This window comes from Notechis scutatus, chromosome 5 (assembly GCF_049901735.1).
Source record: "Notechis scutatus isolate UNSWTSFEM ecotype Mainland chromosome 5, rNotScu1.2, whole genome shotgun sequence".
Lineage (NCBI taxonomy): Eukaryota > Metazoa > Chordata > Lepidosauria > Squamata > Elapidae > Notechis > Notechis scutatus.
Window position 1 is genome coordinate 57,222,601 of NC_142013.1, and position 72,089 is coordinate 57,294,689.

General features: G+C 39.3%; 1 protein-coding gene across 1 annotated transcript; it reads left to right on the plus strand.

Moving 5' to 3' along the window:
- The first annotated feature begins 30,507 nt into the window (after positions 1-30,507).
- On the plus strand, positions 30,508-60,117 carry DIPK2B (divergent protein kinase domain 2B). The gene is made up of 5 exons (XM_026674038.2): positions 30,508-30,828; positions 38,775-39,039; positions 54,110-54,283; positions 57,209-57,497; positions 58,511-60,117. The coding sequence occupies exons 1-5, from the start codon at positions 30,614-30,616 to the stop codon at positions 58,849-58,851; spliced, it is 1,284 nt and encodes a 427-aa protein (XP_026529823.2). The 5' UTR covers positions 30,508-30,613; the 3' UTR covers positions 58,852-60,117.
- The last annotated feature ends 11,972 nt before the right edge of the window (positions 60,118-72,089 follow it).

The window sequence follows — 72,089 nt, forward strand, 5'->3', positions numbered from 1 at the left end:
CGCGGAGCCGCGCCGGTGGTAGCAACTCCTGACTCAGAGGGCCTCCGAGGGGAGGGGAGCCTCCGAGGGGAGGGGAAGGAGGAGAAGAGGGGGGAAGGGGGAGCGATTCCCAAAAATCTTGTGCTGACCCGGCCCGTCTGTCAAATTTTAAAAGTCAATGCGGCCCCCGAGCCAAAAAGTTTGCCCACCCCTGCTCTAGCCTGCCTTTCTTAATGGACCTCTATTGTTTCCACTTTTCTTAATGAATGGAGTTAAAATCATGTCCTGTCCTTTCTTAATCCCATCTTAATTCCTAAAGGTGTTTCTGAATAGATTGGTCCAGTCTTTCTTAATGGGCCCAAAACAGAGGTGGTATTCAGCAGGTTCTGACCAGTTCTGGAGCACTGGTTGCAGAAATTTTGAGTAGTCCGGAGAACCAACAAATACCACCTCTGACTGGAGATTTTACAATATCCTTCCCCTGCCACACCACCAAGCCAGGCCCACAGAACCAGTCGTAAAAAAATTTGAATCCCACCATTGGCCCAAAATATCTGCTGGGGGCTATTAAAACTGAGTCTGCTTTCTGCCTTTAAGAGCTTGTTTCTCCATTTATCCATTTGGAGAAATATAATATTCTGCTTCTTTTAATATTTCATTCTCCTGCGGGGAGAGGGAGCTTCCCTCACTGCAAAGGAAACAACTACTAAACTCACAATATTTCATATTCCACTGTGAACTTGACTGAAATGACAAAATATTAATTAATTGCAAAATCAAGTTTTAATTCCAATAAATATTCTTACGCAACCCAAAGTACTTGAGCATGTGTACACACACTAACAAAGATAATGAAACACTTCAAGGCAGACTTTGAACCTCTTATCTGCCTGATCCACGTATTCTGTTGCATGAGGCAAAGGAGAAAATGGGCTGCTGGCTTCCATGGTTAATCTTTGAAATAGAAGCTGCACTGAAAACAATATGGGCAACCTCAAGACATCAAGTTTTTTGAGGAAAGGAAAAACATTCCCTTACCACCATTTTCTGTTCACTATCCATTTGTTGACTAATAGAGCATGGCTTTTTCCTACTGCTGAATTAAAATGATATATATATTCCATTTGAATCCCTTTATCAGAAACAATAGTGATGTAAAATGAAGAATTAAAAATATTTAATTGACAAGCAATGATAGTATCCTAATTCTGAATGTGCCATGTTTATTTCCAAAATATACTTTAAGGTTGCCTGTATCCTTCTGCGCTTGCAGTTTTGTAGCTATTGGCTCCCTGTCTCTTGACTATTATAACCTATACAATAGGGTTTTGGGGTTTCGGATTTTAACTCAGACAAGAAAGGCTATGGGTTCTTTATCTTGCTTTAACATTGTCTGGATTAAACGTTGTCCTCCAGATGGTGGGGAGGCAGAAGTAGAGGTAGAGACGCCAGAAGGTATGAGTTTCCTGCTCATTTTAAACGATTCAAGACCTTCAAATTCTTTTTAAACTTTAATCCAGCTGGTAAATTAGCCAATTATAATCCAAAATGGAAAAACTCAATAGTAAAAAGCCCAACAGTAAAAAGGAAAAAGGAAAAAGAGAAAAAGAAAATTCTTCAGGTTCTTCTGGACCCTAATCCAATTATGAAATAATCCACAATAAAAGATGAAAAATAAAAAGAAGGAAAAAGCCCAATGATAATAAAAAAAGAACAAAAGAAAAGAAAAATTTCTTCAGGTTCTTCACACCTTAATCCAGTTAGGAAATCTCAATAGTAATAAAAAAAAAAACAAAATAGTCTAAGAACATGGATGGAAAAAGCAAAGGTCCCAGTGGAAAAAGGAAAAAAAAAAAAAGAAAAGGAGAAAAATTCTGAGGCTTTCCCTTTAAAATGAAAAGCAAAAATAAGAATATTACTAAAATTAAAGTTTAGAGAGAAGCTGGTAAGGAGGGGTAACACAACTGAAAGAAGATAAGAAAACACACTGCACTTTGTTTAGTTGTCCAAGGCTCTTATTATGACTCTCTTCTCCACAAGCTTCCACAGTTTTGTAGCTATTGGCTCCCTGTCTCTTGACTATTATAACCTATACAATAGGGTTTGGGGGTTTCGGATTTTAACTCAAACAAGAAAGGCTATGGGTTTGCATCTGTAAAAAATAAACTTGAAATTGTATTATATGTTAATGGTGATCATGTTATTGCTAAGGTATATAAAATGTTGCTGTGCAATTGTGTGCAGGCCTTGTAACTAGAGCAAGGTACTATACACTGTTTTTCAGGAGGAAAAGGGGGTGTCGGTGGCATCAGGAGAGTTGGGGCCCTCTGAGCTCTCCCTACCCACAACCTGGGACCAGGACCCAAGGGGGCTTCCAGACAGTTATGGTGAGGCTAGTCATGACCATAGAAGCCTGCCACCAAGCCAAGCGCAGTGCTGGGGAAGAAGTGATGCTCCGAACCATTTGCAGCCCTGGTCGTAAGGAGTAGAGCAGCCCGGGTGGAACCACGTCCCCTGGGCCCTAGTGCCCTGCCAACCACAGCAGACTGGGTCAAATTATGCCACATGCTGGCCTGCTGCCCCAGCCTCCTGGGATCAGTTTGGCTGGTGGGCTCTTCCTCAACTGGCAGAAGCTCCAGTCCAGCTGGGGAAAAGTTCCAAAGGCAGCAAGCAAAACCCGGCACAGCAAGCCGAAGCCTAGCCAAGGCTAGCAGAAGGAGAAGCCAATGAGAGAGGAAATTTTTCCCGATCATGATCCCTGAGCTTTCATCAGCTGGCAGGTTCAGTGCAGAGCCAGGGCCAAACCCCTAAGCAACAGCTGGGTAGCTCGGGTTCTAAAGAGGGAAGGACTGACATGACGCCCATGCAGCCAGCACGAGAGCAACTAATGTCCCTACCAAAGAGGTGGCCACTAGGGCAGAAATACTTTATTGCACCTGACATGGGAGCCCTGAGGGAGACTCCTCCTGAATAGTTGAAGGCCCAATGGAGCAATGAGCAGCTTACCCACAGCCAATAGAAGAGGCCAATGAACAGCCAAGATCACCCCCCTCTCCGGCCATTGAAGCTGCAAAAGTGCTGGACCCTAATGCAATTGGCTCCACACCAAAATCAGAAGCTCATGGCCAAATTGGGTGAGGGGGAAACCCCTTTGAAAGGCAAGAAAGGGGGGTTCGCCTGCAGGCTGTAGAAGTCCCTACCTCCTCCCAAACTGAAGCAGAGGAAACCCCACTGACCTACGACAGTGATGATGGAGGTGAAGAAAACCCAATGGTGAGTGAGTCCATTCCTCCTTTTGCTGTGCCAATACAGATCATAGCGCCAAAGACTGGAGGCCCAGGGGAAGTCAAAGCAATTATTGACATGGGTTTTACCCACTGCCTGATCAGCCTGGCCACCATCCTAAAACTGGGCATCTGAACGAAGATGACCCAACCCATATGTTTTGAACAGGTCAATGGGTCACTAATCGGGGGCAGCATCACTTCTTACAGAGGCCATGAAGATGGAGATGGGTCGACATAGAGAAAAGCTCCACTTCATCATGGCATCAAAGATGAAACTGCTGGTCATCCTGGGGCTGGCATGGTTGGACAAATGGACCCTGTCCGTCACATGGCAGGGTGGTTATCGAGTGCTCGAGATCGTGGTGGGGCCTAACCCCCTTCATCCAACTATTGGGGGGGCCCTACCCAAACCCAATCTGATGAAGACCAGAACGAGAGCACCATGATGCCATCGCAACTGGTCCAAGGTGACCCACAGATCCCTAGGGAGTATTGGGACTTAGCAGAGGCATGAGGACAAAGCCAATGTGTTGCCACCCCATCGCCCCACTGACTGCACTATCGAATTTATGCTGGGAGCTAACCTACCCAAACCAAAGATGTACTCCATGACCCCTAAGGAGATGAAGGAGATGAGAAAGTACATTGATGAGAACCTGGCTTGTGGATTCATCCAACCCGCAAAATCCAAAGGAGTAACCCTGGTCCTCTTCAAAGAGAAGTGTGGGTTGATGAGGCTATGTGTGGAGTTTAGGGGGATCAATGCTGTATGTGTGCAGAACACCTGCCCCCTCCCCCTCATGAAAGACACATTGGCCCATCTAGCCAAGGGAAAAGTGTTCACCAAACTGTACTTACGAGAGGCATACTACAGAGTGTGAATTAAAGAAGGCGACGAATGGAAAAAAGCCTTTAACTGCCCCCTCAGTAGCATCCAATAAATACTATTAGTGTTCTGTTAAACAGGAAACCTAGAGGTAATCACATTATAAAAAAGATGTTCAGACTCTAGAAAAAGTACAGAGAAGAGCAACCAGGATGATTAGGGGACTGGAGACTAAAACATATGAAGAACGGTTACAGGAACTGGGCATGGCTAGTCTAGTGAGAAGGACCAGGGTCTTTCAATATTTGAGGGGCTGCCACAGAGAGGAGGGGGTCAAGCTATTTTCTAAAGCACCCAAAGGCCAGACAAGGAATAATGGATGGAAACTGAACAAGGAGAGATTTAACCTGGAAACAAAGAGAAACTTTCTGACAGTGAGAACAATCAACCAGTGGAACAGCTCGGAAGTTGTGGAAGCATAATCACTTGAGACTTTCAAGAAGAGATTGGACTGCCATTTTTCAGAAATAGTGTAGGGTCTCCCGCTTGGGCGGGGGGTTGTTGGACTAGATGACCTATAAGGTCCCTTCCAACTCTAAGTATCTGTTATCTGTTAATCACACAATGGGACATTTTATTTATTCATTTACAGTAGAGAAATGCAACTTTCAGAACATTCAAAGTTTTCACAATTGGGTTCTTCCTTATCTCTGATCTTTTACTCTTCTCAAACTTTTTTTTAATGGTTTGAGCTACTAGAACACTGTGTCTTCCAAATTTGTATATTCCAGTTTTCTCCTGGCTTTCTCTAGATATCCTGGATATTTTCAAAGTGGATTTTCCCCCCAAAAGCTTTCTTTGCTTTTGGAGACACCATGGGATTTTATACAGCTGTTTTTGAACTTCTTTCAGCACAAACATGGCTCTTTTTTCTGCCTTGTCTTCATGATCTACAACCCATGCTTGGGGTAGATCTAAACCAACCTTAATTGTTCTTATGTTAAAATATCCCTTTCCTTTTTATTCCAATCCATTTTTTGTTGTAGATTTTAATCCAATATGCTTTACTGACCAATTCAGTTGATCCCTTTGGTTATCAGTCCCTGGGCAGAGTCCTCCAAATATATGCCACTTTGGCAAGAATAACCATATCTTTCAAACTGGTCTTTGTCTCTTTACTTCCAGGTCATTGAGATCATTCGCAACTTGGAGACTTGACTTTGAAAGTGATATGAGCCAACCAACAGCTGACAGGCATTAAGAGTGCTGCAGGATACAACAGGAAGAATAATTATATTCTCCCATACTCCAAAGCTGAATAGTCCTGGGACCAGCAATGGGGTAATGGTGATGGTGTCTGAATCAACTTAAAATAGTGATTCACTGACTAGCTGATCCCATCACCTAAGATTCACTGACACTATCATTAACAAAATAAAGTGTCCTAGGTTGCAGCCTTGCTAAATATGTTAGCTATTTTCATTCTTGAAGAGCTAAGAATCTCAGAGATCTCACCTCTGATGAATTTGAATTGCCCTCAGAAATGGATTGGGAAGAAGATGGAGGCAACATTATAAAGACACAGAAGTGGGTGTGTGGGGAAAAGATGGTTGGACCAGCAGTGCTGGTAGAAAAAAAATCCCTAGGACATATTTATGAAATGAATTGTTATATTTTCATATTCACATATTGATACTAAAATGAAAACTTTTGAGATTAGAATAGCTGCTGCTATGTTGAGAATAAAAATAGCAATTTAAAATTCCTATATTTTGGCAGATGGATTGCTGGTTAGTAATATGTTAATTATAGTGTGTAGCTAATTGCTATCTAATTTTTTTTTCTTAGCTTCTAATTATCAAACATTTGGGGTGACTGTTATGATTTTGTGCTGCAATGATTGGAAAGAAGAAAGGGGCCATAATTCTGTTTTAAAGGAGAGTGGGGGGAGAGATTCATTTTCCTGTTTAGATAACTAGCCATGAATGCTGACCTAAGATTTAAATGCTGACCTAAGATATTAAACCGTAACTGATTTTCACATGTGAACTTACCCTTGTTATAGCAGCTTTCAGATGAAATTCTTTCAAATACTGTTATCATCAAAGAATTCAAACTGTGTTTAAGAAATAATCATCTCTCTTCCATAATTAAAATAGAAAGCAAGAAAATATATTCTAGCAGGGTGCAGTAGAAACAATCCAAACGAAAAGCAACTTTTCTAAAGCCCTGTGGTTTCTGGATCTCATTTCAAGCACATTCATGGCACTTGGACCAGACTACTCAATATTTATTCTGTCTTTAATGAGAGTGTTGCTAAAGATCGCTGTGATGATTTCATCTGGGCCAAAATGAGAGAGGCACATTTAGCTGAATAAATATATCTCTGATATGTTCTTTTGAGTTTCACTAAAATAAAAATCATCAAGCATATGCTGATTAAGGAAATCAAAACATTTTGTATGTTTTATTACATAACAGACGAGAACGGCAGGCCCTGAATGCTCCCCTCTCTGCAAAACAAGAAACATCAAGGGTTTTCCCTTCACTTTCCTTAAGTTCAGGCTTCCAGTGAGCCAGTCCTTAGTGTGCTTGTTTAGGTCTTAAGGGTCAGCCACACTTCCAATAAAAAGCAGAAAAAAGCAGCTGTTGACAAAATGCTTTAATGGTTGCTACAAGATGTGAAAGGAATCTCCATATTCTAAATCTTCTCTTGACTGGTTCATCGATTAGATAGTTTAAACCAAATTTAAAAAAATATTCCATTTCATTGAAATGGTTGAAGATGAATATGGAGAGACAGAAAATACCAATTCTACCAGCTTAGATTTTGTAGTTTTAGCTTCTCATTCATTCTCATTGAGAATATGAGTTCACTGCTTTCATGTCATTTGTTTTGTTCCTTATTAGATGTCATTGTAACTGATAGGATGGTATGACTTGTTGGCTTACTAAATTATGATGTTGTTATTCTATTATTACCATTTTCCAACTCTCATGACAGACATACAAATGCACACAACATACACATACAACACAGTATCTTAACATTTTGCTATAAAGTAAATTAGGCTCACATATGCTTAAAGTATCCTAATTATCAGGTGAAAATTGTTGCTGATTTGATGAATTAAAATGGATTTCCTTGTCCTCAACAATCACATTAACGACTGTACCATCAAGATGATACCATCAAAAAACAAATAGTTTGTTCATTTGAAAATGTAACAACTTAAAATCCTAACCCAGGAAGAATGCAGCAGGTATTCCCTGCCATCATAATGAAAGTTACTATTATGTAATATATTATATATTATGTAATATAATATATTATAATATAATAATATAATAATAATAATATAATATATTATATATATTATGTAATATAATATATTATGTAATATATATATTATGACTCTGTAGTTTCTTCCCCAAACCCCAAAAACTTTAACCTTAGACTGTCTACTATTGACCTCACCCCTTTCCTAAGAGGTCTGTAGGGGGCGTGCATAAGCGCACCAACGTGCCTACCGTCCCTGTCCTATTGTTTCTCTTATTCTTCTTTTATCTTTCTTATATGTACCCATTTCATGTATTCACAACTATGTATACACTTATACTTATCTTGTAAACAATTGGCAAATCAAATAAATAAATAAATAAAATAAAATATGGTTTATATAAGGATTGGCTTTAGTAAAACATTTTGCTCAGTGGTGGGATTCAATTTTTTTTACTACCGGTTCTATAAGGGTGGCATGGTGGGCATGGCAGGGGAAGGATACTGTAAAATTTCCAGTCAGAGGTGGGATTTGCTGGTTCTCCAAACTACTCAAAATTTTCACTACCGGTTCTCTAGAACCGGTCAGAACCTGCTGAAGACTATAGCTGATTTTGCTCCACCCTAATCAGGCAATTGGTTGCCTCTATGTTGTTCATTTTGTTTATGCCAAATGGTATAGGGATCTCCCTAGCAAACCTTCTGAAAGCCATAAGATAATAATATTTATACTCCAAAGGAAAATTACCAGGTGAGAATATTTTTTCTCCTACAGATTTTTTTAAAACTCATTTGTATACTACCAGTAGCAATTTTTCCTTGTGCATATCTAAGGTAATAATAAACAACAACAAAATATATTCAGATGCAGGATAAAACCTGTTAACCATGGTGCCAACATTATACATATGGCTCCTGAGAATGTTGGGTATGACCCATAGAATGTTCCCCCAAATGATTAACCAATTATTAATCTGATCAAAAGAGAAAATTATTAACTACATGAAGAATAAACATGCTTTATAATCAATTTAGTTAAATAAGTATCATCCTAAATGATACATATTTATTAGGAGGGACATCTAAAAATAAAACAATAAAATCAATATATATATGGCTCCATTCAATTAAGTCGCATTGGCTAACTTGGGGACAATTTGTGGGGACAATTTGGTGCCCCACAAGCTCCTTGCCTCCCCAAACTGCTGGCAGTCATGTACACGCACACATGCGCACACACACATTCCAAGTTTGGAGACTTTTATCCACAGAGGAAAGAGAGGGCCTTCTCCCCAAGCCCAGGCATGATTAGCAGTTTGTAAGCTCAGATGTGGATAAAAGTCTCCAAGTTTAGAATGGTGTGTGTGTATGTGCATGTGCACATGTGTGCACATGGCATGTCAAAGGATACATTCGTCTCCCAATCCAAGACATTGTTGGTATTTCCCTGTCTGGTGTCCCCTCCCAGCAAAGCGATAGTGATAGAATATAGGGCAAATTAATAATTTTAGAACCACTAACTGGGGCGAAACAGTAAGATGTCATTAAGTTAGCCAATTCTAATATACAGCAGAGATTATGACTGTTACTTATACTATTGTTTTTCATACTAATTGATATAGTAAAGAAGATTATAATACAATGAAAACTATTGTGATATATTGTGGTAAATATGATTCAAGTTCCACATGTACTGCAACCCTATAAAGTGTTTTTATTAGTTTTTATGAAATAGTGTATCAATAAAATTGAATTCACAAAGGCTTGCATTAAAGGGATGTGGTGAGTACTTAGAAAATATAAGTATAACTTTAAATAAAATATTTTTAAACATATCTTTGATTACAATGACTCTTAAGATAGAGAATAGTAACTGAAACCAAATGCAACACATAAAAGAAAATCCAAAGAAATGATAAGCAGAAAATCAACAAATTGAGCAATAAAAACAGTAAGAATATCTCTTAAAGGTCGGTTTTTTGCAGTTAGTGGAAATCACCTCAGATGCAGAGCCTCAATTCATTTACCCTGCACCTTGCATGCAGTGTTATATATTTTATTACAAAGCTCATCACGAAGTGGAAGATACAGAAACATATAGAAAATTCAAACTGTTTGCTGCTACCTGGAAGCTATCCTGATTTCTTTATTTAAGATTTATTTATTTAAGCTGATTTTTATTATCATCCATTTGACAAATGTGAATTTGAGTAAAGGTCTTCAGAGCTTTCTGAAAGATGAGACAAATTGGGACCAATCAAATATGAGCTCAAATTAAATTATTGAGTAATCTGGTTTCTTCTTCTGTGTTCCATGTTTTGAGATGAATCCACTACTGAAATTGTAACAAGAGAAAAGGAAGATGAAGGATAGAAAAAAGAAGAAAGAATATTCAGACTTAGAGGGACTTTTGTCTCCTCTCCAAAGGACATTTGCCAACAGTCTGCCTGTCTCCCTGTTTTCCACAAACTTAGAAAAGGTTGGAAATTTGGAAATCTTTCCATGAAAATAAGAAAGGTATATTGACATAAAAGAGAAAACCGCAGATATAGATACAGATACAGATAATCAGAGTTGGAAGGGACCTTGTAGGTCATCTAGTCCAACCCCCCGCCCAAGCGGGAGACCCTACACCATTTCTGACAAATGGCAGTCCAATCTCTTCTTGAAAGTCTCAAATAGAGTAAATAATATCCCAAAATACACTCAAAAGACTTAGAAAGAAATTACAATGTATTGTTTTGCAATCCCTTCACTTGCTGTGCATAGCTTAGCAAAGGAAGCAACCATAGCTCACTGTAATGTGAATCCAGAAAAAAGAAATAACAACAGAGGTTGGAAAGAAAAATAATAATAAAGATGTGCTTCTTTTATATTATATGAGGACTTTTATAATTAAAATTTGAGGCTACAAAGTTCAGAGGCAAGATGAAAGCATTTTCATTTGTTACAGTGGTGAGTTAAATTGCATTCAGCTTAGAAGAACAGTAATTTCAATAGTAATGAATGGTTTCAGCTAGAATTTGGAAGAAGACTAATTTTCAGCATATAAATATCAGTAAGTCATGCTATTGGTGTCTGATGTGGTTGTTCTTTTTGAACATTGCTGCAGTTGTTCCTGCTTAGGTTAGACCTCCCCAAGATATCCTGTTTTCTGTTTTTTGAAAGTTTCCTGCTATGAGTAAATTTTAATCAACATCCATAGAAAAGAGGATAGTTCAAGACTGCCATCTTGAGGTTCAATCTACTGAAGAGAAGTATCTCATTGAATGAACAGTAATTTTGATTTTTCTAAGGAGAGGGATATGAAACAGTTTGCCAATTCTTTATATCAGTTGATCAATGTTCAATTTTAACTTGACTTTCCTAAGACCAAGAGATCTTAATCTTCCATTGTTGTTATTATTAGGAACAAAAAATTCTATTAAAACTGATTTCTAGTCATGATTCAACTGAAAGTATTGCTTTTCCATAAAATCAGGTGTTTATAGAAGATAGGATATCTTTATCTAAGTGATAGTTTAACCTAGGTAGCAGGGAGAGAGAAGGATAGGAAGAATATAAGTTAAATGTTCATTAGAACAAAATATCCTGTTACAAATACCATCAGAAAGAGCTTTTCAGTAAACAGATTTGGTGATTATGTAGCTTAAATGAGTATCATCCCCCCCCCCCATATGGTATCATCCCCCCCATGAGAAGCAGGTCGTTTCTATCAATGACCAGTGCAGAATAAAATAGCATGCAGGATCCTACCAGTCCATTGTACAAATAGCATTTCTACCTGATCGTTTGGAATCAAGTTGAATGCAAGTATCTTTGGGGTTATCTTATTTTTATTTATTTATTTATATTTGTCAATTGCTTACAAGATAATAGGTAAAATAATAAGTAAAAACATAGTTATGAATACATGGATACATATAAGAAAAATAAAAAATATAAAAGAAACAAAGAGAATTATTAAACTGCTTACATTCAGAGTTAGCTGTTCCAATTTTAAAGTAACATATTTCTTTCTCTTCTCCCAACAAATCCCTTGCCATAACATGTCATTTTATAACATGATACTGACAGTATGAAGATGAGAGATTAGAATGTACCCAGCTCCTACTGGCCATTTTTTGTTGCTGCAGACATGCTCCTTTCCAGTCACTGGGAATTGTCCCAATATGCATTTTTGCTTGGACTACATGAGAGATCCAGCACCTGGAAGGTGGATTTCAATAGAGAAAGAGTCAGATCTGCCAATTCTGCATTACTGGTTCTGCTTCTGTACTGATGAGGACATTACAGGTTTAAGGCTGCTTCTGCCAAAAAAGGGTTTTCCATTCCCCCTCACCCCTTTAAAAAATACTCACTTTGGGTACTCCAGCACTTATTTGTGTACTTGATGAAATATTCTGGGCACTGTTAGTCAAAATGACTTGCTGCCCGTGCTGCATACTTTTGCATTTACCCATTTGGCTTATTTGTTTGGAATTGGTGATTGAATGATCCCTTCTAGGCTGAGTAACTGACCCCAGACATAGCTCAGTGGCAGGAGTGAGGTGGGCAGGACACTCCTGGTGTTCCTGGTAGCCTCCCCAGCACCAGCCTGCAACCTGTCATGACTTGACTTTTTCTGAACATGGGTGTGGTTGTTCTCTGGAATACTGTTAAACCTTTGTCCCAAAGCAAGCAGTCTGGCAAGTTGGTGGAACTTGGCAGCCTAGAATAAAAATAGAATGGAACTCTTTTGGTGCACTTTGTAAGCTTCCTCTTCCTTCATTTCATATCCTGGTCTTCATCCCACTGACCTGTCAGCCAGACTAATTTTGGACATGGCTTTACAATCTTCCAGAAAAGAAGCCTCTATTCATACTTGCACCATGTGAGGGAGGGGAATTGGTGTAGGTAGAGGAATGCACTAAGTGCTTCTCTTAAATAGTTCCACAGTAAAGGTGTAAAGGTCCTTCACAAGTCTTGTTGCACTAACAGTGCAGCCTCGGGGCAATACAAAATATGTCGATATTCTTCTCTGCTGAGGAAGATATGTTAATGTAGGAAGTTAGTAGCTGCCCCTCTCCTAGAAAAATGAAATATTCAAGGAAATATTAAAAAGGCAGAACATTATACCTTCCTGAATGAGCAAAGGAGAAACATGCTTTTAGAAAGCAGATCCCACCTTTGTTAATAACCTCAGAAAGACAAAAGACATTTTATCTACAACACAAATGACCTTCAGCTCCAGGGTGATGGGATTAAGACATGGCCCTCAGAACATAATAGAATTAGTCCTCTACCCATCTCATCACGAGGCACCTGGGAAAATTACATAACACAGCAAGATTCAAGCAAGCTACCCCTGCATGGCCCCATGGGAGTCTGACAACCAATCAGGATAAATTTCTTGCCACAGGAACAGGAAGTGAGTTCAAAGCTCAACAGAGGTCATAAATCTCTCTCTCCTCTCTCACTCAGGTGTTTTTTTGGCCCAGCACCTCAAATCATGTGTCCTACTGTCTACCATTAAACCATCTTTCCAAGCAATCTCCATTTTTCCAGTGTCTTTCTCCCCACTTGGAACTGAACCCAGATGGACATTTCTTCCAACAATTTGGCACCCCAGATGGGACTCCAAGCTAACATGACCAATGGACCTGGCCCGGTAAGCCTCCTTGCTGGCAGAAGACCTATTGAGTCTGTGGGTGAGTTTTCCTGGATCTTGGCCATTTGGAACCAAGGTTTTAAAGGGGTTTTGAATGTTGAACTCAAAGGCTGCTTGGAAAGAAGGTGAGTACCTCTAAAATTTAATTTTATAGCCCAGAAAAGCATGGGAAATGTGCATATGCCTGTGTGTGTGTGAATGAGAAGGCCATTTTCCCAATCACAATTGGATCTTGCTCCCTCTGTGCATTTCCTAACCACAGAAAGACTAACAGAGTCTGGAGAGCATGGGGGTTTGCCAGAGCACAAGACCCTCTGTTAGGGAAAGGAGAGAGTGTGTGAAAATGGAGGGGGAGAGTGAATGAGAGAGTTGAACTTTGGGCAAGCAGCTGGGAAGTCACTAAGCAGAGGTTGTGTTTTAGGAGGTGCCTGTACTCATCTGCTGGGGGGCAGCAGGTCCTCCCAGACTGCTCTTTTTTTTCTGTCAGTCCAAAAGCTGATAGGCTTTGTGTTCCCTTTGAGGGGAGTGCCCGTACTCTGTAAGGGAACCAGAGTCTCTCCCAGATGTCCGAAAACTGATAGGCTTGGTGACCCGGCTAAGCCAAAGTGAATCCCATGCCAGAAAGGGGACAAAGGAAGCTGTAGCTCGAGGGTTTTGATAGGACACTTCCCCCGGAGATTGAGGCTTGGGATGGCAGATGCCTGTCCTGGCTGGTAAGAAGAGCAAGTTGTGTAAAGAGTGGACTTTGCTCAGGGATGAAGCTGGAAAACCAAATTGGCTAAATAAAGGTACTTAAAAGAAAAGGGAAATATATAAATAGGAATGTTGGAGGTTTTGCTTGTTTTTTTGTTTGTTTGTTTGTTTCTCTCTCTTCTTCTCTGTCTTTCATGCAACCATGTGGTATGTTTATTAAGATTTGTGTCTTCTGTAATTTAACTGAGATTTATGGTGGGAATGACCAGTGTGTGTGTAAACCTGAGAGTTCTGTTTTCCCCTCTTGTTTCCTCCTTGTTTTTGTGTGTGTGAATGTGTGTCAAAGTCTCTGTGTGCCCTCAAGGTAATTGTAACTGTAAAATGTCTCCAATCCAAAAGACCAAAATTTTAAATTGCTACAAAAAAATATTAAAAGCACTGAAAGAAAATGCCTTTGCCCAGTTTAATCTGGCCAGCTAGACAGAGTGAAGAACACTGAGTTCATTTTGCTTTCCTCTCTGTGCTTTTAAGAAAAGCCCAAGGTTATGAGTGAATGTTTTAAGTTATTATACAGGAAAAGTTTCATCCTTGCATTTACTGTATGTTTAAAAGATTTCATCTGTCCATTCTTTTCCTGAAGCATATGAATCCAGTTTTTTCTTTTTCATCTGTTGTGTCTCCATTTTGTTGAAACTGATTTATCTGTTTAATAATTGCAGTACTGGTTTATTTTTTCCCATTCAAATCATGCCTGTAAGCTATCTACACCCTGGCTCCACCTCCCCCATCTCTAATCCTCTTACAATACTTTTCCTCATCCACAAAGGGGGAGGGGACCTTGTTCTCATGTCTTTCAGCCCTGCACAGGTGACTGTGCAACTTCATGTCGTAGCGACACAACATGCTTTTCAGGAAGCTCCTGGTGGGCTGTTGATATCCTGGCTGCCGGGTGGTCCAATTGGACCTAAATCACCTCAGAGCAGGGGTGGTATTCTACCAGTTCGCACCTATTTGCTAGAACTGGTTGTTAATGTTCTGTACAGTCAATTTACATACTCGTAGCCCGCGTCGCGATTGGCTAAAGCGGCGGCGACCGGATTGGTCGGCGAGCCGCACTGATTGGCCCGTTGCGAATCCCCGCGATTGGTGGAAACTAATCGCGGGAGATTCAGCGGTGCCATTAACCCATGCCGCCGCGGCTCGGAAATAAAAGCCGCAGTCTTTCCCTCCAAGCTTAAGCTGTATCCGGAGCCAATAAAGAGCTGAAACCAAGCCACTGACTCCGAGCTTCCTTCCCGCGACGGACACGACACTGGCGACGAAGGTGGGATTCAGAAAATAACCACCGAGCACGTGTCCCGAGGAAGACAAAGACCGACGAGATGGCCAGCATGACCCCACCAGCACCCTTCAACCCAGCTACCGAGGACTGGGAATCGTACACGGATAGATTCCTAATGTTCCTCAAAGTAGCAATTGAAGGATGCGAACGGGCAAAAGAAAAGGGCCGTTTTCCTCACACACTGCGGGCCCGCAGTGTTTAAGATGGCCAAAGCCCTCGCGAAGCCCGAGGATGTGAAGGCAATGGACTGGGCCGATCTCGAGCCACTCCTTCGGGAACCACTACGCCCCGCTGTGCCCATCCTCATCCGGCGGGATGAGTTCTATCGGCGGAACCAGCGGCAGGGCGAGAGCATCAGCGACTTCAGCCCGCCTTGCGGGACCTAGGGGATGTGCGAGTTCCGGGACCTGGACGATGTCCTCCGAGACCGCGTGGTCCTAGGCCTCAGGGATCAGGCACTAAAAAGTCGACTGATGGCAAAGGCAACATCGACCTCGGGGACGCCTGGCGAAGCTTCCGCGGCCGAAGCCACCCGGAAGTCAGCAGCCAGACTTCGGAGGGCAGACAACGGGGACCGCACTGAAACCCCGAGGCAAGCCGGCGAGAGACCACCACACACCACGGGGACCTGGACTCCGCCTCGATACCACGGACGAGGAGGAAGACGTCCACCGGCTACAAACAGGGCGGGACCGGCGAGATCAGCGGTCGTAAGTCGGGAACCAGTGCGCGGGTGCGGGGAAATCACCTTCGATCAGAATGCCGGTTCATCGGCGCGATCTGCCGGCATTGCAACAGAAGGGCCACATCGCCCGAGTCTGCCGACTCAGAAAGACACACAGCCCCGCCGGCGAGAACCAAGCAACCGGGGATGAGGCGACACCCCCGAGGACCAGAGATCGCCAAGCCGACAATCGCTGGAGCCGAGACAACCGAGGCGACGGAGCGGGAAGGCCGCCAGAGAGAAGAAACCCACCAGGCGGTCACCATCGGCCATGCCGAAACCACTGATGCCCGGAAGGTCTACGTGGAGGTGAGCATCGAGGCGAGCCATGCCGGATGGAGGTAGACTCCGGATCCTACCTCTCCATGGTCGCCTGGAAAGAACTCAAGCGACTGGTGCCAAACATCCAGAAAAGAGGACTGGAGAACCAGAAGCTGATCATCAAGGACTATCAGGGGAACCGCATCCCCGTCATTGGGACCGGACAGTTCGGGTGACTTTCAAAAACCGCACCGCGAAACTTCCCCCTGACTATCGTGGACCGGAACCGACCCAGCCTCTTAGGACTCCAATGGTTCGCGCCACTCGGGATCGAGGTCACGGGAATAAACCACACCACAGAGGCCGACTGGGAGCAGCAACTGGCGAGGATTTCCAAGAAGTATTCGACGGCACCCTAGGCAAGTACAAAGGGCCCCCTATCTCCTTCAGCCTAGACCCAAATGTCGCCCCCATACGCCTAAACCCAGACGGGTGCCTTTTGCACTCCGGAAGAAAATAGACGAGCAGATTGACAAGCTCGTCAAACAGGGGGTTTTGCAGCCAATCGACCACGCCCGGTGGGAGACCCCTATAGTCACCCCAGTCAAGCCAGATGGGTCAGTAAGGATCTGCGGGGACTATAAGGCCACCCTCAATTGCGCCCTGCAACAAAGCGCCTACCCCGTCCCAGTAGTGCAACACCTATTACACTCGCTGGGGGCAAGGTCTTGCGGCTCGACCTGGCGCAAGCCTATCAGCAACTGCCGGTCGATGAAGAAACCGCCGAGGCGCAAACAATAGTCACCCACCGGGAGCGTTTTCGTTGTAACCGACTCCAGTTTGGAGTCAGCGTGGCCCCAGGAATTTTCCAGAGCCTCATGGAGAGGCTGCTGCGAGGAATCAAGGGGTGGTCCCCTATTTTGACGATGTATTAGTGTCGGCAGCCAACCAGGAGGAATTAGAGGGTCGCCTAAGGGAGGTACTAGAAAAATTCAAAGGGGCCGGGCTGAAGGTGAAGAAAGAGAAATGCCAGCTATGCACAGAGCAAGTCGAGTTCCTGGGGTACCTCCTAGACCGACATGGCATCCACCCAACCGGAAGCAAAATCAAAGCCATAAAGGAAGCCCCCACACCCAAGAACAAAACAGAGCTGCAGGCATTTCTGGGACTGCTAAATTTTTACAATGTGTTCTTGCCCCAAAAGCGACAGCGGCGGAGCCCTTGCATAGGCTCCTGGACAGGACGGCCAAATGGACCTGGGGGAAACGGGAGGACACCGCATTCAAGAACACCAAAGACCTGCTCACCTCGGATGCCGTCCTCATTCAGTATAATGAGACCCTACCCATCGCCGTCACATGCGACGCCTCACCATTTGGCGTCGGCGCCGTCCTCAGCCATACACTTCCGGACGGAAAAGAAGCACCCATCGCTTTCTTTTCGAGAACACTCAGCAAACCCGAAAGAAACTACAGCCAATTAGACAAGGAGGCACTGGCCATCGTCGCAGCGGTAAAGAAGTTCCACGAGTACCTCTACGGCCGCCGATTCACCCTCATCACGGACCACAAGCCACTGCTGGGCATCCTGGCGGGAACAAGGCCACCCGAACATCCTATCCCCCAGGATGACAAGGTGGTCCGAGTTCCTCGCGCCTATGACTACCGGCTCACACACAGACCCGGTAAGACGATCTCCCATGCAGACGCGCTGAGCCGCTCGCCGCTTCCCGACCTAGACGCGACCCAGCTCCCACGGCGACCACCCTCAGCATAGAGACATTGCCCGATCTACCCATAACCGCGTCAGACATTGCCCGAGAGACTAATAAAGACAAGCGTCTGGCGCGGGTATTACATTGGGTAGAAAAGGGATGGCCAGAGAAAGACAACGATGAAGCATTCAGGACATTCCGAAACCGGCAAACAGAACTGTCACTACAGAAAGGTTGTTTGCTATGGGGGACAGGGTGGTCATACCGGAAAAATTGCAAGGGAAAGTATTAAAATTATTACAGAAGGGCACCCGGGATTGTGAGGACTAAAGCTTTGGCCAGAAGCTATGCTTGGTGGCCAGGTATGGACAAGGAGATCGAGGCCTGGGTAGCCAAGTGCTCGCTGCCAAGAAACCAGACCAAATCCCCCGCAGCACCAATATTAGAATGGGAAACGCCCAGGGGGCCATGGTCGAGACTCCATATAGATTTTGCCGGGCCCACAAAGGGAACACATTCCTCATCACGGTGGATGCTTACTCCAACTGGCTGGAGGTAAGCAACATGAAGACCACCACAACAGATGCGGTAACCAAGGTCTTAAACAAGCTTTTCGCAACCCACGGCCTCCCGGATGTCATCGTGTCAGACAACGGACCCCAGTTCACCTCGCTGGAATTCGAAAATTCCTAGCGGAGCGAGGCATACGACACGCACTGACAGCGACGGCGCATCCGGCGGCCAATGGTAGGGCAGAACGGATGGTTCAATTTACAAAGAGAACCCTCCAAAAAATCGAACACGGGACATACAAGAAAAATAAATAAAATGCTCCTAATACAACATATAACCCCAAACACAACGACAAACAAAAGCCCGGCAGAATTACTGATGGGGAGAAAACTAAGGTCACCACTTGACAGACTACACCCCACATACAACCCGGAAAAACCCCGGACTCATCAAGCAAGCACCGGTTTTTGCACCAGGCGACGCAGTCTATGCAAAAAACCTTACCGGAGACCCACTATGGGTACCGGCAACTATAACCCAACTGACAGGACCCCACTCCTACCGGCTACAGACAACCGACGGACAAACATGGAAACGCCACATCGATCAATTAAGATCAAGAACAAAAACACAACCGACACGCAACCAAACACAGACGACCCCGTTAACACAAACCAAGAGGGGAGGGAAGATACAGGGGATCAAATAGAAAATAACCAGCAATACTCACCAGTCAACAGCCAGCCCGAAGTCTCACCAGGAAGAAACAGCCAGGCCAGCTCAACCAGCCCGGAAAGACCAGGCAGGAGCGGCGAAAGTCGCAGCTCGACCAACCCGGTAGACCGGGAGGAGCTGCAACAAGAGGCCCAGCGACACCTTCCAGGGGGTTCCATCGACAAGGCCAAGAGAAACAGAGGTCCCGACCGAACCGGCCGGGAGCCAAACAACAACTAATCTGCGCAAGTCAAGTAGGCAAGTACGAAGCCCGCCTACCTACGGGACTACGTTACGTAGGACCGAACCAAGAGGGGAGGGGTGTTCTGTACAGTCAATTTACATACTGTAGCCCAGCGTCGCGATTGGCTAAAGCGCGCGCGCGACGGATTGGTCGAGCGAGCTGCACTGATTGGCCCGTTGCGAATCCCCGCGATTGGTGGAAACTAATCGCGGGAGATTCAAGCGGTGCCATTAACCGTCTGCCGCCGCGGCTCGGAAATAAAAGCCGCAGTCTTTCCCTCCAAGCTTAAGCTGTATCCGGAGCCAATAAAGAGCTGAAACCAAGTCACTGACTCCGAGCTTCCTTCCCGCGACGGACACGACAGTTAACATTCTAAGCAGTTCGGAGAAGAAAGTTGTTAGAAGAAATTACTGGCCTAATCCTGTAAGGAAGGCAGGAAGGAAACATTCTGGTGTTGCTTACAGAAACTGCCTCTCCATTAACCCTTATTACATTCTTGGCAGGACTAGATTTCCTGTCTCAGGAACTTCTCTGGAGTTTTTTTTTCTCCTCCTTTGCTGGTACTTTGCTTGTGTGGAGTGACCATTCAAAGTTACAATGGCACTGAAAAAAGTGAGTTATGACAATTTTTCACACTAGAAACACAAATTAAAAAACTAGAAACACAAATTAAAAAACCTAAGAAAACACTCCCAAAAACCTTTTTTAAAATGGTGGAAGAATTAGGTATTCAAGATGCTTGGCAAGAAACACACACTAAGAAAAATCAATATACATTCTACTCAAATAGACATATGTCTTGGTCCAGAATAGACATGATGTGGACATCACCAGAATTAATATAGAATTAATATAGAAGAAATGAATATTGAAACAAGTACCTGGGCAGACCACAATCCAATAAAAGTTATATGGAGGGGACAAAAAAAGAAGCCAAGATGGACAATTAATGCATTAATACTGAAAGAAAATGAATTTATTCAATTTATTCAAAAAGAAATGGACTTTTTTCTTTAAATAGAAAAGAAGAAACTTCATGGCAAAATATTTGGGATACTGCAAAGCACATACTAGAGGACTAATTATAACATATGTGGGAAAGAGAAATAAAAAGAAAAGACAAACTCAAAAGAATCTTGAAGAGGAATATAAAAGGCTAGAGAAGGAATTACAAAATAACCCACAAAAAAAAATCATATGGACTTAAAAAAACATGAATTGAACTTAATAGATAAAGAAGAATTAGCACAAAAAATTAAAAGATCCAAACAAAACTTTTTTGAAAATGCAAATAAACCAGGAAGATGGTTGGCATACAGACTGAAAAAGGAGAAAGAGAAAAAAATTGATTCATCAACTAATAGATGATGATGGGTCTGTTTATTATCGAAACAAAGACAAAAAGAAATTAACCCAAAACTATTATGAAAAACTGTATAAGCAAGAGGAAATCTCAGAAGAAAAAATAAAATGTCTAGAAAAAACAGATCTACCTACAGTACCAGAGACAATTAAAGCAATGTTAGAAGAAAGAATAACAATGATGGAATTAACAGAAGCAATTAAAAGACAAAAAATTAGGACTGCAGAAAGAACAATTACTACCAACCTGCCTTCAATCAAGGACCTTTATACTGCACGAGTCAAAAAGAGGGCTGTGAAAATATTTACAGACCCCTCATATCCCGGACATAAAATGTTTCAACTCCTACCCTCAAAACAATGCTATAGAGAACTGCACACCAGAACAACCAGACACAAGGACAGTTTTTTCCCAAACGCCATCACTCTGCTAAACAAATAATTCCCTCAACACTGCCCAACTATTTACAAAGTCTGCATTACTATTACTATTAATCTTCTCATCACTCCTTATCACCCATCCCCTCCCACTTATGACTGTATGACTGTAATTTTGTCGCTTTATATTGACTGTTTCCTAGTATGGTTTGATTGCTTATTGTGCCCTATGACTATTATTAAGTGTTGTACCTTATGATTCTTGACTCTTGATGAATGTATCTTTTCTTTTATGTACACTGAGAGCATCTGCATCAAGACAAATTCCTTGTGTGTCCAATCACACTTGGCCAATAAAGAATTCTATTCTATTCTATCCTCCGCAGCTGAGGCTCCCACCAGCCAACCAAATACCTTCAGGATGTTAGAAGAAGAACACAAAAGATTGGAATTAGAATTATAGAAAGAATCACAAAAAAGACCTTTAAAAATCAAATGGAATTAATAAAACACAAATTGAATCTGCTACATAAAGAAGAATTGGCACAAAAAATTAAAAATGCAAAACAGAATTTCTTTGAAATCTGAATAAACCTAAGATGGCTGGCATATAAACTGAAAACAGAGAGAGAGAAAAAATTGATACATAGATTAGTAGATGAGAAAGGAACTATATCACCAAAATGAGGAAAAAAATAATTCAAGATTATTATGAAAAGTTATATGAGCAGGAGAAAGTTCCAAAAGACAGAATTAAACAATATTTGGAAAAAACAGATCTATCTAAAGTACCAGAAACAGTGAAAGTTATGTTAAATGCATGAATATCAATGATGGAACTGTCAGAAGTGATTAAGAGGCAAAAGAGTAATAAAACATCAGGCTGCTGGCAGAATTTTATAAACATTTACAAGATATTCTCGACCCATCAATGTTGAAAATTTATAATGAAGTACTGTTTGAAGTAAAGATACCAAATTCATGGATGGAAGCAAACATTACTTTTATCCCGAAAGAAGATTCAGATTTAATGCAGATAAAAAATTATAGACCCATGTCTCTACTGAAAGCTTATTATAAAATATATGCTTCAATATTAGCAGAGAAGCTGAAAAGATTTTTGAATGAATTTATACATTCAGATCAAAATGGCTTTCTGCCTAAGAGACAGATTAAGAACAATATGAGAATGATCTTAATGATCTTATTAATGTTGAATTTTTTTATAAAAAAAGAGCAACTTTTACCCAAAATCAGGCAAAGCAGGCAGGCAGATTGAGTTGCTCACAGAATCACAGATTCACTTAGAGATCTATCTTTCTGCCATTGGCTACCTGAGTCTGTCACTAAAATTTGCTTGCAAGCATACTCATAACATTTGCTAGCAAGCAAACTCACAAAATTAACTCACAACACACCATTGTGGGAATAAACTTTGACTTGAGTATTGGGTAATGATTAGTCTAAGACCTTATACATACATGTCTGCCTAAAGGTCACCGAGATAAAGCAAGGAAATTAAAAGCAAACACCAGAAACAATTAAACAGCTCAGACAACTGTAAACAATTCTGTGTACTATATCTAATTATTGTAATCCACAATGTGAATGCTTACTATGTACAAAATTCTCAATAAAAGGGAGCACTGGAATTTGCTCTAGGCTCCCATCTCGAGTACACACGCTTGTGTCTCATTCTTTCCATGGGAGACCACCACAACCATGTATGTAAATATTGAATTTTTTTTATTAAGAAAAGAACAACTTTTACCCAAAATCAGGCAAAGCAGGCAGGTAGATTGAGTTGCTCACAGAATCACAGATTCACTTAGAGATCTGTGTTTCTGCCATTGGCTACCTGAGTCTGCACTGAATAACAGAAGCTTCAGGCTCAGCTCTGCTTTTAGATTAGCTAGAAAGCAAGAAATCCAATGGTTTCCTGCTTTCTAGCTTATTTAAATCTCCCGGCACAGCAGAACAGCTGATGGTCAGGAAAAAAAAGGAAAAACAACAGCAGGCAAGTTTGCCAGATAAGGAGTGAGTGGGCGGGGAGTGGTGGGTGGTGCAGCCTTGTGTTCCCATGCAGCCTGAATTAATTGCTTGGGGGGGTTGCTCTGGGGTGACATTTCTCTGCGGACCACCAACATTTTCTCGTGGACCACCAGTGGGCTGCGGCCCACCAGTTGCCAACCACTGTTCTAAAGCACCTGAAGGCCAGACAAGGAATAATGATGGAAACTGCACAAGGAGGGATTTAACCTGGAAATAGGGAGAAACTTTCTGATAGTAAGAACAATTAACCACTGAAACAGCTTGCCCTCAGAAATTGTGGGAGCATCATTACTTGAGACTTTCAAAAAGACATTGGATTGCCATTTGTCAGAAATGGTGTAGGGTCTCCTGCTTAGGCGGGCGATTGGACTAGATGACCTACAAAGTCCCTTCCAACTCTGATTATCTGTTATCTGTTAAATATTAAGCTGGAAGATGAACGAGTAAAAGAAACAATGATAGCATGAGCTAAAAATTTTGGTTATCCGATTGAGTTAGATAAATGGGAGAAACTATGGGATAGAAACTATAAATTAACAATGTCTAACTGCATACAAAGAAAATATTTATAAAATGTTTTATATATGGCATTTTCTGCCTTCAAGGTTAGCAAAGATGTTTAAGGACAAGTCTGCAAAATGTTGGAAATGCAACAAAACACCCGGTTCATATTATCAAATGTGGTGGACATGTCAAAAGCAAAAAAATATTGGACAAAAATCCATGCATGATTGGAGAAAATAATAAAACAGCATATTGATTTGAAACCAGAAATATTTTTATTGGTCATTTTACTGGATAAATATAATAAAGAGAATGCATATTTGATTTTACATGTACTGACTGAGCCAGAATTGTATTTGCACAACAATGGAAATGTGAAGAGATCTCAATGGATGAAAATGTGATTTAAAAATATTAGAATGTGCACAAATGGATGGACTAACACTTATAATCAAGGAAAAGAAAAAAAAACTGAATACTTTCTGACTTGGGACTTATTTTATCAATGTCTAGCTGAAAAAACAAGAGCTAGAAACAGGGAAATGTATAGAAAGGTTCAGTGATATAAGGAAGATATGTTGAACTGGTTAAGCAAATAATATTGCTATTATTATTACTAACACTACTATAATTATAATCAATGTAATGAATATTGTTGTAAACATTTTGATTATTACTTCCTAAAACTATTTGTACTCAGACAATAGGCTGTTCAATTGAAATTGGAATAAATAAATAAAAAGAATCACTGACATTTCCTTTCATTATAATCATGATTATGAAAGAGTATCAAACTAATATTGGCTATTTGCTTTTATTATGAATTGTTTATGCTACTATATATTTGTTATTGATTAAACCAATATTTGCTGTTTACTTCTGATATAATATACTAGAAATCATTTGTTATGAATTTACCTTTGTAAATTATACTTATACTGCTTATACTGCCAAAAATTAATTGTTAGGAACTAATTCTAGTGTAGTAAATTGTAACCTTAATACTGATTGGCCTTAGTGCAAAGCTTGTTATCTTGTTTCTGTGTCTCTCTAGGCACATCCTTGAAAACATCAATTGTTACCCAGGAATATCAGGCCCCATAGATAAAAGAACCAGGATAGGGAGTTACTTGAAAGCATTCTGTTGAATAAACAACTTGGCTAGGGAGGAAAGATAAAGACCCAGGTTGGTAACAGACTCACAGTGATGTGGCTATTCCTTACATGCTTTTGCCTGTGTTTTGGAAATAGTATTCACCCAGCTTTTGCTTTGGCCAAAAAATTAAAAAGCTGTTATTTTTTGCAAGCTTTGTCTCGAGTTTCACTTTCTTTGGCATCTCAGTGGCTGGAGGAAACTTCTGGGACCTTACTGTTGTGAACTAAAGAAATGTATTTAATAAAGATTCATTTGCATGGCAGGATCGTAAACCTGCACTTCCTATTGGCCCATATAATAGCAAGTTATGATTGGTTCATCTCGAGCAATCTCATTGGCTGTTGGCGGGCCGCGCCAAGATTCAAACGCTATAACACTATCCATTGGTTATCCGGATAGCAGCTTACTCTATAAAAGAGTGACTGCTAGCCGGGGGGTTTTTGTCTCTGTTATGCTTGTGAATAAAGAGCTGAAGTTCACGGTTTACAGTCTGGTCTCCGTTCATTAAACCCATGCCTCAAACTTAACACTGGCGACGAGGGTGGGATACGGAGACAAAAGAGCTGACTAAACCCTACAGAGCACCAACCGAAGCACGTGGCTGAGAGCGCATCTACATCGGCAGGATGTCAGGTGGCGCTATACCACCCGCTCCTTTTGACCTGGAAAAGGAAGACTGGGAGTCGTATATGGATCGGTTTCAAATGTTTCTAGAAACCAACAATTTGAAAGATGCTACACCCGGAAAGAAGCGGGCGGTGTTCTTGACCCATTGTGGACCGGCCGTTTTTAAGATGGCGAAAGCACTCGCGAAACTGGCTGAGGTGAAATCAATGGATTGGGACAACCTCGAACCTATCCTACGGGCTCACTATGCCCCCGCCGTACCAATGTTGGTTCGGAGACACGAATTTTATCAACGGGATCAGTGGAAGGGTGAAAGTATTGCAGACTTCATCGCTGACCTTAGAAACCTGGGAGGCCTCTGTGATTTTTCAGACCTAGAAGAAGCTATGCGAGACCGCATAGTTCTGGGATTAGATGACCACACAGTACAGAGCAAGATCATGGCAAAGAGGAACATCGGTCTTGCAGATGCCATTGCAGACGCTACTGCAGCAGAGGCAACCAAGATGTTGGCCGCTCGAATGCGCCGCACCAACGCACCGCTCCGTCAATTCGCCCGTGAAGCCTCGCCTCAACTAGAAAGACACTCAGCAACAGCGCACCATGAGGACCTTGAGTCCCAGTCCGAGAGTGATGAAGAAGAGGTTAACAGACTTTGAGCCGAACGAGATCAACAAACTCTAAAATTTCAGCGCCCATGTGCGGGTTGTGGGGAAAATCACCCGCGATCCGGTTGCAAATTCCTCGATGCAATCTGCTGTTCCTGTGGGAAGAGAGGCCATATCGCACGGGTCTGCAGAAGTAAGAGGGAATCCAACACAAACAGAAAGGAGAACAACTTCCGCCAAACCACAGGGAACCTCCCTGCAAATCGGGATCGTTTGAATAACCAATGGAACAACCATGCCTACAGCAGCAAAACATCTGCTCTTCCAGCAAGACGAGAAGAGGCACACCAGACTATTATTATCGGCCACGCTTCATCATTAGACAAACAAAAGATCCGAGTGAAAGTTACCATCGAGAACCAACCTTGCCTGATGGAAGTCGACTCTGGGTCGTCCCTCTCGATGGTTTCCTGGAAGACCCTTAAACAGCTGATCCCTGCCATCCGTCATCAAGACCTCAGGACACAGAAAATCATCCTCAGAGACTACCAAGGGAACATGATCCCAGTCGTCGGAGAGAGTCAAGTCCAAGTATCTTTTAAAAATCGTGCCGTGTCACTCCCATTAACTGTCGTCGATGGTGACCGGCCCAGTTTACTAGGCCTACAATGGTTCGGCCCACTCGGGATCGAGGTGGCCGGCATTCACCGGGCCGAAGCGATGATTGGGAAGAGAGCATCGTCCAGGAATTCCACGACGTGTTTTTGGACAACTTAGGCAAGTACAAGGGGACCCCTATATCCTTTAGCCTCAATCCAGAAGTAGCCCCTATCCGCCTTAAGCCTCGTCGGGTGCCGTTCGCCCTTAAACCCAAGATTGACGAGCAACTTGATAAGTTAATAGCCCAAGGGGTGTTGGAGCCTATTGACCATGCCCGTTGGGAAACCCCAATCGTAACCCCCATCAAACCGGGTGGGTCGATTAGAATTTGTGGAGACTACCGCGCCACCCTGAACCACGCAGTCCAACAGAGCGCTTATCCGGTGCCGGTGGTTCAACATCTTCTCCACTCCCTGGGCGGCGGGAAGATCTTCGCAAAGTTGGACTTAGCGCAAGCGTATCAACAACTACCCATTGATGCGGAAACCATTACACACCGAGGTGCCTTTAAATGCAACAGACTCCAGTTCGGAGTCAGTGTAGCCCCCGGGATATTTCAGAGTCTAATGGAGAGACTTTTACAGGGAATAAAAGGGGTTGTACCGTACTTCGATGACGTTTTAATTGCTGCCCCAAATAGAGAAGAGCTTGAAAGGCGTCTCAGATTGGTTTTACATAGATTTAAGGACACCGGTCTCAAGGTTTAAAAAAAATGTCAACTGTGCACTGAAAGGGTAGAGTTTCTCGGATACCTCCTCGATAAACAAGGTATTCACCCTACCGAAAACAAACTCAGGGCAATCAAGAACGCCCCAAGACCTAAAAATAAGACTGATCTCCAGGCTTTCCTGGGACTTATTAACTTTTACAACATCTTCTTGTCCCAGAAGGCGACCATAGCTGAGCCCCTACATAGACTTCTCGACAAGAAAGCCACCTGGGTCTGGGGACATCGAGAAGAACGCTCTTTTCAAAAAGTGAAAGACTTATTAACATCCGATGCTGTTCTAATGCAGTACAACGAGACTTTGCCATTAAATATTACGTGTGACACATCACCATTTGGGGTTGGAGCCATTTTGAGCCACGTGTTACCAAACGGGAATGAGGCTCCCATTGCGTACTTTTCCCGCACATTATCAAAGGCTGAACGAAACTATAGCCAACTTGACAAAGAGGCTCTTGCTATTGTATCGGCCGTGAAGCGATTTCATGAATATGTTTACAGGCGGCCTTTTACTCTAGTTACAGACCACAAGCCTTTACTTGGCATTTTAGCAGGTGATAAACCAATGCCGCATATATTGTCACCTAGAATGACTCGCTGGTCAGAATTCCTAGCAGCCTACAACTACGTACTGCAGCATCGCCCGGGGAAAGCCATTCCCCACGCTGACGCTTTGAGCCATTCCCCACTTCCGGAAACCGTCAGCGACCCAGCTCCAACCCTCACTACGCTGCAAATTGAAACTCTCAACTCGCCGCCACTAACGGCAAGGGATATCGCCGCCAACACAAAACGGGACTCTATCCTCGCAAGAGTTCTCAGTTGGGTCGAACGTGGGTGGCCAGTCGAAGAAACCCCCGCCACTTTTGCGTCATTCAAACACCGGCAAACGGAACTATTTTCCCTGCATTCTATGGGGAGATAGAGTCGTCGTGCCAGAGAGACTACAGCGACTCGTGTTGCAAACCCTGCAGGAAGGACATCCGGGCATCATCCGCATGAAGGCTCTCGCTCGAAGCTACGCCTGGTGGCCAGGCATCGATAAACAAATTGAAGCCTGGGTAACCACGTGTAGAAACTGCCAAAAGGTCAGCAACGCCCCACCGAGAGCAATTCCCACCGAATGGGAAACTCCTCGAGGCCCGTGGTCCCGCATCCACATTGATTTCGCGGGACCCACTAAAGGACACACCTTCCTTCTAACCGTGGATGCTTACTCCAACTGGCTCAAAATCCACAAGATGAAAAGCACGACTACTGACTCCGTTATTAAAAAACTAGATAGATTATTTGCAACACATGGTTTCCCGGACGTTCTAGTTTCCGACAACGGACCCCAGTTCACGGCCCTCACCTTCAAACAATACCTGGCGGACCGGGGCATCCGCCATGCCTTAACTTCGCCGGCTCACCCTGCGGCAAACGGTAGGGCGGAACGGATGGTCCAATTCGCTAAAAGACACTACAAAAAATGGATCCTGGGGACATCGACACTAGATTGAACAAAATACTCTTACTACAGCACATTACCCCCCACAGTGTCACCAACAAGACTCCAGCCGAACTTTTAATGGGGCGGAAGCTTAGCTCCCACCTCAACCGATTACACCCGTCTTATTCGCCAGAGAAACCTTGTGGATCCAGCGGAACATATCGCCAATTCAAGGTAGGCGACTTGGTCTATGCCAAAAATATTTCCGGCGAACCGTTGTGGGTCCCAGCCACCGTAGTCTACCTCACTGGCCCTAGATCTTACCGCCTTAAAACGACAGACGGCAAGATATGGAAACGCCACATAGATCAACTTCGATTTTGTTTACAACCCAATATCCACGACCCCCCGGACTTCCAAACTCAAGGGGGAGGGAATACCGAGAGGGACGAAGGCCGTATAGACGATGACGTAATCGAGGACAGACGGCCGCTAAACCGAATACTCGTGCCACCTGAAGAAGGTCCGGGATCGGGGGCATCCTCCCCGCAGAGGAACACCGTAGTGGTAACATGCCCGCCCAATCCAGGAGTGGACTTAAGGAACCCTGATAGTATCGAAAACAGCACCGCAGAATCAACCCCGTGCGAAGACGAGCCTTGCGTTCCACCGGAACCGAACTGTAAACAAAAACCGGTGGAACAGCGAAAATCAAATAGGCAGGTAAAATGACCTGCATACCTGCGTGATTACGTCACCACGGCCGTCAAACAGAACCCAGGGGGGAGGGGTGTTGTGAACTAAAGAAATGTATTTAATAAAGATTCATTTGCATGGCAGGATCGTAATCCTGCACTTCCTATTGGCCCATATAATAGCAAGTTATGATTGGTTCATCTCGAGCAATCTGATTGGCTGTTGGCGGGCCGTGCCAAGATTCAAACGCTATAACACTATCCATTGGTTATCCGGATAGCAGCTTACTCTATAAAAGAGTGACTGCTAGCCGGGGGTTTTTTGTCTCTGTTATGCTTGTGAATAAAGAGCTGAAGTTCACGGTTTACAGTCTGGTCTCCGTTCATTAAACCCATGCCTCAAACTTAACACTTACAATTATGAGTTAATGTTTCATCCTAAAGAATTAAATAGCAAGTCACCATAACTAAGTTTTTCCCCTTGAAATTCTATTTAATCATGTTTCTTTTTTTATTTCTTATGTAATCAAGTTTTTTTTCCCCCCCAATAGTTTTTCTTCATTACTTCCAATATTTGTATCCTGGAACAAGAATGAGAGAAATGAGGAAGCCTTATTTTTTAGAATAAATCACAGCCTGTCAGCACTATGGGAAAATATATATATTAAATCACACACTCACAAGTACACAGAAAGGCTTTTTGAGATTAAATTGTTGCAAACACAAATACCAGTGAAATGGAATTGAGTTATAACATGGATTTTATAATGTAGGGCAAAACTGAAGTGCAATTTTTCATTATTTTACATGCCTTGGCTATAAATATGGCCTATATTTGAAGCCGTGCCTTTGGGGTTTTCACTTTGAATGACTTCTGTTCCTTCAACAGGATATCCTTTATTTGTCTCCATGAATATTATGATGACCAAAGCTTTTTTGCATGCTGTGTTTTTTTGATGGGTGGGTCAACAGCTGCTCCCAGAAGAGGAAAGGTAACTATAGCAACAAATGTTATCTGCATCCTCATGTATTTCCTTGTGCCCAACCTAATTCATACTCCTTCTACTAAGACTACCAACTAGTTGGAAAGAGAAAAACATTCCAGCCTCTTGGATCACATTCTCTTCTTTTGTAAATGCTGCTCAGTTAACACCGAGAATATTAGAACTTAGGTAGATCTAAGAGATGCTAGAGATGTATTACCTTGGCTCCAAATTCCTGCTCTCTCTCCTGGGTTTCACTGTGAATTGCAGCCTTTTCTTAGAAGCAACAGTTTCTCCCTCTTCAGGGCCCCGAGTCAAATCCAGCTATACTTTTGGTCGGACCTTTTTGGGACTTGATAAGTGCAATGCCTGCATTGGAACATCAATTTGCAAGAAATTCTTTAAAGAAGAAATAAGGTCAGAATCTCCATACCATATTTGGGGTGGGATGAAGGGAAAATGGGATTTACTTCTTTGGAGGAGGAAAAAAAAACCCTCAAATATATAAATTTGTCATTATGTAATCTGGCACACATTTATTTGCTAGCAACACTTTACAGAAATGATTAATAAATCCCTAAACCATTTAAAGATGCAAGAATCCATTTTTGCCCTAGAAAGATCTTGTATCAATATTGTTTATATAATAAGTTCCTTATAATTAGCAAGATTTAACCTTAACAATTGTACCATAAAATATAAGTATGCCTTAAGTTTTGACAGTATGCCTTAAGTTTTGACACTAGTTTGCTGTTTGCTTTACATTTCAAACATTTTGGCTAAGGAAATGACATGGGAAAGATTGCTATCATCATCGTGTCCAATTAATTTCATGCACATAGTTAACTCTTTCAAAATTAAATCAATTTATTTTATTTTATTTATTTGATTAATATCTATGTTTATGTTACTAGTTTTATGAACTCTGGAAGCAGCTCCAGCTAGGTGGTTGTTGTTTGTCTAAATATAGTGAAAAGTTAAAAAAAAAAAAATTAGGCTTCCAATATCTAGCCAAGAGCTACAGATGATAAATTAATTCCAGACTCAAATGGTCCCTCAAATAAATAGGTTTTGTTATCACTTCTAAAATTAACAACAGACTGGCTTGATGTGGTTCTAAAGACAAATGCTGCGCTCTGCAGCAAAGAAGGCCTGAGATTTTTGGCTCATTGCTGAACTGCTCTGTAATCGTGATACCAAGATAAACTATATGTGATCATCTTAAGTTCAAGAAAACACAGTGGATGTGAGAAGATAACATATTTTCACCAGAGGGACTTACTCCCTGGAAGTACATGAAAATTCAATTTTAGTGCTCCTGAAGTTGGAATAAGCATTTTTGAGACTATTATAGTTGGGCTTTCATCAAATCAATGTGTGCTTAGTTCAAATCATTTTGAATTAAATAAAATATGAATCAGACTCAAGTATTTTTTTTTATCATACTTAAGCTATGCTACAAGAGCATGGCAATTTAAGCCAATATATTTTTCTTATTTGCAGAAATTATTAGTGCTCTTGTCATGATTTGTTCAATTTCAGGTTTTCTAAGAGAAAACAAATATGATAGCAGTGTGAGAGAGTTCTGAGAGAAATGCTCATTCTTTTCCAATGATTTATATAATTTTAAATGCTATAAAACAATTGGTAGCACAGTAGACAGAAATTGTGCTAGTAAACTACAGTATAATTTTATCCGATGCTTATTGCTACTGAATCAGATAGATAAGTTGACTTCTTTTCTCTCTGCTCTCATATTGAAGGTACTATAATATAATCATGACAGCCTTGGTAAAACCTAGTACATATATTTTTAGCTATTTGGGTATTTATATATTTAAATCCCCAGCACAGACACACATGATTGGACCTACAGATTGCAAGCAATAGCAATAGCACTTAGACTTATATACCGCTTCATAGTGCTTTACAGCCCTCTAAGTGGTTTCCAGAGTCAACATATTGCCCCCAACACTCTGGGTCCTCATTTTACCCACTTTGGAAGGATGGAAAGCTGAGTCAACCTGAGCCTGGTGGGATTTGACCTGCCAAATTGCAGGCAGCCAATAATCAACAGAAGTGGCCTGCAGTACAGCACTCTAACCATTGCTCCACCAAGGCTCTTAGGAATCCTATGGATATCTTGTATATCTTTGTATTTTTTAAACTTTTGGAAATTCTCTGAATGGTCTGAGGGATTGGTGAATCTTTCCCTCCTCCTGCTATTCAATATGAATGTTCAATGTGTGATTGGAGACAAACTGGCCTCACGTTATGTTTAAAATGCTCTGAGATGTGTGTGTGTGTGTGTGTGCACGCACATGCACGCATACACACACATGCATGCACACAAAAGCCACTTGTAATATTACTTTCAGGTTCTAAATACTCTGTAGCAATTGAGTCAGCCTTTGGGATGAGTTAAAACTTAATTCATAAAGCCTTACAAAAATGCTATTACCACTTGGCAACAACCATATTTCAGTTTTACTTTATGGTTACAAATTCTAGCAACACTGACTACTGTATAGGGGTATGAACTATATTAGGGTACCGAGGGTAATCAAGGCAAATAAGCTTCCTTCAAATAAGGATGCACCTCAAAAGTTCCCCTGAATTTGTGAAATGATACTAGATTTGTATGATCAATGCTAATAAATTCAGCAAGAGAGTGAAGATAGAAAGGATACTCTAAAAGCATTTTTGTCCTTAATCTCCAGGAATATTGGGGTTAGCTATTAAATTTCCAAGAAATTCAGCATGGTGGAAAGTGCAAAGCAGAGTATTTTTAAAAAAAAGATACTCTGCTTTGCTGCATTGTTCAAAACTACACTGGGTCTTTAGCTGATCTTCAATGAGATGTGGTGTATGCTTCTTTCATTTCAATTTATGGAAACTGATGTCAAGCATATAGCTAAACAAATAAAAATATTAAGTGTATGAGAATTTTTCACGGAAGTAACTGTATGTCTGGTTGCTAGGTTCAGCACTTTGGATCCTCCAAATATTTTGGACTTCAATTATTATGAGCCCTGAGTAACAAGAAGTACAACAACAATTGTAGACCACACTTGGAGGGCACTAGGTTGCTTCATTTTGCCATACTGAAGAAGCAGAAATAGAAAGCATATTATTCAAAATTTCTGTGCTGGAATTGGACAAATTTTTTGTGATTGGTTTTTTTGTTATCTTCCAAGGATCAGCTTCCAAGGGACATAAGAAGAAATGGTGGCAGTGTGCTAATATTACTGGAGGAGCAATGTCAACTTGCTCTCACGCTTTTTAAAATCCCATTTAGGAATGGGTTTAAGCCAAATATTTTACCACTACTTATTTTAAAATAGTCATGAAGAATCACAGTTCTGGGGAACTTTAGGGACTGAAAAAAGGGAGCAGTAAGTCACATGATGCTGAGAGTTGTCTACAGGTAGTCCTCAACTTATGACTACAATTGAGGAAAATTTTCTGCTGCTGAGTTTTTGTTAACTGAGATTTGCTCTATTTGATGACCTTTCTTGCCACTGTTGTGAAGTGTATCACTGCAGTTTTTAAGTTAATAACTCGGTTTTTATGACTTTGCTTGACAGAAGATTGCAAAAGGTGATACAGGATCCTGGGATACTGCAACTGTCATAAAAAAAAGCCAGTTGCCAAACATCTGAATTTTGATCATGTGACCATTGGGATACTGCAATGGCCATAAGTGTGAAAAATGGAAATAAGTCACTTTTTTCAGTGCTGTTGTAACTTCAAATGATGACTAAGCAAATGGTTGCAGGTTGAAGACTACTTATACAATAAAGCTAATTGTGCAGTAACTTTGTAACTTTAAACAGTCACTAAATGAACTGTCGTAAGTTGAGGACTATCTGTACCTATTTTTTAAACAGTGACAGTTAATTAGAAGTGAGTCACACCAATGCTACTTGAGTTGTAAGAAATATATATGTGCATAATGTCCTGGTTTATTTGTGTACAGTTTAATTCAGGTTTATTGGATTTGTGTAGTACATCAACATAATGTGTACAGTACATCAAGTCATAAACCATAGGATAGCAGTCAAAATGACAACAAACCATATTAAAACAAAACTTAAAGTACCTCTTTTGGGCTTCAAGTGAGATGAAGCCGGCCAGGGCCGCAGCTCTTTTTCTTTTATTGCTTGGCCTTATGGCTTTCTACATTTACTGAAAATAAAAGCGCTGTACAGAAAGTTAAGGATCTCCCTGGAATCTATTCTTTATCAATGATGTGCATAATTGCTGGGTTCACATGTAACAAACTTGCACGCAGAGCAGAATTTATTCTTGAGGTTTTACATATCTCTGAATACTGTGGTTTTACTCTTAAAGAGCATATTTAAAATCTTTTTATAAAGGATTTAGGAGAAAGTTAGGGAGTAAAGATTCAAATTAATAAGAATTAAAAGAATCATGGAAAAAATTGATAGCAAAATGACTCCATGTGGAAATGAGAGATTTGCTTACTTCTATTCAAAATATAAAACCTTTCTCTGAGGTTTTATGTATATGTAGTATTCTCAGGACCACTACTTGCTCTGTTATTTGCAAAAGCATTTCAAATAGAAGTGCATAGAGAGAAAGCTTCATATGAAAGAAAGTGACAGAATAATGAACTATATTCTAAACTATTTTTGCTGAGTTTCCACAAAACATTTTGAAGTATCAGTAACTTATACAACATGGTACTGGTATCCAGTTCCCTCCAGGTAAGGCCAGGGTCTCAGAACATTTTCAGTTGGCCCTAAAGAATTCCATGGTAAAAGATCTATTTGGACTTAATCTGCTTAGCCATTTATACTGAATACTAAATGCTAAACTGCAAAAAGTTTAGCAGATTGCAGTGAAAAATATTTGCAGATAAGCTTCCTTACAATCTTTATTGAGTTTATCCTCAAAGGAACTCTATTACATATACCTTTGGAACAGTGGTGGGATTCAAAAACACTTGCTACTGGTTGTGTGGGCATGGCTTGGTGGCCGTGGTGTGGCTTGGTGGGCGTGGCTTGGTGGGCATGGCAGGGGAAGGATACTGCAAAATCTCCATTCCCTCCCCACTCCTGGGGGAAGGTTATCACCAGTTCTCTGAAGACTCAAAATTTCCACTACCGGTTCTCCAGAATTGGTCAGAACCTGCTGAATACCCACCTCTGCTTTGGGATTCCTCTGTTATATATGATGAAATAAGGCCAAGGAGGATTCGGTAAATGAGAGAGCATTCAGTTCATGAGTCAACAGGGATTTTCAAGCTCAAGTCCAACATGAACTTCATAAAATCACATTGGCTTTTCGGTAGATGCTATTTAAAGTCTGAGGAATTCTCAGATTAAAAGTTGAAAGATAAAAATTACATATGCCAGATCTGATTGTATATATGTATATAAATGTTTTTTATTGTTAAGATGGTGAATTACAAAATGTCTACATTGAATTGTGATAATACAGTGAAGAAAAAAGAGCTAATTATATGAGGATGATTAAATAAATGTAGTAAGAGCAACAATGAAACATATATAATAAGTGCAAATACAGGATTATACAAGATTAATTCAAACATTAAGCTAAAATCTGAATCATATAGGATAACAAAGAGGCCTCTTACACATTTTTACAGCAAAGACTTTCAAACATAGACAACAGCCCATATCCTGGATCCACTGCATAAACTCAGAAACATGGCTTTCTTTTCTGTAATATCAGATTATCCTCTTTGTTGTGTCCAAAAGCCTGTAACTACATGATCTAGGCCAGGACATTTTTAGTTTCAGAACTGAACTTGAAAATTCTTGCACTACATAAAATACTGTCTGGCTACAACTACCTTGGGGAGACAGTGTTTTGATCTTGCTGTCATATAATTACACACATCACAAAGAGTAGGATTTATCTCTGAGTAAATGTACACAGGATTGTACTGTCAAAAATAGTAATTCATAAACATCACTTACAAATCCAGTGCTTTTGAAAGTCAAAGACTTTGAAGAGATTTCATTTTCTTTTACAGCTAGAGGGCAAAAACCCTTGCAGTTTTAAATAAATTTAGCATTAATGTATCAAATGATCAAATCATCTACTCTCAAAATATTCTACTGAAATTGTTTTCCAAGTGAACATTGTAGCCCAAGGCTTGAAAGTTCTTAAATCAATTTTGAAATATATTGCTTGGAATTATTAAGGCAGTCTTCAAAATCATATGCATCTTTCAATACACTTTAAAAACCAGTCAATTAAGTCAAATGAGTCATAAGTCATATCAATTTTAAGGTAGTTTTATTGTGCATTCATGATCATTTGGCCAAAGCTTCAGGTTTGAATGCTTACAATATATTTTATAATAAGAGAAAATTGCAATAGGTTCCCTTGATTTATTGGAAGCATTGCAACATTTAGGACATTTTTGTGAATGTCTGTCTGTTTTTAAGACTCCAGATGTCTTCTTCACTGATATTAATACTAGTTGCTCTTTATGATTCTTTGGACAGAATTTGATGACATCTCTATAAATAGCTCCTTCTGAATTACCAAAACAAGTTAGATGGCAGATAAGTAGCTGCAGGATGAAGAAAGTTTATTGAAAGAATTTTTACAAATTTATATTCTAGGAAGTAGGCCTTTGTTCCCAACAGCAACAACTAGGAGTTTTATTCACTAATATTGTTAGACCTATAAGTGTCCTTCCTCTGTTAAGTTATTTCCAACATTCTTTACAAAAGCGCTCTCTCTCTCTCTCTCTCTCTCTCACACACACACACACACACACACCCACACACCTGGAAAAATCATTCACTGATTGAAATATAGAACCATACATACATTATAAAAACTATACATTTGCTTTTGAGTCTAAGAGGTATTTTCTTCTCCTTGAGTACTTTCCTAAGGGAAATCAAGTTTAGGACTTAGAGGAAATTAAAACTAACTTTCCATAATAAGCTCTTTATGCTTTAGACCAGGGGTGTCAAACTCATGTCGTCATGGTGGGGTCACGTGACATATTGGGACTTTCCCTCCCCTTTACTAAACTGGGTGTGGGCATGGTCAGCACATGACACAGCCCTGCTTTAGACAAACTTCACAAAAGAACCATTCTTACAGTCCAGTAGTGGGATCCTACCTTAGTCGCTACCAGTTCAATGGGTGGTCATGCGTGCATGCACACCCCTAATGTGCGTGCACCTAACAAGCCAATCAACTGAGAGGATGAAGAAACAAAAAGCTAGGAGCAACCGTCCCACCCTCCCATGTGCTTTTTGGTCTTTTATCCTCTCAGCTGATTGTTGGAGGCTTTTTTCCCCCCTCTCAGCTGATTGGAGGCTTTTTTTTAACTACCTGTTGGGCCTAACTGGTAGTGAGTTTTACTACGGGTTCGTCTGAACCAGGCCGAACTGGTAGCATACCACCACTGTAACAATCTAACAATCTTGAAAGCAAGCTATGATATTCAGCTTTGATGCCAAATGGATCAGTGGTGGGATTCAAATTTTTTACTACTGGTTCTGTGGGCATGGCTTGGTGGGTGTGGCAGGGGAAGGATACTGTAAAATCTCCAGTCAGAGGTGGTGTTTGCCGGTTCTCTGAACTACTCAAAATTTCCATTACCGGTTCTCCAGAATTGGTAGAACCTGCTGAATACCACCTCTGAAATGAATGCTACACCAAACATACCTTTTTATGCTTCTACAATGGGATGAAAAGAAAGCTAATACTGAAGGTTGATGAAGAATATCAGTCATCTTTGTAAATGCAAAAGTTTTCAATTATTATGAAATGTAAATAACTATAATGAAAAATACATATCTGCAGAATGTCATCACTGTTAATTGTTTACGCCCACCATTTCCTTCCCTTCAGGAGTCAGGTCCAATGGTTTCATTCTGACCGATGCTGTTCTGTCAAAATAATGAAATTTTGATATTCCCAACCCACCCAAGGTTATGACTGAGAAAGCTCAAAGACCTCCAAATCAAATCTGCAATATAAATAGCAAAGATGGTATTAATGAATATGCAAAAGAGCAATAGCATAAAGCATAAATATTTCTAATATTGGTTGTAGTCAGATGCAGGGAACTAGAACTACCCTTAGGGTTATTGTAGTGAATTCTACAATTTCTACAATTTCTTTTCTCACCAATAAAGTAAGGAATGGGGAAAATGTATTAGAATCTTCCAGTGGCAATAACACAGAGTGCTTGCCACAAGATTAACATTTTTCCAAAATTGGCCTTTAGCCGTTTTATAGATCTCTTTTTGGAAGCCTATCTTAAAGTATGGTAAAACATTCCCATGCTAAACTGGGTAAAGATGGATTAACACTCTTTTATGTTTGTGTTTTGATGACAGGTTTGATAGTTGGCTCTCCTCACATTTAACCCTCCCCCCAAGCTCTCTCTCCAGTTATCCTGGGAACTATTCAGATGACAGCAAAAGTTGGCGACTGGTTGAGATCTCCCGATTAACCACAAAATACCAACATGATGAGTCTGATGAGAGAATTTGCACTTCTCTTACCCAGTCTAAAAGATGTAGCATTGAGAGAGCTCTATGGAAGACAGAGAGATTCCAGAAATGGCTGAAAGCAAATCGCCTGACCCCTCTCTTGGTCCAGGTTTGTACAAAGTCTTATGTAATGCCCAACTGATATGTAACACACAGTCCTGTATAAAAGCTGCCTGTTGTGATCCACCGGTGGCTGACAGCTGGCAGCAGACAGTAGCAAGTAGGTAGGGAAGAAACCTGGGCCAGTCTTGGAGGCTGAGGAGGGCTTGGACGAGGACTCTGCATTGGAGGTAGGAATGGGGCCAGGGTAGGCTGACAGTCATCAGCTGCCTTCTGACTCAAACAACGGTGAGGTGGGGGAGATTCTGGAACCGGTTCCCAGCCTGCGCATGCGCAGGGCTACCAGAAGACAAGAACAATTGAGAAAGCAGGGTTGACTCAGGAGCAAGGCCACATGATTGGCCCCTTGGCATGGGACATAAAAGAGGAGCAAAGGGGACATGAGCTTTTGCAGGAAGCAATTAGTTTGGTCGATTCAAGCTTTGAAAAGTTCTGTTTGACTCTGTGTCAAGTTTGGCCTTGCCCTGCGTTTAGCAATTAGTTCTCTGGCAGCATTCCAAGTGCAACAGGGTGGGTGTTTATAAACATTCCCCTAAAAAACTGTTTGTGAAGCCTTGAAGGGTGTGAATGAACGTAATTCACAGCCATTGAAATAAAAGAGATTTTGCCAGAACTAAGATTGTGTTCTATGCTTTCTTAGGAAGCCTAGGTCAGAACACTGCCTGTGGCTGGGAAATTACTATTGTAATATGGATTTTGGATCATCCTTGCTTCTTACTCCTCCTTCCCTACACATGTGGATACATGCAAACCATATAAGTCACAGGTAGTAAGGTGACAAGCTGCTGAATGGCCCAGTTTCTCTAGCATATGATTACTTTCATATAGAAAGAAACTATGGAGTATAATTGATTGTGGTGTTGTTATTATTATTTTTAATATATGTTTTATTAATACATTTTCTTTTTATATCACATAAAAAATTCCATATCAATCTGAACAGCATGTTGTCTGGACACAATTAGTTTTAAGTAGAAATACAATATTAATTAACATAAATCATAATAATAAGCATAATAAATTTATCAGTACTAATCGCAAAACAGTAATACAATTATTTTATCCATCTTACAAAATTTTCAATACAAAAGTTTTTATTCTCTTTTAGATCTTATTAAATTCTCATCTCTGGGTCTATTAGTTAACCATTGATAAAAACAAGTCCCATGTCAAGAAATGTTGTTTCTTCCATTTCTTTTCTTTTCCATCTCAGCATATTCTAATATTTGTTTTATAACACTTTCATCTGTGGGGATCTCTTCGTTTTTCCATTGTTGTGCGAACACAATTCTTGCTGCCACTAATACATGTAAAGTTAAATATATTTTCCCTTTGTCACAGTGTTCTGGTAATATACCTAACAAGAATATTTCTGATTTCAAATCTATATGCTGCTTTATCATTTTTTTCTATCCAAGTATGTATTTAGTCCAATATTTTTTTGCCTTTGAGCATGTCCACCTGGTATCTGATTACAGTTCCAACATTTAGCTGATAAATTTTCATACATCTTTGCTAATCTTGCTGGTGGCAGATGCCACCTATAAAACATTTTATGTAAGTTCTCCTTTTCGGCCATTGACATTGTTAACTTAAAATTTCTATCCCACAGTTTCTGCAATTTCTCTTATTCTATTGGATAGCCAAAAATTTTAGCCCATCTTATCATTGTTTCTTTCATTTGTTCTTCCAATTTAATACACAATAAATAATTGTACATTTTTATTCGTTTTTCACCTGTTCCCAGTAGTATCTAGTTCTGTTAGTGCTTTATAAAAGCCCTGCATTTTTGAGTCTTTCTCATATCTTCATTGTATTTGCATATATGGCCACCATGCTAAATCAATCCCTTGATTGGTCAGTTCTTGTTTAGATTTGAGTTGCCCTTTATCATTTAAAATATCCTTATACCTTACAATTTTTTCTGCATCAATCACATTATGATGTATCAGTGCCTCCATTGTGGAGAGCCAGACTGGTATTTTCATATAATGTCTTTGTTTAACTTTCCCCCATGCTAACAATAATGCATTTCTAACAAAATGTCTTTGAAAATATCCATGCATTTTAGATTAGATTAACAGAGTTGGAAGGGACCTTGTAGGTCATCTATCTAGTCCAGGGTCGCCAACCTTTTGGACCTCATGGACCACCAAACTCATAATTTTAAATCCCACGGACCACTAATATGAATTTTGACTGATGGTGGCTTGCTGATGTTGGAAATCTCTGCCGTATGGGGTGGCACGCAATGTGCAAAATTGCAGGTGGTGCAACATGCAAAAAGCAGCGCAGCCCTCGACACCCAGGATGAGGTAATGGTGCTATTGTGGCTGGAAGATGCAGGAGTGCTGCGCTACTTGCATTTGCACAGCACCAGATTCTGCCTTCGCTCGAGGAGCCCAGCCAAAGTTTCCTGCGCCGCTCGCGCTTCAGCGCTTTGACTCCCAGGGACAGGAATTCAGCCCAGCTACCTGCAAATTCGTCTCTCTCTTTTGAGGAGTGCTCACAGAGAGAAGCAGATGGAGTTACTCTCATCTCTCAAGAGCCCAGCTGAAGTTTCCCGCTTTGCTTCTGCAAACTCCTGTCCCTGGGAGTCAAAGCACTGAAGCACGAGCAGCGTGGGAAACTTCAGCTGGGGTCCTTGACCAAAGGCGGAATGCTGATGCCGCACAAATGCAAGTACGTGGTGCTCCTGCATCTTCCAGCCATTTCCATCGCTGCTTCGGCCCGCCTGTGCCACCCCCCTCTTGCCACAACAGCACTATTATCTCATCCTGGCCAGTGAGGGCTGCACTTCTTTTTGCACGTTGCACCACTCACAAATTTGCATATTACACATGCCACCCCCTACGGCAGAGATTTCCAACCCCACCATGGGTCGGTCCCATATTCCAGAGCTGCAGTAGTCACAAGACTGGCCCTTTGGTCATCCCAGAGTAGCTCCTCCAGTCCATGGCAGGCTGGTACACGCAGGTGGAGGAGCACCTGCTCCGGGATGACCAAAGGGCCAGTCCTGTGACTACTGCAGCTCTGGAATATGGGATCAACTTTCCCACCAACATCAGCAAGCCACCCTGGAGCAGATTTCCCTCCCCCACCATTGGTCGTATCTTCTAGTTCCAGCTCGTGTGGCTCTACTCAAGGTAAGGTTTGCGCTTGGCTGAAGGGTGAGGGCAGCGGGTGGGCAAGCCATGTGGGTGACAGAGCCTTGTGTTTCCACACAGCCTGGATTAATTGCTTTGGAGGGGTACTTTGTGGGGACATTTCTTTGTGGACCACCAACATTTTCTCCCAGCCCACTGGTTGGCAACCACTAATCTAGTCCAACCCACTTCCCAAGCAGGAGACCCTATACCATTTCTGACATATGGCAATCCAATCTCTTCTTGAAAGCCTCCAGTGATGAAGCTTCCATAACTTCTGAAGGCAAGCTGTTCCATTGGTTCCCCTTCTATTTCCTCATCTAAGTCATTAATGAAAATATTGAAGATTACTGGGCCTAAGACAGAACCTTTTGGTACCCCACTGCTTAATTTCCTCCATGTAGGTGTAGACCTGTTAAGGATTCCTCGTTGAGTACAGTTTGTCAGTCAGTTACAAATCCATCTGGTGGTGATGTTATCTATCCCACTTTTTTCTAGCTTACCAAGAAGTAGGTTGTGGTCTACTTTGTTGAATGCCTTGCTGAAATCTAAGTACTGGTATATTGTGTCCACAATATTTAGCTGGTCTACTAATTTAGTCACTATGTTAAACAATGAAATAAGATTGGTTTCCAGTGTTAATATAAATAGTAAAGGGGACAGAGGACATCCTTGCCTCATGCCTTTCCTTATGTTAAAGTTCTCTGTCATGTCCCCATTAACCATCACTTTTGCATTTTGTTTAGAGTATATTGCCTTTATCATGTTAATAAATTTCTCCCAAAAATCCAAATATTTTAATTGTAGCAACATGAATTGCCAATTTACATTATCAAATGCTTTCTGTGCACCTAAAAACATCAATGCCATTTGCTTTTCAGAATGTACTTTATAATCCTCCAACATATTCAAGATAATTCTCATATTATTTTTAATTTGCCTTTTCAGTAAAAATACATTCTGACCTGGGTGTATAAAATCATCCAGGAATCTTTTTAATCTCTCTGCCATTATTGAAGCATATATATCTTATAATCTGCATTTAGTAGCTATATTGGTCTGTAGTTTTTTTATCTGTGTATTATCTGATTCTTCTTTTGGTATTAAAGTTATATTTGCTTCCCTCTATGTATTTGGTATTTTAGCCTCTACAATACTTCATTGTAAACTTCCAACATTGGAATACCTAAAGTGTTTTGTAGGCATTTATAAAATTCTATTGGCAGTCCATCTGGTCTTGGTATTTTATTATTTTTGTCTCTTAATCACCTCTGTTAATTCCATCATTGTTATCTTTTTATTTAACATAACCTTCACTATTTCAGGTACTTTGTGTAGTTCAGTTTTCTCCAAATATTTTATTTTTTCTTTTGACACTTTCTCTTGATTATATAATTTTTCATAGTAGTTCTGAATTATTTCCTTTTTGCTTTCATTTTGGTAATGTAGGGTTTCCTTTTCATCCAACAAATTATGTATTAACCTCTTCTCTTTCTCCCTTTTCAATTTATATGCTAACCATCTTCCTGGTTTATTGGCATTTTCAAAGTAATTTTGTTTTGCTCCTTTAATCTTTTGTGCTAATTCTTCTGTTTCCATTAAGTTGAGTTTGTGTTTTATTAACTCTATTTGCTTTTTTAAATTTCTTTTTTGCAGTTCCTTCTGTAAATCTGTTTCCAATCTTTTATGTTCTTCTGCCAATCTCTTTTGCATTTGTCTTTTTTCTTTTCTTTTTTTGCTGTATAGGTTATAACTAATCCCCAAATGTATGCTTTTGCTGTATCCCATACATTTCGTAATGAAGTCTCTTCTTTTCTATTCTCCTTTAAAAAGAAATCCATTTCTTTTTCCATTATTTGAATAAATTCTTTATCTTTTAGTATTGCTTGATTCAACATCCCTCTCTTTTTTTCCTTTGACCTTTCCATTTTATTTCTATTGGATTATAGTCTGCCCATATGTTTGTTTCAATTTATATTTCTTGTACATTTGCTCTTAATTCCGGTGTCAGCCATATCATATCAATTCTTGACCATGATTGATGTCTGTCTGAATAAAATGTATATTGGCTTTTCTCTAATTCATTTCTCTCCATGTATATTGAAGTGAAAGTTCTTCTGTCAATTTTTAAAAAATCCTTGGCAGTATTTTCCTTGCCTTTTTACCTAGTTTCCTGCTTTTATAGTCCAATTTTACATCCACTATTGCATTAAAGTCTCCTAACATACAAATATTTTCATAGTCAGTTATATTCATATGAAGTTTTTTGTAAAATTCTTCTTGTTGGTTATTTGGCACATATATTGCTATCAACAATGCTTGTTTTTTATTTATTATTACCTCTACCATCAATGTTCTTCCTTCTTCATCTGTATAGATTTGCCTGCCATTTATTGTTTTCTTTATATATATAAAACCTTTTCTTTTGTTGTGCTAATGAAAAATATGTTTACTATGTTGTTTTTTATATGAACTTCTTGTAAATAAATTAAATCAAGCTTTAGTTTTTGTAGTTTTGTGAAAGTTTTTTTCCTTTTCTTTGGTGAATTCAATTCATTTATATTAACTGATAACATCTTTAATTCTTCATTCATCTTCTCACTTATATATAGTTTTTGTTGTTCTAGCTGATCTTCATTCTCTCTGTTCCTTTATTTTTGCTCCTTCTCACTCTACTTATTCTATTTTCTCAGCCTCACTTTCTTCTTGCTGTATAGTCTTTTCCCCCTGTACTGTTTTTTTATCTCTATGTTCTGTTCCCTCTCCCCGTTCCTGTTCTTCAGTGGTGCCAAATTGATATTCATAGAATTAATATGCTTTATCCAATGTGTTGATTCTATGTCTTTTTTCATTCCAGGTTACTAGAATTCCCTCTGCTATTAACCATCTGAAATTTATATTGTATGATCAACTGACCTGTCAGAAATTGATATTGTCTCCTTAGGTTTTCTACTCCTCTTGGCACCGGTTTCAACACCACAATTTCTTTGTCTTTATATTGCAGTGGTTCATCTCTCACTTTTTAAAGTATTTCAACTCTTATTATCTTCTTGATGAGTCTAACGTGAACTTCTCTTGGGAGATTGTGTCTTCTCACGTAGCTTGTGTGAATTCAGAATATTTCATCAATTTCTGCTTGCATTTCCTGTTTTGTAATTTGTAGAGCATTTGCCAGCAATTCTGTCATTATATCCGGTAGGTCTTCTCCTTTTTCTTCTATGTTTTGAAATCTCAGAAAGTAGTTAGCTTTTTCCATTTGTAATGAAATAACATTTTCCTCCAACTCTTTATTTTCCTGTTTAAGCCTTTGATTCATTTCCTCCATTTTTTTCTCTGCTTGCTCTTATTTTTCTTCTATTATCTGAATCTGCTCATTTTTTGCTATCATTTGTTGAAAATTCCCTATTATTTCATCCATATTTTGTATTTTGACTTTCACCTCTTCAAACTCACTTTTCACTTCAATGTGATTTTTTGTTATGGCATCCTGTAGGGATTGGAACATCATCATCATGTCTTTTTGAATTGAATTCAATTTTTCTGATTGCAGCATACTTTCTATGGACCTTTGATTTGATGGACTTGGTACTGCAAGTGAAGTTGTAGAAAATGGTGCAGATGTTGTTTTCTTTCCTAATTTACTTGGATTTTGATTACTTGACATTTCTACTTGTATCTATTAATCAAGTAGATTCAAAACTTAATTTGGCAAAATACACCACTTTTGTTATTATTGATGACCATGCATGTTTTTGATCTTGAATTGATACATGAATGATGCTCTGCATCATTCTTGAAGATTTACTAGAAGTTGCTGTAAAGCAAGCGGAAGAAAAAGTACTTCTGATTCCAATTGTCTTGCTGATCAGTAAAAAAGACACAATAGTAAAAAAAAACTAAGGTGGACAATTAAACAAGCAAACAAACCCCAAACCCTTCTGAGGCTCCACTTTGTCTCTTTATCTATAAATGCACACCAAGAAACATCATAATAGAATACAATGAAGTATTTGACATGTGGATTTTCTCTGTGTATGAGATCACATTGCTGCTACACAAACTTACTGCACAGTGAGTTTAAATGTAACTTGGTGCTCTGTCATTTGGCAGGGTTCACTTTGATATGGTCATGTCAAAAGAAAATGCCTTCCTCTCTTCTTAACCCTGAATATTCCAGTCTATATTTTTTTAGCTTATACCAGTCAGGTTACCCATTGGCCTCCTCCTTTCATATGAGATACATCTTGATCTATTTGGATATATAGTCCTTGTCTTTCTTTCAAAATGCCAGAACTTCAGTAATTCTGCATCCTTTCTCTAAAGCATCCTTTGTCTATAGTTCTGTGGTATATCATTGCTCCAGTCAGGGTCCTTTCTTTGTGCAAAATTGTCTGCTTGCTTTTTGTACACAAATAATTAACTTAATACCCACCTTGTGGAGTAAGCTAGGAAGTAGAAGTTTCTGGGTGGGAACTCTTTCATCTTAGAGAGTCCAAAATACTGGTGTATGTCTCCCAAATGTTGATAAATGATCTGTGGATGATCAATGCCACGTTGTTGATGCTAGACTGATTTGGATGACACCTTTCCTTGATGAGCTTAGATTCTATCTGTTTGTTTTACTGTCTGACTTATTTAAACAAGATTAGCCAAAGAAATAAAATAGATAAACATATTTTATTATAAAATTCAGTGGAGAATATAAATATCTAATATTGACAGGAATAACAATATGATGTATGGGTCTTCTAAGATTCATAGACAGTTTGACCCCTATTTTTGTAGAAATGTTTAGGATTATTGTATGAAGGCTAGCATTTCAACATGTTCAATGTGAAATGTAATTTACACAGCTTAGCAGAAATATAAACCAAAGGACCTTGTTTTGGAAAATCTACAACAAAAGTGATTAATTAACTCAATTTCAGTTCAGCAGTCAATGTGTTCACCTTAGTATGTAGACAAACCATCAAATAATGAACAGGCTGTCAGAAGCTGTATCATGCTTACTATCTGAGACCTCCAGTTTTTAAAACTAGCACAGAATAAAATAAAATTAGAGTTCTGGCTTCAGAACTAACGTAGTACTATTTTTCCTAATCACTGTGGTTGCCATTGCTGAACCTACATTAACAAGGGTAAGAAAATTCCCTTCTATACATTCTCTTCAAAAGTTGTTTAATTCAGGAGAACCGACTCCCTTCTTCTAGTCCTTCACTTTCACTTCCTCACTACTTGCTGAAATGTTCAAGGTATGTGTATACATGTGTGTTTCCTGTAAATAAATATTTCCTGTAAATATTTAAGTGTCATGCCCCTGTCAGAGTCTGAATCTGAGGAGGAAGATGAGCAGCTGACAGGGAGTGTGAGTGTGGCCCTGTTGGCTGTGGAGGAAACTGGGGAAGGGCAAAGTCTGGCTGGGCAGAGCAGGGGAGAGATAGAACAAGGGAGAGAGAGTTCAGAGGAAGATCTACCCCCTCTTCATCCTAGGGCATGCAGGGAGGAACGGAGAAGAGAGCAACATGGGTTGCATGGCTTATGGGGGAGGAAAGGGCCCCGATTCCCTTCATTAGCCACAGCTGGGAAGAGAGTTGAAAAGAGATGCAAGCTGAGAGCGGCATCTGCTGGGAACAAACGTGTGTTTATCTTGTGTTGACTTTGGTTATTTGCATTCCTGGCATCCTCCCAACTGGGTTGAATTAAAGCTGTTCCTTCACGTCTGGAATTCCTTCTCTTGCCCAGCTGAACCAATTACCTCATCTTGCTTTGATTGGACTTATAGTTACAGTTTTTGTTGACAATGTTTTGGACTTGAATCTCTGCAGCCAAAGGCTGTTCCTGGGAGAGTTTTTCTCCAGCCCAGAAGGTAACTAGGACATTGGGGGCAAAGTTGGAGCAAATAAAGGAACTCCTACTTATTATTTGACTGTATTGCCTTTGTGCCACGCCCCAAGTCATCACATTAACTTTCCGAAAAAATGAAAAGCATATATATTTAAAAGTTTCTTTTATTGTGCTTAAATTGTTTGTAAATACATTACACCTAGACTGAATTTATTGCCAGTAGGTCATTGGATTAGGCTTTTGCTTTTAAATTGAGACTCATAAGATGTTTAAATATCTCAGGCTCTTTCAAGATTTGGGCTTTTAAGAATCTGTGTGATTGGTTGCTTAACCACAGTATACTGAATAAGTCCCCCCTCCCAATCTCCTTTGGTTGGATCTGCAGAAGCATTAATTTTCAATGGCTTTGGAATGCATGTGGCCTTTAATTCCGCTTTTGATGATTCCAGAGTACCACTGCAATGGGACAGACCACAGACCATCTATGAAAACATACTCAGTGTTGCCTGCAAAATAATGAAAGCTGTAGAAAAAAGTGACTATACAACTAGTGCTCTCTTTACCCCACCCCACCCAACCCTATTTTAACATGTCAACTGTACAGAATTATTTCCACCCAACCACCTCAATTCCCATAGATTTCTCTGTAATCATCACAAGTTGGCAGCATGAAACATTTTCAGTGTTAACAAAACCAAACCAAAACCAAAATGAAGTTCAATTGGGAGACACAAGAGTTCCTCTAATAAACTATTAATTTCTCTAGCAATACGATTCCATTGTTTCAAATCAAGGACTACTTGCAGCTTTTAAAAACAAAACAAAACAAAGCCCTGATAAAGATTTTATTTGTCTTGTTTTCTTTTTGTTTTCTGGCAAGTTTCGTTTAAGCAACTTGTGCTATCTATGTCTCCACCTCCATCTGTCCCTCTTTAGTTTGGAAGAAACCTTCTTTTTGCAGACTGGTTTTTGTCATACAAAGTTCTCTCGGAATCCAAAACTTTTCATATACATTGGATTACTTCAATTATTTGCTGCCAAGTTTTGGTCGAATCTTCGTGACCACACAGATAGCTTTTCATCATGATATTCTGCCCTAATCTGATCATTTAGCTCTTCAAATGGTACACCTTACCATCACTGCAACTGAGTCCATTCACCCAGCATTAGAACTTTTCCCAGAGAGCTAGAATTGATTTCAATGATTTACTGGGGTTTTTTTTCCCTTGGCTGTCCATGATAGTTTTAGGCATCTTCTCCAACTCCAAAATTTAAAAATGCCAATATTCGTCCTGTTGGAGCACTTGTTAGAAGCTAAATTCTTATACAGGCATAACATTTGCTGACAGCAAGATCCATAGTCCTTCTTCCCAAGCTTAATTAGAAGAAAACCATATAGAACCATTTTTTTCTTTACATGCCCCATTGTTTGATTTGTCAGTATATTAAGCTAGAAGTGCTATTGTATCACTAAAGCTTTATTTTCTTCTTTGCTACTATTATTGAACAGAATTTGCATATTTTAATTAAAATTTTAATACCAGAGAATAAAGGTGTCACATTAAAATTACAGTTAATTTCTGACCAATTAAATGTATGTTTTCCCAAAATGATTTTTGCATTTTAAAAAATTATTTTTGTTATTTAGTTCTTATGATTGAGAACAAGGATACTGTTTATTTTACACTTTTTCATTGTCAATGTGATTTATTGCCCTTCAAATATACTTTGTAGATGTCAATTCAAATATAAATTCCACTGAGTGCAATTGAATTTTTTCCTAGGACTTTTTTGTTTGTTCTGCCAAACTCTATCCAGAGTCTGAGTAATGAATAAGACTGTATATCAGGGCTTTTGAGCATTGAAGAAACTTTCCAATACTCAGTAAGAAATAAGCCTGAATCCCTATGAAGCAGCTGATCATTTTAAGACTGGGCAATCCTTTTTCAGATGTAGGATGCATGATTCAGGACTCAATAAAATGTAATATCTCAGTCAGATTGATTCCTACTGTCTTACAGATATCTTCATAAGTCCAACAATGGAGATGTGGAATTTTGAACAACTGCTTATAATTGTGGTGATTGAAAGCATGTATATTTAAACCACTAGCAGTTTCTAAATTTTATGCCACATATTAGAAATTACAAGGGCTTGAATTGATGTAGTCCTGGGATTGTAGATAGTTTCCAGTGAAATGTCTAGGCAGCTTTTGTTTCCCTGGATCTGGAATGACGATTTCTACCCAAGCCGTCCATTGTCTATGTGGATAGGAAGAGTCCAGAAGTCCTTTTATTTCTGTATTTGTTGATTGCTTCTTTGCCTTGGTTCTTAGCTTGTTTCGGGACCCACTTCCTGATTTGTGTCCTGTAGGTTTTTATCTAGGTATTAGTTACAATGGATAAGTTTGAAATTAATTTCAGTGTAGATTTAATTTGTGAGGCAATGAGAAGAAGAATAGAGAAAGATGTGCTGGATACACAAATTGAGCCAATAGATGTTTTTCACTGCTTAAAAGAGATTAAAAGACAATTACTAAACCAAGAAGTGATTTGGATTATTATTTTTTACTGGATTTACAAAAGAGATATGTTAAAAATCTTGAAGGACTTTATGAGAAGTGATATGAAAAAGGGCAATATTTTGCTTATTAGATGTACAAAAGAGGCCTGATAAAGATTTGAAAGATTTTTGGGTTACAAAAAGGATGATCAGAAAACAGGTCCTGGGACTTCATTTGAAGGAGTTAAAAATTAAGATCATTAAAAATTCAGAGAAGGAATACATGTCAGCTTATTCATCAAAGTTAAAATAGAAAATTAAATGTTTTCCCTTACTGGATTTTTGCTGACAAAGAACAAATGACAAGACTTTTTGATTTTGTTCTTTAGTTAAGAGATGAATTATGGGGTGAAGGGAGTACATGCTATATTAAGAAATGCTGATAAACCATTAAAATTGTTTTTATTTGTTGGAATGAAAGGGGAAGTTACTTTTTTTCTTTTTTTCTTTTTAATGTCTTTTTTATATTTCTCTCTCTCTCTATATATATATATATATTTTAATTTGCATTAATTTTTATTTTCTACTTGTACCTCTTAATAAAATTATTGAAAAAAAGCACTGTTGCCTTTGCTTTACCTAATAATCAATTATCTTTACTGACAAGTTAAGCAAGTGAAGAGTGACATTTTTTAAAGCATGAACTTTCACTTCTGCATCAAAACAGTTGAACTTTTCCAATAACTGCTTCTTCTCTTCTGTGGTTTTGGATATATAGGAGACTTGACTCAAATTTTGGGGCTGCAGTAATTGTTTTATATAAAGCAGAGAATTATGGCATTGTCTTAATGTACTTGAATCAGAATGACAGACTGTGAAATAAAGTTTTTCATTTCATGTGGATGGTCCTACCTGATCGAACTACCAATTCACCAGCTGCCACAATGATTACTTTGTGTATCACAGTGGAAATCTTTACTGAAAATTACAAATGGTCCAAGCTGAAAACCTTGCCTGCTAACCTTGCCTCTTCAAGAGATTTGTGCTTATATGCATCTCTTGACAAAACTGTCACTGAGAGAGGAATATTATTCCCCAACCATGCCATCCAGGCTGCCTTCATTTCAGTTTGCAGTAGCTGACACTTCTCCCTGAACGATTTTTTAAAGTGTCTGTATTTGACATTAGGAAATATTGTCATGCAGAGCAAAAGTTTTAATGCTAATAACAAACAAGAGATGCTAAGTATACCATATAAAGTCACCAGAGGTGGTATTCAACAGGTTCTGACCAGTTGTGGAGAACCGGTAGTGGAAATTCTGAGTAGTTTGGAGAACTGGTGGTAACCTTCCCCCAGGAGTGGGGAGGGAATGGAGATTTTGCAGTATACTTCCCCTGCCACACCCACCAAGCCACACCCACCAAGCCATACCCCCGCCCACCAAGCCACGCCCACAGAACCAGTAGTATAAAAATTTGACTCCCACCTGATAGTCACGTAAGAACAATTAGCCTCACTCAGGATTCAATGAACCTGTTTTAGAGATGTGTATGTAACCTCTGCCTATGTGGTCTCCTGGAGCCCTATTGGAATGAAAAGCTGCAGAGGTTTTCTTTGTTATAACAGTATAAAAACAATTTAGTAAATATAGGGTCAAGTGGTCTAAGTAGGTAAACCAGACTTCTTCAGTCAAGGAAGGTTATGCTGATCTCATTTTGAATTTATATTTAACCAGTTCAAATGCCTGTCCGTTTTTTTCAAGGTACTGATTACAGAACCTCAATTATCACTTTATAGCAACTCAATTGTAGGCAACAGAATAGCAGCAGCAATTGGGAAGTAAAACGTGCAGTTTAGAATCAGAGTTTGACAGTTAATATGGCAAATAAATATAACCAGAAATATAGAAATTGGCTCTTTTTTCCTTTATACAGTAATTTAGCTAAAACAATATATCAGTGCAATTTACCATATTCATTGTGGTAGCAGTCCATAATCATTATAAATCTTTTATTATTCCGGTATCACCTTCCTAGCAACAACTCTACATTTCTCTTTGGCTGAAGACTCTGCCCTTCTGTGGCTGAACCGAACATTTCATGAGGGCACTTCTGCCAATCTGAAAATTTAATCAATTATTATTTGTTTCTAATATAAAACTATATACAAACTATGCAAGCAAAACTTCCTTTTTGGTGCCCTCTGTCAGTCTTGGCTGATATAGGCAAGTCTATCATGGCATAGGCAAATATATCAAGTTCAGAAGTGGCTTACCATCTACAAGAACCTTTATTCCTCCCTTACTGAAGGGAATCGTTAACTTGTAGATGACTTGATGTATTCTACTGTAGGTTTGACAGGAGATCACTGTCATCTACCTCTACCTTCCCCACCTCAAATAGACCAACAATAGCCAAATCTCCTTACATCTATCTTTCTGGCCTGGCACCTTTGGTGATCTTAGAAAAAGATGTGTGAGGTCTATTTAATAGTTAAATGTTCAGAAAACCACCAGGGCCAGACCAAGTAACTCCTTCCTACTTGAAACCCTGTGCTGAACAACTGCCCCCCCGTTCACCCGCATCTTTAATAAATCACTAGAGGTATGTTATGTCCCTCTTGCTTCAAATGTTCTACTATCATCCCGGTTCCCAAGAAACCCTTCATCAAAGAGCTGAATGACTACATATCAGTTGCTCTGACATCTATAGCTATGAAAATCTTTGAGAGTTTAGTGCTGGCCCACATGAAAATCATAATGGATCCTCTGTTATACTTGTTGCAGTTTGCCTACCAAGCAAATAGATCAGCAGATGATGCTGTCAACATGGCACTGCACTACACCTTGCAACATCTTGAATCTTCAGGGATCTATGCAAAGGTCCTTTTTGTAGACTTTTGTAAAGTTTTGAGGTTGGGTTGCTATCTGGCTTGCTATCATTTGGAGGAATTTCTTCCTAGTAAATGTTATACCTGTTTCTCATCCTTGTTTATATAGACATGTTAGTATGACACGGTTGCTCTTTTTATGATACTTAGTAGCAAAACACAAGCACTATTCTATAAGTATCTTTTCAATGCTTTATAGATCGCCCTGATTTAACTATGCTAGTGGGATTGGAAATTGTCATTAACCAAAGAGGTCATAATTTTTTTTAAAAATCACTTGACCACGCCACTTATTGATGACAGTTTTAGCAGTCCTGGTTGCTGTCTTTAAATGAGAACCTCATATGATCCCAACTTCTGACTTTCTGTTGGCTTCCCTATTAGCTTTGCTTGTGGGAAGCTGGCAAAGAAGGTTGCAAATCACTATCGCATGATCACAGGACTGCTGCAATGGCCATAAAAATGAGGTAGTTACCACTTGTTCAGCACCATCATAAGTTTGAATGGTCACTGAATGAGTGGTTGTTAAAAGAGGACAATCTATATTGAATTATTACATATTTTCAGAATCTATTCCAGAATATGCAAAAGAAAAATTAATAACAGGCAGTCTTATTTTATCTACGTTCTTATGATAAAAGCACAGAAAAGACTGCTTGTCAACTTTTTTTTAATAGGGACTTCGTACACCAATGCTTCGCTGTCCATCACAAAGATTGTTGGATCGAATAGTGCGGCGATATGCTGAAGTTCCAGATGCTGGTAGTGTCTACATGGACCATTTTACAGACCGGGATAAACTACGTCTCCTCTACATGTTGTCTATTAACACTCATCCCATTATTTTACAGGTATATTGGCATCTGCTTTCATGTAATATAACTCATCCTTTGGAAGTCCCATTTCAACTCACTTTGAGGTATGAGAAAAGTTATGAGTTGGTTGGATAATCCTTGTGCTGGATTCAGAAATGTTTTCTAGGGCATGAGATTCTATTCTCTTTGTGGTACAAGTTAAAAATGGCTATTCATTTGTGTGATTAAACCCCACCTATTTTGACTCTTGCAAAGTTCAGGCCTCCCCAGGTTTGAGTGCTTAAAATACCAGATTTACAATTTTTAATATACAGCCAGTACTGCCAATTATTAGAGGCAATCAGAGCTGTAGTTCAGCAAATTTAGGGCCCCAAGGTGAGGACACCTGTGTTAAATCATATCCATGCTCTGAGAATTAAATGGACACAAACATTATTTTTAATCTAATGGATGGATTTGTGCTTAAATGTGCTCTAGCTAATGTACAATTCATTTTCTACAGCAGAGTTCTCAACATTTTTTTTATCACAGACCCCCTTTAAATACCTTTTGTGGCCACAGACCCCCAAGACTTCATTAAAGATTTAAATCATAACATTTCTTCAAGCTTTCATGGACTCCCTGTGGCAACATCACAGCCCCCTTGGAGTCTGCGGACCACAGATAGAGAACCACTGTTCTACTGTATTCATATTCTACAACAGGAACCCCTGATCTGCAGTCTGGTACTGGGCTGCAGGCCATAGGGAACTGGGCCATGCAAGCAGTTTGCAAGTGTGCAAGCATGCAAAGCTCCATTTGCACAAGCAGTGGGCACAGATGTTAAACCATCCCCTCTTTTCCCTGCTGCTGCTGCTGGTGGTCCACAGAGCCAGGAAGATTGGGGACCACTGTTCCACAACCATGCATGATTTCATGGCTCTTGCCTAGAAATGGAAATTGTTAGATCGGGTATGAAAGAGATGTGAGACCAGTGTACTTCAAGCTCTTTATTTCATGTATAGATCTGTACAAGATCTTGGAGCTGCAGCAGCCCTTCATATAGGGATTGCTCGCGGCTTGCCGGCCAATGACAGGTCCTTGAATCTACCGCGATCGGCTCGGCCAATCGCAGTTGATTCCTAGCGAACCAATCACTGCCGTTTAGTTGACCAATCATAATGCTGTATGTGTGGACCAATCAGAAGTCAGTATTTGGAGTATGTTAATACAGAACAGAAATTATTAAATTGTCTGAGACCAGACAAGCTATTATCAAAGGGTCAAGGAGTTTTAATTGAAGAGATGTAAGGTTTAAACCTTGGGGCTATTATAAACAGAGGGCTTGATTGTTTGACTCTGCAATAGCTGGTCTTCATTATCAGGTCTTAATACCCCCACACACACCCAGAAAGCTACTAGTTCTTTTTTTTTAACAGTTTATTTATACATTTTCACTTAACATACATAAGTGCTTGGTGAACAGCGTATTATCTGGATCATTTTGCTTATATAATAATATTTTTCCCGCTCCTAATTTCTTCAAAGCTACTAGTTCTTGAATGATGTATTGAAAGATATATTGATGAACCCTGGATGAAATCCTGACAGCAGGCTCATTTATTGCTACTACTCTCAAGAAAGGAAAAATGCACTAAAGAAGATTCAGGACACTCAGACTGCACACCATTCTTGAATGGAGAACTGTATCAATGCTTATAGATGATATATCTACAATGGCCAGAATGTTCCAGAATTACACTATATAATAATGCAGGATTTTAGCTATCTTGACATCAAGTGGGAATCAAGTGGGATATGCCAGAGATTCTGGACAGGCCTTGCAAAAAACTTCATCTTTCAAAAGGTGGAAAAAAGAAATTGGAGGATCAACTATATTGGATTTGATATTTAATAACAGGGAAAAAGTGGTTGAAGAAATGGAAATGTTAGGAATTTGGGGAGAGATTGATCATTTCACCATACAGTGAACATCTAAAACATATAAAGCTGACTTTAAAAAGTTAATGAGAAAAGTAGGAAGAATTCCTTGGATGAAAATCCTGAAAGGCAAAATGGGAGAAATTCCAAGAAAGGAGAGAGAGAAATTCTAAGAAAGGAGAGAGAGAGAGAGCTGGTTACACCTAGATCTTCTGTCTGGTAAACTGAAAAACAAAAAGGAGACATTTTAAAAATACAAAGGAAATAGTCCAAATCTTCAAGGATGAGTTCAGGAATGAGGAACCTAAAATTATGTAACATATCGAATGTTTTTCTAGGAACACGCTCCATGTGGTATTATAATAAAGATTTATAATTTAGTATAATTTAATTGAAATTTAGTATTGCACTGTAGTTTGTATGGAATCTAAATATTGACACTGACTTGTAATAATATTTGATTAATGATTTAACATTAATTATTTAATATATTAATACTTTAAGCAATACTTTTTTCAAACCCTTTGGTAATTAATGTACTGCATAATTGTATTCACAATGAATAAGTGAGTAAATGAAATACATTCGCTACATTTAATAGTAAAGAAATTTAATTTAATATTTTATTCACAAATTTAACTCAAAAAATTTTAAATTTGCACTTTACACTGTCCTTTAGTTTGCTTGATTTTCTCGCAAGCTTGTAATGACTTAGAAATGACTTAGAAAACATACAGTAAAGAAGACATCTGAAAAAGAATAACTACTAAATTGCAGCAGTGCGGCACTTTTCTCTTTCAGCACTGGAATCTAGTGATCATTTGGATTTTACCACCCAGCCATGGTAGCCCTAATAAAATTATACCCAAAGAATAACCAGTATATTCCTTGATTACACTAGAATTAATCTTTTTTAACCAGCAGGGCAATGGAGTGGAAATGCATGATATCAGGAGGCTATTAGCATGGGGAAATCTAGTAAAATAAGTCCATGTCATCATGGATACACTTCACATTTCCTTTTTTTTTTTTTTTTGACAGATTTTCCCTGGAGCAGAAGGATGGCCCTTTCCAAAGTATTTGGGATCTTGTGGTCGACTAATAGTAACGGCCAGTACAAGACCTATGAAGGAATTTTATGGCTCATCATCTGATGTGACAGCGGATTTAGCTCTTCAGCTCCTCACTATTATTGATTTTATGATGAATAATGACCTGAACTATTTCTTCTACTTTACTCATGTTGATGCTGACACATTTGGTGTTTTCACCAATGGACAACTCTTTATCCAGGATGCCAGCATGCTAGGAGTCATTGACAAACAAGAAGGTATTTAGATGCAAAAATAATGTCACAAGTTAGGAGGCACTATGGGAGAGGAATGAAACTAGTTAACAGAGATATGCAAAAACCATTGTGTAAGCAAAGGAGGTGTAAACATTTTAAAGCCTTGAGAAACAAAATAATATTCCAAAGTGAAGCAGTCAGATACCTCCCTGAAGTAAGAAGTGGTGGTGGGGAAGACAAGTGTATAGGGCACTCAGACTTGCAGGGTTCTGTTATTATTGCCAATCTTGACAAAGATAATTCTAGTTTTCCTGTAGAATCAGTTTCCTGGTCTGGTCTGTCCAGCAGAACTGACAGGTGAGCTGAAAATACATTCAATTCACTTTTTCTTCAGCTTAACTCACATAATGATAAGCCAATTAACTAACTACATAGGCAGAAAACAGTGTCAAAATGAGCATGTGACAGATTATAAATATTTCTGATGAAGCCCGATTGAATAACAGATTGTCAAACTAGATGGCATTGTATATTATCTTTAGTAAAGTTTTCTTATGATGCTTCAAAAAATAATGATAAAAGTAAGACAAATAATTAGATTTATCATTTGTTAAATAAATATATAAATGAAAAAACTGGAGCAATGTCAAAGTCAACATTGCATATGCTTATAAGAAGGTATTTCCTTATAAGATGATATTTTAGTGTTATTTGTTTGCTTGTTATACTTATAGCCTATTGCCATCCATACTTTCTTAGCAATATTGATATCAGGGATATGTTTTTTGCCAAATAGCTTTAAAACTTTTGAGTGCTTTTAGATTTTTGTATTGTTTTATTTATTTGTTGCTGGCTTTTATTTTAATGTTAGATTATACTGCATTACTTTTTTACTCTTTGTTCTGATTTATTTCAATTTTATTCAACATGCATTTATTATCATAGTTACTGACTTTTATATTTTAAATTTCTCTGTGCTTTACCCACTGAAAATTATTGGGTGCCTAGTAAACATAATAACAATATAATTATGGTTTTTTCATTCTTTTTAATAGGCAGAGACTTGATGAATAGACAACAAGAATACAAGGATATATTTAGCTGCTTAGCTGTGGATTGTGAGCCTGTGTTCCCTTCCTGTAGTTCCATCAAGGAAAGCCAGAACCTCGTCATGATATGTGGGAAACTTTTGCCCAATCTCTTAAAACAAAAATTCCCATCACCTCTGCAGGAGAAGATTAACAGCGCTTTAAGTATCTGTGCAGACAGCTTTCTTTCTGACCAAGAGATTATCACAGCATCTCAACTGCTAGTAGCCATTTTGAAACCTCTGCAGATCTGCGATTCCCGCTTTGTTTACCGATATCCTGATTGCAAATATAGCACAAAACTCTAAATGAATATTTTCTTGGAATCTTTGGGCTATAAACTACATGCTTTGGCTGTGGAACCATCAAATTTTTCAGAACATTAGCACTAGGATTTGTGTTGGACATTCACTGTCTTCCAGATTAAAACTCCATGGCTATTTGGTTGACTTTTTGAGGACTCATAAAGAATTGTAACATCCATGTGATTACATATATCAAACCTACATATTATTGTTCTTATTCTCTCATTTCATATTTATTTCTGTTATTGAATTATTTCAAGAAGATGTATTTCTCACAAGGTAGAGAGCCAATGTATTTTTTTAAATTGATTCTTTCTTAAGTTGCTTCCTATCCATTCTATTCAATGATTCAAAACCCAATTCCAAATGATTTTATATGAGATTATTTATTCTATTCAGGATAGCAATCTTCCCATTCTACTTATAAAAGTGGGGGAGAGGGGAAGCCAAACAAAACCCTATATTAGAATAAACCTACACTTGATGTACAGCACTGCCATATTTTCTACATTAGTCCTCAACATTAGTCCATTCATTTAGTACCTGTTCAAAGTTATAACTGCACTGATAAGAATAACAATCCACTTCATACTTATTGCAGCATTCTCAGGACCACATGATCCCAATATGGGTGCTTGGCAACTGGCTCACATTTACAGCAGTGGCAATGTCCCAGGGTCACTTGCAGCCTTCTCAGCTTCTGACAAGCAAAGTCAATAGGGAAGCTGTCAGGGAAGATTGCAAATCATGGTCATTTATTTTTTATTTATTTTATTTATTTATTTTTGTCAATTGCTTGGAAGATAATAGGTATAAGTAAAAACATAGTTATGAATACATGGATACATATAAGAAAAATAAAAGAAATAAAAGAAACAATAGGACAGGGATGGTAGGCACATTGGTGCGCTTATGCACGCTCCCTACAGACCTCTTAGGAAAGGGGTGAGGTCAATAGTAGACAGTCTAAGGTTAAAGTTTTTGGGGTTTGGGGAAGAAACTACAGAGTCGGGTAGAGTATTCCAGACATTGACCACTCTGTTGCTGAAGTTGTATTTCCTGCAATCAAGTTTGGTGCGATTAACCTTGAGTTTGTATCTATTGTTTGCTCTTGTGTTGTTATGGTTGAAGCTGAAGTATTCATTGACATGTAGGACATTGCAATGTATGATTTTATATACTATACTTAGATTGGACCAAAGGCAGCATAGTTCTAGGTTTTCTAGGTCTAGAATTTCGAGTCTGGTGGCATAAGGTATTCTGCAATGAGTAGAGGAGTGGAGAACTCTTCTTGTGAAATATTTCTGGACTTTCTCAACTGTGTTAATATCAGATACATAATGTGGGTTCCAGACTGATGAGCTGTATTCGAGTATTGGTCTAGCAAATCTTTTGTATGCTCTAGGAGTGTTAGTAGTGTAATATTACCAGAGAAAAAGCTACATAATATTAGGTTAACAACTCTTAACGCCTTTTTGGCTATGTAGTTACAGTGGGCTCTAGTACTTAGATCATTAGAGATGAGTACTCCAAGATCCTTGACAGAGTTTGGATCATCAACAAGGTCTTGACTATTCAGCTTGTATTTTATTTTCTGATATTTTTTTGCCAATATGTAGGACAGAGTATTTATTTGTTAAGATTTGAAGTTGCCATTTGTTTGACCATTCTGATATATAGTCAAGGTCTTTTTAAAGGGTAGCAGTATTGTCTGTGGTGTTGAATAGCTTTACATCATCAGCGAAGAGAATGCAGATGCTCTTGATATGATCACAGAGGTCATTTATGTAGTGTATGAAAAGAGTTGGTCCTAGAACACTGCCTTGGGGGACACCACTGTTGACAGGTACAGAATTTGATAGGACGCTCCCAATTTTGACCATTTGTTGTCTGTTTGACAGGAATGCTTCTATCCAGTTATGCAGGTGTCCAGAGATACTGTAAGATTTTAGTTTTTGAAGTAGTTTGTTGTGTACCACTGAATCAAAGGCTTTGCAGAAGTCTATGTAGATTGCATCTATTGCTTTGCCCTGATCGAGTTTCGTAGTCCATATGTTTTTGCAGTGTAAGAGTTGCAGATTACATGATAGTTTTTTCTTGAAACCAAATTGTTTATTAGAGAGTAGGTTGTTTGTTTCTAAGTGGAGGATGATGGATTGGTTAATAATTGATTCCATGACTTTACAGGTGATGCAGCATAAAGAGATTGGTCTGTAATTTTCAACTAGGCTGAGATGTCCCTTTTGAAGATGGGGATGACCATGGCTTGTGACCATAGTTTTTGTCAAGGAGCTGGTCCTGAAAGATTTTTCAAAGATTATGCTTAGAGGTTCAGCCATGGCAGTGGATAGCTTTTTTAAGAAGTAGGCACATATTCTGTCCGGTCCAATACATAGAGATGGTTTTAGATTGCGTAGTGCTTTTTCAACATTGTCTTCTGTAATATCAATATGTATTAGATCATTGTAGTTGTCTGTGGTTCGACTAGGAAATACTGGGCATGATCCATTGCTGTAGAGATGAGATGAGATTTTGGTCTAGAGGAATTATGGAGTATAATTAAAAGAGCAAAATGGAGGTAGTGTTCTCAGGTTTGATAAGGAAGATGGGAAAAACCAGAATTTAATTTCAGTGAATACATTTAGAAAGCTGTTTCTAATGAATTATCTTTGGTAACAATAGAAATGGTTTGATGATTATTTTTAAAATCAGGGGTGTTAAATGGCGGCCTATGGACCGGATGCATCACATGCAGGCCATGTCCATCCCGGCTCCACAAAGGTAAAAAAAAAGGCATGTCACGTGACATCACATGATGCAATCAAGTTTGACACATGTGAACTAAGGAATAATCCAAATTCATGGAGCAATCAATCATGCAAAATCAGTGCACATGAGAGCGGGATGATAGTGTCAGGTTTTCAAACTAGGGCTATGGGAATGCCTCCACTTAAGAGTAGTCACTTTAATGAATGATGGGGCCACAGGGCCTGCACAGCTTATATCGCCTGAAGTTTGCTGCCATTCTGTACCACCTACCTCTGAAGTTGCTATCTTTCACTGTCTCCTGGAAGAACCTTTTACCCCTGAAAGCTATGATTGAGCCTTTTTTCCATCCTACTTCTGCTATACTGAAACTTACTTCTTATTACTTCTAAAAATGCAAGAAACCAATTCTATATAAGTGAAAAAGGTTCCAGGACATGGACTGTGTGCACAATTATTAAGCAAGCTGTATTTTTGAGGATTAATTTTATTATTGAACAACTACAGTGTTCTCAGTCAATCCAAAATATTAATAAACCTCAAATATATATTTAAAAAAGTAAAAGTTATTGCTTTCTTAGGAGAATATGTGTGCATACTTATTGGGCAACTATTAGTGTGCAGAATTATTATGCAATTAAATGGAAAATGAAAAATTTCCCATCTCACTCATTTATTTTCATCTGTAAAAGTAACAATAATAAACAACTCAAAATTTACAAAGAAACATTTATGACAGTTCAAAAAAAAAAAAATCTGTGACCAATATAGCCACCCTTCTTTTCAATAACAGTCATAAGCCTTCCATTCGTGTAGTCTGACAGTGTCTTGATCTGTTGATGATCAACTTTTTGTGCAGCAGCAACCACAGCCTCCCAGACATTGTTCAGAGAGGTGTACTGTTTTCTTTCACCATAAATCTCCCATTTAAGAAGGACCCACAAGTTCTCAATAGGGTTTAGATCAGGTGAGGAAGGGGGCCATGTCATTATTCTTTCATCTTTAAGGCCTTTACTGTCTAGCCACACAGCAGAGTATTTTGATGCATGTGATGGAGCATTGTCCTGCATAAAAATCATGGTGGTCTTGAAAGATGCAGACTTTTTCCTGTACCACTGCTTGGAGAAAGTGTCTTCTAAAAACTGGCAGTAGATTTGGGAGTTGATTTTGAGTCCATCTTCAACCTGAAAAGGTCCAACTGGCTCATTTTTAATAATATCAGCCAATACCAGTACCGCTCCTCCACAGTGGTGGTATTCAGTCAGTTCACACTGGTTCAGACAACTGTAGCAGTTCTCCCCTCTACTCGTGTAGACCTACACAGACGGAAATCTAGAACTTGAAAACCTTGAATTACGCCGTCTTCGGTCTGATTTAAGCATGGTATATAAAATCATACATTGCAATGTCCTACCTGTCAATGAATACTTCAGCTTCAACCATAACAACACAAGAGCACACAATAGATACAAACTCAAAGTAAACCGCACCAAACTTGATTGCAGGAAATACGACTTCAGCAATAGAGTGGTCAATGTCTGGAATACTCTACCCGACTCTGTAGTTTCTTCCCAAACCCCAAAAACTTTAACCTTAGACTGTCTACTATTGACCTCACCCCTTTCCTAAGAGGCCTGTAGGGGGCGTGCATAAGCGCACCAACGTGCCTACCGTCCCTGTCCTATTGTTTCTCTTATTCTTTTATTTTTCTTATATGTACCCATTTCATGTATTCACAACTATGTATACATTTATACTTATTATCTTGTAAACAATTGGCAAATCAAATCAAATAAATAAATAAATAAATAAATAAATAAAAATAAATAATTTGGCATGGGTCACAGTAGTAACTTCTGGCTGGCCAGGCCCCCAGGTTGCTGCTCGTTTGCTTGCCCTGCCCACCTGATGCCCAATGCTCGCTCACCCCATCAGCCCGATGCTCGCCTGTCCAGTCACTCCTTAAGGTATTTTTTTTTACCTCCCAACAATCAACTGTTCCTACAAACAGCTGTGCCAGGATTCCCCTGGCTTCTTACTGCTTTGCCCAGGAGGCTTCCCTGAGGCCCAGGAAGGCAAAAATTGCAGGGAGGGGGCACAGCTCCCCTCCCTCCATTTTTTTCCTTCCTGGGTTCCAGGGAAACTTCCTGGGACCAAAACGCCCCCCAAAGGCTCCTGTGAGGCCAGGAAGGCTCCAAAACGGAACATGGAGGGGTGCTGCATGCTCCTCCTATGCTCCGTTTTTTTCTTCCTGAGCCCCAGAGGCCCCCTGAGGCCAGAAAGGCCCCAAAACAGAGCGTGGAGGGGTGCTGTGTGCCCCTCCTATGCTTCATTTTTTTTTCTTCCTGAGTCTTCTGGGAACAAAATAGCCATGCTCACTCAATCATATGTCCATGCCCACCTAGCCATGCCCACAGAACCAGTAGTAAAAAAAAAAATTAAAATCCCACCACTGCTCCTCCACCTTGCTGGCATCTGAGTCAAATCTGAGTCAAAGTGGAGCTCTGTGCCCATTACTGATCCAGCCACAGGTCCATCCAACTGGTCTGTCAAGAGTCACTTTCATCTCATCAGTCCATTAAACCTTTGGAAAAAAAAATCTGTCTTCAGATCTTTCTTGGCCCAGTCTTGCAGTTTCAAGGTGTCTTGTTCAGTGATGTTCAGGTTTCAGTCTTCCTTACTTTGGCCATGTCTCAGAGCACTGAATACCTTGTACTTCTGGGCATTCCAGGTAGGTTGCAGTCCTGGAATATGACAGCACTGGAGGATAATGGATTCCTGGTAGCGTCACATTTGATTCTTCTCAAATCTTTGGCAGTTAATATGCATCTTTTTTCCTCAACATGTTTCTTGTGACCCTATTAACTATTTGCAACAAAACATTTCATGGTTCTTTGATCACACCCCAATATCTTAGCAATTTCAATAGTGCTGCATCCCTCTGAAAGACTTTTTACAATTTTTGACTTCTCAGAGTCAGTTAAATCTCTTTTTAGCCCATTTTGCCTGAGGAAAAAAAGCTGCCTAATAATTTTGCACACCTTGATATAAGGTGTTTTTGTTTTAGAATAGAATTCTTTATTGGCCAAGTGTGATTGGACACACAAGGAATTTGTCTTTGGTGCATATGCTCTCAGTGTATATAAAGAAAAAATAAAATACTTTTATCAAGAATCATAAGATACAACACTTAGTGATAGTCATAGGTTACTAATAAGCAATCAAATCATACTAGAAAATAAAACAATATAAATTGTAAAGATGCAAGCAACACAGTTATAGTCATAAGTGGGAAAAGATAGGTACTAGGAAGGATGAGAAGAATAATAGTAATACAGTCTTAGTAAATGATTTGACAGAATTGTGGGAATTAGTTGTTCTGGTGTGCAGTGCCTGATAGTGTCATTTTGAGGGTAGAAGTTGAAACAATTTATGTCCAGGATGTGAGGGGTCTGTGGATATTTTCACAGCCCTTTTTTTTTTATTCGTGCAAAAGACAGGTCCTCAATGGAAGGCAGGTTGGTAGCAATTGTTTTTTCTGCACTTCTAATTATCCATTGAAGTCTGTGTTTGTCTTGTTTGTTTGCAAAGCCAAACCAGTTATAGAGGTGCAGATGACAGACTCAATAATTCCTCTGTAGAACTGTATAAGCAGCTCTTTGGGCAGTTTGAGCTTTCTTAGTTGGTGCAGAAAGACCATTCTTTGTTGTGCTTTTTTTAAAAAAGTTTTTATTGCTTTTTAAAAACAAACATAAACAAACAAAACATAAACACATCAAACCATCTTCCATATATGTACATACAGTGTGCCGGTTGGTTTACAAATTGTTTTGTGCTTCCATTTCGTAGTCTTCAATTACAATTACATTGCATATAATCTCGTATTTTCAATCAAAAATTAAATACCTTAGTATTTATTATTAAATACTTTAATCAATCATTTGACTATACTTTTATTCATTCATGTTTTACAAGATAATCATAATTTACTTAGTTTGTTTTACAACAGTTCATATTATCATCCCAAATCTATCCTAAAATAATTTTGTAGATATAATAAGAAAGAAGTACATCTTTATATATTTATTATTTTCTAAAAGTCTACATATTTCATTACTGTATTTTATTGTCTAACCATTGATAGAATAGATCCCAAATTTTATAAAATTGTTTATTCTCTTGTTCTCTAATTTCAAATGTCAATCTACTCATTTCAGCACATTCCAATATTTTCTTAATGATTTCCTCCTGTGATGGTGTTTTCTCATTTCTCCAGTTTTTGGCAAATGCAATCCTAGCCGCTGTTAATACATTTACAATCAGATATTTCAAGTCTTTACTATATATTTCAGGTAAAATTCCCAATAAAAATATCTCTGGTTTCAAGTCTATATGTTTTTTTGTCATTTTTTCCAACCACATGTTGATTTTAGTCCAGTATTTTTTAGCATCCGCACAAGTCCACTATATATGGTAATATGAGCCAGGTGTCTGATGACATTTCCAACATTTTTCAGATTTATTCTTGAACATTCTTGCTATTCTTGTCGGGGGGAAATGCCACCTGTAAAACATCTTATACAAATTTTCTTTATATGCTGTTGACATTGTCATTTTATAATTTTGAGACCACAATTTTGCCATTTCTCTAAATCAATCCCATATCCAAAATTCTTCCCTCAAGCAATCATAGTTTCTTTAACTTGTTCTTCTTCTAATTTAATTTCTAATAAATATCCATACAATTTTTTAATCACCTTTTCATCAGTACCTGTCAAAATCTTATCTAAATCAGTCAATTTATCATAGCAACCTTCCATTTTAGAATCTTTATCATACCTTGAATGTACTTGCGCATATGAAAACCAATTCATCTTTATACCTTGTTCCTCTAGTTTTTGTATAGATTTGAGTTCACCCTTTTCATTCAATATTTCACCACATCTAACTGTTTGTTCCTTTTTGTATATTATAGGATAAGAAAATGCTTCAATAGTCGATAGCCAGACTGGAATTTTCAAATAACATTGTCTTTTAATCTTCTCCCAGTTTAACCACAGAGACTCCCGTATATAATGTCTTCTAAAATACCCCTGTGTTTTAGTTCCTTTATACCATAAAAAAGCATGCCACCCCAACAACAAATCATGTCCTTCTAATGTCAACAATCTAGTATTTCTTAGTGTTATCCATTCCTTAACCCACATCTATCCCACCCTTGATAGGACATGATGGTAAAGACTGCAACGACGACACCATTAAAGCCAACATCTTTAACACATTCTTCAGCTCAGTATTTGTAAACAGCAATGGATCATGCCCAGTATTTCCTAGCCGTACCACAGATAACAACAATGATCTAATACATATCGATTTTACAGAAGACAATGTTGAAAAAGCACTACGCAATCTAAAACCATCTCTATCTATTGGACCGGATGGAATATGTGCCTACTTCTTAAAAAAGCTATCCACTGCCATAGCCAAACCTCTAAGCATAATCTTTGAAAAATCTTTCAGGACCAGCTCCTTGCCTAACCTATGGTCACAAGCCACAGTCATTCCCATCTTCAAAAAGGGAGACCCAAGCCTAGTTGAAAATTACAGACCAATCTCCTTATGCTGGGTCACCTGTAAAGTCATGGAATCAATTATTAACCAATCCATCATCCTCCACTTAGAGACAAACAACCTACTCTCCAATAAACAATTTGGTTTCAGAAAAAACTATCCTGTAATCTGCAACTCTTACACTGCAAAAACATATGGACGACACAACTCAACCAGGGCAAAGCAATAGACGCAATCTACATAGACTTCTGTAAAGCCTTTGATTCAGTGGTACACGACAAACTACTCCTAAAAATAAAATCCTATGGTATCTCTGGACAATTGAATAACTGGATAGAAGCATTCCTGGCAAACAGACAACAAATGGTCAAAATTGGGAGCGTCCTATCAAATTCTGTACCTGTCAATAGTGGTGTCCCCCAAGGCAGTGTTCTAGGACCAACTCTCTTCATACTCTACATAAATGACCTCTGTGATCATATTAAGAGCAATTGCGTTCTTTTCGCTGATGATGTAAAGCTGTTCAATACCACAGACAATACTGCTACCCTACAAAAAGATCTTGACTATGTATCAGAATGGTCAAACAAATGGCAACTTCAAATCTCAACAAATAAATGCTCTGTCTTACATATTGGCAAAAAAAAATCAGAAAATAAAATACAAGCTGAATAGTCAAGATCTTGTTGATGACCCAAGCTCTGTAAAGGACCTTGGAATACTCACCTCTAATGATCTAAGTGCTAGAGCCCACTGCAACTATATAGCCAAAAAGGCATTAAGAGTTGTTAACCTAATCCTACGTAGCTTTTTCTCTGGTAATATCACACTACTAACCAGAGCATACAAAACATTTGCTAGACCAATACTCGAATACAGTTCATCAGTCTGGAACCCACATTACGTATCTGATATTAGCACAATTGAGAAAATCCAGAAATATTTCACAAGAAGAGTTCTCCACTCCTCTACTCATTGTAGAATACCTTATGCCACCAGACTTGAAATTCTAGAACTAGAAAACCTTGAATTACACCGTCTTCGGTCTGATTTAAGCATGGTATATAAAATCATACATTGCAATGTCCTACCTGTCAATGAATACTTCAGCTTCAACCATAACAACACAAGAGCACACAATAGATACAAACTCAAAGTTAACCGCACCAAACTTGATTGCAGGAAATACGACTTCAGCAATAGAGTGGTCAATGTCTGGAATACTCTACCCGACTCTGTAGTTTCTTCCCCAAACCCCAAAAACTTTAACCTTAGACTGTCTACTATTGACCTCACCCCTTTCCTAAGAGGTCTGTAGGGGGCGTGCATAAGCGCACCAACGTGCCTACCGTCCCTGTCCTATTGTTTCTCTTATTCTTCTTTAATTTTTCTTATATGTACCCATTTCATGTATTCACAACTATGTATACACTTATACTTATTATCTTGTAAACAATTAGCAAATCAAATAAATAAATAAATAAATAAATCAGATTTGCAGCTTGATAATACAACTCCCAATTAGGCAAACCAAATCCTCCTCTAATTCTAGCATTTTGCAAAAGTTTTAACTTTATTCTCGCTTTCTTACCTTGCCATATATATTTCAACACAATTTTATTTAAATCTTCAAAGTAATCTTTTCCAAGCCTAATTGGAATTGTTTGAAACAAATATAAAATTCTGGGTAATATATTCATTCTTTGTTGTGCTTTGATGTTAGATGTCCATTTTAAGTCTTGAGATATGATAGAACCTAGAAACTTGAAGGTCTCTACTGTTGATATTGTACTGTCTAGTATTGTAAGAGGGTTTCTAGTCTAGCGCATAGAGGGTTTCTCCTAAAATCTACCACCATTTCTACGGTTTTTAGTGTATTTAGTTCCAGATTGTTCCGGTTGCACCAAGAGGCAAGTTGTACAACCTCCTGTCTGTATGCAGATTTGTCGTTGTCTCAGATGAGACTAATCAGAGTTGTATCATCTGCAAACTTCAGTACTTTAACAGAGGGACCTTTTGAGATGCAGTCATTGGTATAAAGAGAGAAGTGGAGAGAGCACACAGCCCTATTGTGCTATTTGTTCAGATATCTGATGTGATTTTGCCTAGCTTTACCTGTTGCTTTCTGTCTGTTAGGAAGCGTATGATCCATTTACAAGTGTGGTCAGATACAGCTAGCTGGTTTAGTTTAATTAGAAGAATATCTAGAATGATGGTATTGAATGCTGAACTAAAGTCTACAAAGAGGATCCTTGCATAGGTCTTTGGAGTTTCAAGATGTTGTAGAATGCAGTGCATATTAACAGCATCATCTGTTGATCTATTTGCTTGGTAGGCAAATTGCAAGGAGTCTAACAGCGGATCCGTGATGGTTTTCAGGTGGGCCAGCACTAGCCTTTCAAAGGTTTTCATAACTACAGATTTTAGAGCAACTGCTATAAAATAATTCAGCTCCTTGATGAAATGTTTCACTGGGATGATAATAGAGCATTTGAAGCAAGAAGGAACATAGCACATCTCTAGTGATCTGTTAAAGATACGGGTGAAGATGGGGGCCAGTTGGTCAGCACAAGCTTTTAAGCAAGGAGTTATCTTGTCTGGCCCTGGTGCTTTTCCTGGCTTTTGTCTGTGAAATAGACCTTGTACCTCATTCTCTGTAATCACCAGAGGTGGTGGGCCCAATGGGATGGGGTAGGTTGTAGGAGGCTTGGCTGTTGGTGTATCTGAGATGGTGATTGTGGAGATGGGTGGCAGTAGTTTTCTCTCAAACCTACAGTAAAACACATTATGTCATCTGCCAGTTGATTTCCTTCAGCATGGGAAGGTTTGCTGTAACCGGTGATATTTTTTAGAGTTTTCCACATGTTTGCTGGTTCATTTTTTGAGAATTGTTCCCTAGCTATTCAGAGTAACTTCTTTTTGCTGCTCGGATCTCCCTTATTAATACGTTCTGGCCTGATTGTATAGTGTTCTATCACCTTTTCTGTAGGCTTCCTCTCTGGTACGACATAGCTGCTTAAATTTAGCTGTGAACCAAAGTTTATTGTTACTGTATAGTCTCAAGTTTCTGGTCGGCACACATAGATCTTCACAAAAACTTATATGGTATTACAGTATCTATGAGTTCATCCAAGTCTACAGAGGTATCTTCAAAACATTCCAATCAGTGCATTTTTTGACTTTTCAATCAGTTAAATCTTTTTTAGCCCATTTTGCCTAAGGAAAAGAAACTGCCAAATAATTATGCACACATTGATATAGGGTGTTGATCTCCTTAGGCCACACCCTCCCTCATTACACAAATACATATCACCTGATATGCTTATGCCAACTAAGCATTCAAGTTTATACAGCTTAGAGGTGGAAAATATGCATAAAAATGATATGGTCAAAATACTCACTTGCCTAATAACTGTGCACACGGTGTGAAATCTCTTATCATTTTTGCTGGCATATTATTAATAGAAGTAGGGACCATGCTAAAGTTCAGGCTTGCAAATGGACATGTTTAAACACATATAATAGTTTTCATTTTAATAGCCTCTTCAGCTCCAACTAAATACATTTTCTTGTGCTGCAGATAATTCAAGTAGCCTTTTTAAAAGAACATGTTAAAGTTAAAGTTATCATTAGCTAAAACCCTAATATGCCTATTCATATATGCAAACAATATAGCAGCAGCTGCACATTAACATTTAATGGGGTAGCTGGGAAATTTATGGTAGCACTTGAAGAATTAGGATGATATACCATCAACCATTTAAAGTCCAAGCCAAACAAGACCCAGGTGTTTGGTAGCATCACTACTTCTCAAGACAGTTGGATTTTCTTGTCTGAAAATTGAAAGATGAAAAATGTTCTAGGTTTTGGTTCTGCTAAATTACAACTCACCTGGAAGGGCTTGATAGATCTTCTGAGACCTTGTGCATTTCGGGTGGGGCGGTAGTAGGGATTGGATCAAAATATACCGTGTTTCTCATATAATAAGGCCGGGTCTTATTTTTTTGAGCCCCGAAAAAATGGCTAGGCCGTCTTTTTTGGGGTGACTTAATTCCCCCCCTTGCATCTTTGGGCGGGCGGGCGGCGACGGCTTGGATGTTGACCTCGGCGTTGGTGAGGCACTTAGTATCGGGGTCAACGCAGGCAGCACCATATCTGGGTGTGCAATAAAAGTACTTCCTAACGGCAAGCCCCCCCACCATTTCACCCCCATTTTGCATGTTTTAATATAGGCCTTAATTTGGGGGGAGGGGCTTAATTTCATTTCATGCCTATAAAACATGCTGGGACTTCCTATTGGGGGAGGCCATATTGTTGGAGAAACAGGGTAGCACTTCTCCTTTTCATATACACACTGTTTCTATATTGGAAAAAAGAGGATTTTACACCACTCCCCTTTTGTATCACTCAAATGTCCCTAATAATGTCTCAACCAATTTGTTTTTTTGTTGGTTTCTTTAATGGAGCACAACATTTAATACTTTTTCTAATCCTATTAATGTAGATTGTTTGTTTTGTTTCTGGTACAGATTTCATTTACAAAGGAACCTGTGTAGGTCACTGCAGAATAGAATCATTCTTTCTCCAAAAATACAGAACATTTGTTTTTGTTCTTTCCCCGTTCAAGTAGGATTTTTGTTACTGATGATGACAAATAACATCTAATTGCCAGTTGGTTGGACTATGTGCTTAACTGGGGGTTCCTTTGCAGATGCTGCAAATGCAAAACATGGGGATAGATTGCTGCTGGCACAATCCCACCAGCATAAAAAAAACACTTTTCAGGCTGCTGCACTGATTACAGTAGGCCCAATTCAAAGTGCTGACCATTACCTTGAAAGCTCTTTACACAAAGTTGCACAAAATTGAAAATTGGACAGCACACCTTCCAAGGGAATGGTAAT

Excerpts from the sequence above, each read along its gene's own strand:
- DIPK2B (XM_026674038.2), top strand. The coding sequence starts at position 30,614 with ATGCTAGAGATGTATTACCTTGGCTCCAAATTCCTGCTCTCTCTCCTG. Across the intron at positions 39,040-54,109 it reads TGACCCCTCTCTTGGTCCAG|GGACTTCGTACACCAATGCT; the intron begins GTTTGTACAAAG and ends TTTTTTTAATAG. Across the intron at positions 54,284-57,208 it reads CTCATCCCATTATTTTACAG|ATTTTCCCTGGAGCAGAAGG; the intron begins GTATATTGGCAT and ends TTTTTTTGACAG.